The sequence below is a fragment of the Bombyx mandarina genome, chromosome 28, assembly GCF_030267445.1.
Source record: "Bombyx mandarina strain Sakado chromosome 28, ASM3026744v2".
Lineage (NCBI taxonomy): Eukaryota > Metazoa > Arthropoda > Insecta > Lepidoptera > Bombycidae > Bombyx > Bombyx mandarina.
Genome location: NC_143233.1, coordinates 7,817,077 through 7,889,165, shown reverse-complemented (window position 1 = coordinate 7,889,165; position 72,089 = coordinate 7,817,077). Strand labels below are relative to the sequence as shown.

Genomic DNA, 72,089 nt, shown 5'->3' with positions numbered 1-72,089 from the left:
CTGGTCGTGACGTAAATGCCAATCTGTCTATAAGCTCTACAAAGATTTTTGATCACTTGGAACAAACAGTCAAGAGTATAGTGCAGTAGTAGGTGCATTGCTATCGCGTTGGTTCAGGCATAGGACACCCGCTTACACCATTACACCCATAAACTTCTCCCGCTATCATCGTCGTAAATTATATCTCATATGTCTCCTTTAGTACTCCTATCATCACTAATTCTTAACCGGAAGAGTAGTGACTTCCTATAGTCCCACAAAATAGGGATTTAAAGAAAAACAAACTTTTTATCCTCAGAACTGATATAGAAGCATAAAAAACTTTCAAACTCAATTCTATACACAAGGGTTTCTGTTTATTTGTAAAACCCACAAGCCTTAAAATTGATGTGGAACGAAAACATGGTCACTTACTAAGCAAACTATTATCAAAATTTAAGTCACTAAAATACCGAGCGAGCTATACTTGGAATTTCCCTACAAAGCCTGTGTTAGAAACATGGAAATCTAAAAAAAAATACAAGTCTCGACGTCACACCAAAAGTGGCATGAGCCCATAAATGGCAGTAGTATCCACATATTTCATACGATACAATGATCATAGAAGCACAATAGTAATGAAATGGTTACCTCGAACTGAACGTGGAAATTAAACATGCAATGAATTCATTTGACACAAACCGAGCAAAAAGCTGTAGAAGACTACTAAAAGAAAGATTTAATAATAAAATATTACCAGGAGTCATACTCGTGTTTAATAAGTATTAATTTTAAAAAGCTTTTTGTACAACTAGCGCTTCCGTTTCAGTTTATACAAAAAGAAGAGTGCCATTCAGATTGTCGACGAGCCGATTCTCACAAATCATTTGGAATTTCATTATTTTCTGGTCTATATTAATGTTCCAATGTTACGTCCCTTCGATTTACCATCACAGCATCAGTCAAAGCAACTTGTGACCCGGTTACCTAAAACAGAGTGTTTCCAGAAATATTTTTTGCCATGCACTAGTCCTAATGAGTTGTTTATAATAGGCAGCACCCTAGCTCTGTCCCTGCCATTTGCCACCGTCAAGGAACGGTAATAACATTAGAAATATGTGGGCTATTCACATATTTGAGAGGGGCAATAATGAAAAAAAATTCAGATCCTCTAGTCTCGAATACCTTAATCTACAGTTCCATATAAACCGCGCGTGCCCTAGGTGCGGGGACCTCACAGGAGGTTTGGACACAGGCAAAAAAAGGACACGAATGACTTTCACATTACATGACTTGCATGCTAACAAAGGTACGCGAGCATAAGACCAACAGCTCCCTTAGTTCCTCGTATCTCAGTTCGTGCCCTTTTTGAATATACGTTCACCGTTTGAAACTGGTAACTCATTATGAGCCGAAATAACTCATGTTAACTTTTCAATTAATCTTATCTTCTAAACGGGTACGTGGCTCTAAAAAATTCATGGAGGGAATAACGCCACGACGCAGAGTTTTTTGATTACCGGATATTATGGAAGTTTCTCATTATATAATGTTTTACTCAAAACGTTTATATTTCGTGGCTTCAAGGTTGCGTTTAGTTGCGTCAAAGTGACTTGCAGTATCATTCCCTAATGTATAAAATGCTTGATATATTTATTCGAATGATTTGCTTATGTCTTTGTGAACATTTGATATACTAAAGGATCACCTAGTTCTAGGTATCCCATAAGCACGACAGCGTGAATACGGTGTTTTACATTGTCGATGCTTTTGTCTATTATGAGGATCCATTCCTGCTATGGCCGTAAAGTGCGAGGTTCAACCAATAAGAGATAAAAAAACCGGTCCAAGTTAAGAAGTCCTTATTAAGTTTTTTTTTAATTTTTATTGCTTAGGTGGATGGACGAGCTCACAGACCACCTGGTGTTAAGTGGTTACTGGAGCTTATAGACGTCTACAACGTAAATGCGTCACCCATCTTGAGATATAAGTTCTAAGGTCTCAAGTATAGTTACAACGGCTGTCCCACCCTTCAAACCGAAACGCATTACTGCTTCACGGCAGAAATAGGCAGGGTTGTGGTACCTACCTGCGCGGACTCACAAGCGTTCCTACCACCAGTAATGAAAATAAAATAAAAAGTATACTTGTTCGACTTCACGATTTCATTCGTGGCAGCACATTTGAATTTATTCCCTGTCAATCTTCAAGCCAATTCCTAAAACTTCTCTGCGCTTCTACTATTTTCTGAAATGCAAACCAATGAAACCTCAAAAGACTGAAGTTCAATAACTAAATGTTTTATAATACCACGGCAGTACGTGATCTGGACGTTGGCCAAGTTTTCAGAGCCGATTTACTCTTATACTGGAGTGTGGTGTAGATTATAGACGCCAGGATTTTATTGAGGTAGACGAGTAGAAAAGCTCACGTTCTTCGCTTCGAGCTTTAACTGGAGCCAATGCAAGAATGTAAATTTCTCACTACTTTGCTGTAGTGAATTAACCTAGTGAGTATAAAATTGGAGTAAGAGTAGATATTTGAACACGTGCAGATAAAAACCCAACTAAACTGACCCAAAAGAATTTAAGATAAGGATGGGGAGATACAAAGTGAGGATACAAACACTGTGATTTTTCCTTCAGAACTAGCACTAGCTAATAATATTACGGTAGTTTTAGGACGGGTTAGTTTACCTGTATCTTCTAGAGACTAAATTAATTGCATAGTGTTAGCACTGTGTATCTATGTTATACACGTTGTAATAACTCATTTACTTTTATCCTTGTTCATCAGCTCATTCGTTGTATTACAATCTCTCTCTCTCTCTCTCTCTCTCTCTTCGATCGGTTCCTCACTGCTGAGGATCGTGACTCCGTCCGATTTCGTCAACCAACTGTCTCCATCGATCCCGCCCTGCAGCCCGGTGGAGTGCGTCGCTGATAGATATTCCCAGTTCCTCCGCTATTTGGTCCGACCATCGTTTGGGACCTCTACCCCTAGGCCTTTTTCCCTCTATTTTACCGGTCACCACAAGGCGTTCCAAATTATTAAATATTACAATAGGAAATAAATTAGAATGCCTTATAATGAAATGCCAAATGATATTTTAATACAAGCTGTAGCCAATGTAGATAGTCGGTTCTCAAAGCCCGTTTTTTGGGTGTCATTCTCGGTAGCATTAGAATAGCTAATGAATCAATGTTATCTGCACGGTTTATAAAAACAGCGCGGTTCTCCTGACCAAGTTCTCAGTCTAAATCATACAGATTAGATTAATTACGTCATTTAAATGTATAGATGACAGTAAACCGAAGTCTATGTCTAAAAAAAGATAACTCAAACAATGGCAATCTTTTAAAGAATGGAAAGCAGTCGACATCGCCCAAAACATGTCATCTCGGATCCTCCCGATCCACTAACGGTGCTTTTAGGTACTTCAAGCACCGGTCACCGTTCTCGTCGATCCCGTCGCTTGCGACGAAGGGCTCGACGAGTAAATTAACCCTCAGACACAGCCCACTGAGTTTCTCGCCGGATCTTCTCAGTGGGTCGCGTTTTCGATCCGGTGGTAGATTCTGCGAAGCACGGCTCTTGCTAGGGTTCGTGTTAGCAACGTCGTCAGGTTTGAGCCCCGTGAGCTCACCTACTAGTTATGGTTACGCTGGAATAGCCTCTCAAGGCTACCAGCTTAAATAGGAAAAAAAAGGAATCTTTTAACTTGCACCAAATATTCAAATTTCTAGCAGTAGGTACTGGCAAAAAGCACAAAGTTGATCGGGCAACCGGCAACTTCACAAAGCACCGCCAGTCGCTTTGACCGTCGAAATTCAATAAAAACGATAGCATGTATGTTTTCGCGTTAGCGTAATGAGTTTTGGGAAAGGAATATTCCTATATACAAAGTTTCGTTGTTTTTCCAATTGGGTTCACATTGACCGGGTTTTATTTGGCGTCGTGTTTGGTGTCTGCGTATTTGAGGATTAGAATGAAATGATGTAACTATGATTTTCAATTTAATTTTACTCATGGTTGAACTTAATTCTTCTTCTTCTCAGTCGTTCACTCCTGGCGGAGTGGTCGTGGTTACGTAAGTCTTAATGTTTGGTTGCGACTTTTGAGAGACTTCTCCATCTTTCTCCATTTGTGGCGGTACGTGTACACTCAGTAAGGGAACACTTCGTAGATAACTTAACCAAGTATGTCCACCTTGTGGATGATTGGCCGCAAGAGCCTTGACCGTCTACTCTTCCTTGAACCAGTAAACGTTCCAATGAGCTTTCATTACGAATGATATGTCCAAACATATTAAGGATTCGCAATTGCACAATCAACGAAAGCCTTTGTTTGATTTGGAGCTATTTGAACTTAATAAAACTTAATAAGTACACTCAGGTCATGTATTTTTGCCTATTTATAAGGCGAAGGATGCGTTACGGTTAGAAAGAGGGAACAGCAGTCATACAATTCAATTGAGACTTTGAACTCAGACTGTACTGGTGGCAGGACCTCTTGTGAGTCCGCACGGGTAGGTACCACCACCCTGCCTATTTTTGCCGTGAAGCAGTAATGCGTTTCGGTTTGAAGGGTGGGGCAGCCGTTGTAACTATACTGAAACCTTAGAACTTATATCTCAAGGTGTGTTGCGCTTTTACGTTGTAGATGTCTATGGGCTCCAGTAACCACTTAACACCAGGTGGGCTATGAGCTCGTCCTCCAACAAAGCAATAAAAAAAAAGATGGAAGGCAGCCTTTTCACAATAGTTTCGATGTCTGTTTGGACATATAAGACCAAATAAAAATTGGATTAGAAAAAAAAAAGTCAACAGGTTCGCTGTTCCTACAATCGAATTTTCGATTTCATATTCTGGAGAATGACCGTGGTATCAATTCTGCTGTGTCCCAATCGACTCAGACCACCGACCTGTCGTCATGCAGCTCGGTCGCCCACTCAACCGCGAACCAGATACGAGGACCATGGTGGATTGGAAGAAGCTGGGCACGTGCTTAGCTGACACCGCTCCACCAATCCTCCCTTGCGGCCCGGATTCAACTCCATCCCCCGAGGATACCGTCGAATCCATAAACATCTTCACTGATCACGTCTCGACGGCGATCATAAGATCCTCGAAACAAGTCGATGTGGAGGACTGCTTCCACCGCATCAGACTTTCCCCCGAACTTAGGGACCTCGTTAGAATTAGAAACGCGGCAATCCGGGCCTACGATCGATATCCCACGGATTCAAACCGGACTCGGATGCGTCGCTTACAGCGGGAGGTCAAATCCCGCTTAAGCGACGCCCGAAACGAAAACTGGGATAGTTATTTAGAAAAACTCGCGCCCACTCACCAAGCATACTGGCAACTAGCTAGGACCCTCAAGTCCGAAACTATAGCCACTATGCCGCCTCTCGTACGCCCCTCAGGCCAACCACCGGCTTACGATGACGATGACAAGGCAGAGTTGCTGGCCGATGCACTGCAAGAGCAGTGCACCACCAGCACTCAACACGCGGACCCCGAACACACCGAGTTCGTCGACAGGGAGGTCGAGCGCAGAGCTTCCCTGCCGCCCTCGGACGCGTTACCCCCCATTACCACTTCCGAGGTCAAGGAGGCGATCGATAGCCTACAACCACGGAAAGCTCCCGGCTCCGACGGCATCCGCAACCGCGCGCTTAAATTGTTACCAGCCCAACTGATAACGATGTTGGCCACCATATTAAATGCTGCTATGACGAACTGCATCTTTCCCGCGGCGTGGAAAGAAGCGGACGTTATCGGCATACACAAACCGGGCAAACCGAAGAACGAAACCGCGAGTTACCGCCCCATCAGTCTCCTCCCGGCGATAGGCAAACTATACGAACGGCTCCTTCGTAAACGCCTCTGGGACTTCGTATCCGCGAACAAAATTCTGATAGACGAGCAGTTTGGATTCCGCGCCAGACACTCGTGCGTCCATCAAGTGCACCGCCTCACGGAGCACATCTTACTAGGGCTGAACAGGCGGAAACCCATTCCGACAGGAGCCCTCTTCTTCGATATAGCGAAGGCGTTCGACAAAGTCTGGCACAACGGTTTGATATACAAACTGTATAACATGGGAGTGCCAGACAGACTCGTGCTCATCATACGAGACTACTTGTCGAACCGTTCGTTCCGATATCGAGTCGAGGGAACGCGTTCCCGGCCCCGTCACGTCACAGCCGGAGTCCCGCAAGGCTCCGCCCTCTCCCCGTTACTATTCAGTTTGTATATCAACGATATACCCCGGTCTCCGGAGACCCATCTGGCGCTCTTCGCCGATGACACCGCCATCTACTACTCGTGTAGGAAGAAGGCGTTGCTTCATCGACGACTTCAGACCGCAGCTACCACCATGGGACAGTGGTTCCGGAAGTGGCGCATCGACATTAACCCCACGAAAAGCACAGCGGTGCTCTTCAAAAGGGGTCGCCCTCCGAACACCACGCTGAGCATCCCCCTCCCGACTAGGCGCGTCAATACCCCCGCCCCCGCCGTTCGCCCGATCACGATGTTCGACCAGCCCATACCGTGGGCCCCGAAGGTCAAATATTTAGGCGTCACCCTCGACAGTAGGATGACATTCCGCCCCCACATCAAGACGGTACGCGATCGTGCCGCCTTCATTCTAGGACGTCTCTACCCGATGATATGTAGGCGAAGTAAAATGTCCCTTAGAAATAAGGTGACACTCTACAAAACTTGCATACGCCCCGTCATGACCTATGCAAGTGTAGTGTTCGCTCACGCGGCCCGCATACACTTGAAATCATTCCAAATTATTCAATCCCGTTTTTGCAGGATAGCCGTCGGAGCCCCGTGGTTCGTCAGGAACGTCGACCTCCATGACGACCTGGACTTAGAGTCCATCAGTAAGTATCTGCAGTCGGCGTCCATGCGCCACTTCGATAAAGCGGCACGACACGAGAACCCTCTCATCGTGGCCGCCGGTAACTACATTCCCGATCCTGCGGACAGAATGGAAAGCAGTCGACGTCGCCCAAAACACGTCATCTCGGATCCGCCCGATCCACTAACGGTGCTTCTAGGTACTTCAAGCACCGGTCACCGTTCTCGTCGAACCCGTCGCTTGCGACGAAGGGCTCGACGAGTAAATTAACTCTCAGACACAGCCCACTGAGTTTCTCGCCGGATCTTCTCAGTGGGTCGCGTTTCCGATCCGGTGGTAGATTCTGCGAAGCACGACTCTTGCTAGGGTTCGTGTTAGCAACATCGTCAGGTTTGAGCCCCGTGAGCTCACCTACTAAAGTTAGGGTTACGCTGACATAGCCTCTCAAGGCTCTCAGCTTAGGTAGGAAAAAAAAAAAAAAAAAAAAAAAAAAAAAAAAAAAAAAAAAAAGTGTCCCAATTGCCTTATCTACATACGTATACACTTCGGGCCATCCGCATTCCTATCGGTCAAATTTTTTTATCGTTTGACGTAACCCAAAAACACAAACCGGGTACCCCATAAAAGGCATGTGCCGAACTTTTTAATATTGATGAGTGTACGCAAAAAACTTGGATCGGCTGTCCGTCCCGCGATCCGTCAGAGGAGGAGTGCAAACATTTTTCGACCATCTGCGCCGCGTTCGGGATTCGAACCAACTATTTATTCACGTCGTGTTCATGAATTTACATGTTTTGTTTTTCGGCCGGTGTAGGTATATTCGGATATACGCGATGTGTTTTCGGCTTTTTTTTTTCTGTTTGTTCGAGTCATCGATCAACATCTAGTAAATAAGTTTTGGCTCCGGAAGATTTGTCCAAGAATCGGTTACATTGCTATTAACCCGCTTCAGCATTTTTGAGTTTACGATAGTTATTGTTGAACAGTGTTGGTCAAGTATTTTTTTTTTTTGCTTAGATGGATGGACGAGCTCACAGCCCACCTGGTGTTAAGTGGTTACTGGAGCCCATAGACGTCTACAACGTAAATGCGCCACCCACCTAACTTTTCGATCAGCCAATACGTATCATTAACTTACAAACTGCCTAAACAAAGGCTTTCAAAGTGCACAGCAACGACCGGTCCAGCATTTTCCACATTCAGTATACTCCTGTGGCCTTTAAGATTACTTGTAGGGAGCCCATTTGAAAGGTACTTGCAGTCCTCCCGCTACAATTGAACCTATTTGTTCCTGCTTTTTTTTTTTTGGTCAGGAGGAAATCGCTGGACTTCCGCCCTCCCCTGAGGATGGAGGGTGGGGCATGTCGGAGTTGAACTGACTAAAACCTCCTGTCGCTCAACAACCCGCGTCCGAACCTCGCCTGAGACAGAACCCATGAAAAGGCAAAGGGGGGAAAGTGAAGCGTTTAGTGCGGAGCACATCTCTCCCATCACCCTCCCCCTCGGGACGCCGGACCAGCGGTCGTCGGCGCCACAACCACCAGCCCTCTCGGTCGGCAGGCTATCCGGAGCCCGCCTAGATGGCGCCGGTTAGAATGGGTTATCCTACGGAATACCCCGCTGGGTCAGAACCAGCGTGGGTCGAGGATAGCCGGCCTTCCATTACCCGGATGCTCTTGCGTAAAACGCGTGCAGAGCAGCTTGCACGTCGTCTTCTTAGGCCCCCTTCGCTGGGCCCCAGACCGACATCTGAAGGGGACCCGAAACACTTAGAGGGCCAGAGCTTGGGCGAGATCCGCCTCCCTGGCCCCCGCTCGACGGCGGCGGGCTTGCACGTCTCTCACGCGCCTCGCCGCCTCCTTCTGCGAGATGGTGCACTCGCAGAAGTCGAGCATCGCCTTCCACGACTCGTCGTCGCCGAGCATCGATGCCACAACACTCGGCAACGACAAGTCGTTTCCTATTTTTGCGACGAGGACACGGCGCCACCCCTCCTACGCGGGGCAGGCGACGAGCGTGTGCTCCGCCGTGTCCAAGTCGCAACCACAATGGTGGCACTCTGCCGTCGGCTCGGCTCCGATCCGGTGCAGGAACTCACCGAAGCAACCATGCCCAGTGAGTACCTGCGTGAGTAGGAAAGTGAGGCGTCCTCTGTCACGATTCACCCAATTCACAAGAACCGGGCGAATCACCTCGACGGTCCTACGACCAGCCGAAGGATCGGCCAGCCGTCTGGACCATGACTCCAGCACGGACCGCCGAGATTGGGCCCTCCGCGCTCTGACCACACTGGGGCTGGGACGTGCCACGCCCCGGACCCGAAGGTCAGCCCGCCACTGATAGTCAGCAGCGAGCGCCTCCGCCTCCAGGACCCAAGGCGGCGTCCCAGCCAGTACACACGCCGCCTCGAAAGAGATGGTGCGATAACCATGGGTGACCCTGACCGCGATGGTGCGTTGCGGCCGTTGCAGCAGCTTCGCTACCCCCACGGCCAGGGACTGGCCCCACACGGGCGCCCCGTATAGGGCCATTGATCGCACCACCCCTGTATAGAGACGGCGCGTCACCTGGTCAGGCCCCCCGACATTGGGAAGGAGCCGGCTTAACGCGCCGGCCACCCCCAACAAACGAGGGACCAGATTCTGAAAGTGAGCACGGAAGGTCCAACGACTGTCCAGAATGAGGCCGAGGTACTTCAACTGCACCCCGATCCCGATACGGACGCCTCCAACCACGATATGGGCATCGACAGGTGGCACTCTCTGGGGCCTGTGGAACCACATGGCCTCGAATTTACTGAGCGCCACGTCGAGGCCCAATCTCCTGATTTTGCCGACGACATGCGCCACCCCAGCCGTAGCAAGACGGGCAGACTCAGCAAAACTCCCCCCCCGGGCCACGCGACCACTCTTACTACCTAAAGATAATAATATGTGATCAAAGACAAAAAGGGATCAAATCAGATACTTCTAGAATTTTTGTCTGTCTCTTTACCCACGTGTTTGAAACTACCTAACAGGTTTCATTTAGTTTTGACTCATAAGCAGAGGTTTGCTTGGAGCAGAATATTTCTTTCATTTTAATGCGTGATGCAAAAAAGTTAAAGATTATATTTTGATTCAGTTTCATATTAGTAATTACGTAACTCATATTGTTAATATGTTAGATATTTTGTCTGTTTCTTTCGGAATTACTGGTGGCAGGACCTCTGTGAGTTCGCGCGTTTAGGTACCACCACCCTGCCTATTTCTGCCGTGAAGCAGTAATGCGTTTCGGTTTGAAGGGTGGGGCAGCCGTTGTAACTATACTGAGACCCTTAGAACTTAGAATCTCAAGGTGGGTGGCGCATTTACGCTGTAAATGTCTATGGGCTCCAGTAACCACTTAACATCAGGTGGGCTGTGAGCTCGTCCAACCATCTAAGCAAAAAAAAAAATATTATAGTCCACACAGGCGAAAGCAGCGAGCTACAAACCAAATATAATAAGTTACTTGACTCAAACTAACTGATTCAGTGGAACAGCTTGTGAGGAATAACAAGTTTCATCCGATGCACACTTTCGATTTAAATTTTGAGCGCGAACATGTCTATTCTATTTGAGTGGTAGCGCAGCTGATGCTGCGAGACTGAACTCTGCTGATAGTAAAATATTCTTCGGTTTACACTTCAAAAGCCATTCGTATTTCAGGGCATAAGTAAAAATCTGAAATACGTCCATGACTATAAAGTTCGTCGACTTCGTTTTTGATTGCCAACTATAACAAGAGATATCCTAAGTTGTGTGAAAGAGGCTTTAATGACATGTTTCAACAGTAGACAAGCATAGCTGTGCTCCTAGCATTGTCAATGTCAATGACTCACACTGGTAGGACCTCTGTGAGTCCGCGCGGGTAGGTAGCGGTCCGGTTTAGCGGTAGGCAGCGGCTTGGCTCTGCCCCTGGCATTGCTGAAGTCCATGGGTGACGGTAACCACTCACCATCAGGTGGGCCGTATGCTCGTCTGCCTACAAGGGCATAAAAAAAAAAAAAGGTACCACCACCCTGCCTATTTCTGCCGTGAAGCAGTAATGCGTTTCGGCTTGAAGAGTGGCGCAGCCGTTGTAACTATACTGAGACCTTAGAACTTATATCTCAAGGTGGGTGGCGCATTTAAGTTGTAGATGTCTATGGGCTCCAATAACCACTTAACACCAGGTGGGCTGTGAGTTCGTCCACTCTTCTTCTTCTTCTTCCAGTGCCTCTTCAATCCTGAAGGTTGGCCGTTAGCTTTCTATATTCGTTTTTATCTGCAGCCAGCCGGAACAGCTGTTCGACGGAGGCAATACCGGTCCACTCCCGGATATTCCGGAGCCATGATTTCTTTCTTCGCCCAGCACGTCTCTTTCCGTCCACTTTGCCCATAATTATCAGCTGGAGCAGCATGTATCGATCGTTCCTGAGCACGTGGCCGAGATACTCTATCTTGCGCTTTTTGATAGCAGGCAGCATTTTCCGGGACATATGAACGCGCTGAAGCACCGTTTCGTTCCTGACCCTCTGCGTCCAACCAATGCGTAACATGCGACGGTAGCACCACATCTCGAATGCCTGTAGGCGTCTTGTAGTGTCCTCTTTCAGGGTCCACGTTTCGCAACCATACATGACGATAGGCCAGATATAGCACATGAGTAGCCTGACTCGGAGCTTTATATTCAGTTGACGACAGCAAAGAACTTTCCTCATTTTATTAAAAGAGGCTCGAGCAGTTTCTATCCGGGTCTTGATTTCTTGATCAGATTCCCATGCTTCGTTTACCCAAGCCCCTAAATACTTGTACTGTCGTACCCGCTCTAGTTGTTTCCCAGCTACAGATACGCTTGAACTCAAATCCGGGTTTCTTGAGACTACCATGAACTTGGTCTTGCTTATGTTTATCGACAACCCGGCTTCTTCGCTGCACTCATTAACCTTATTCACAATTGCTTGCAAATCGGCTTCCGATGCTGCAATAAGGATAGTGTCGTCCGCATAACGCAAGTTGTTAACGTTAGTCGTCCACTCATAAGAACAATTAAAAACAAAAATTGATCGTATGCTGGTTTGCAAACAAAGGCAAGTAAGAAAATGGATACTCAAATAATTATACTTTTGAGAGAGAAAGAGAAAGATTAAGCCGTAAAAGCAATTTGAATCTTATCTACAGCTCGCGAAAACCAAAGAAAATACTGTATTCATAACATAATATACATTTACGTTGTAGATGTATATGGGATCCAATAACCACTTAAAATCAGGTAGGCCGTGAGCTCGTCCAACCACATATGCAATAAATAAAAATTGCCTGGGTTCCTGAGGTTGACTAGGGCCGACGTATAACCTGGTCTACGCAGGAATGAAAGTATTTTTTTTGCTATCTAAGTTGTTTGTGGACTGGCCAGTTTTCTCAGACTTGATTCTGAGTTCAATGGCTGCGAGAGATCAATGTAACATGAATTTATTTATAAATATATGTATTTTATATGATAAGTAGTGCACTGAGGTTAATTTCCTGAAGTGATAAGCGACCACCCATTGTATTTTTTGTGTATTTAATGTTTTACGTTTTTGTTTATTTTGGTGTAGAATAAAGCATACTCTCTCTCTCTCTCTCTCTCTCTTTCTCTTAAGTACTATAGTTGAAAAGTGATGCTCAGACTCGCATAGTTTGTTAAAAATGACGAAGGTTATAGTTCCAAGGTTTATTTAAAGTCAAAAACATCAGAGAGACTTAAATATCGATAAATTAGAAGGATTGAATAAAATCATAAATAATATTTTTTATTGCTAATTTATGTTCGAAATTCGAATGGCAATATTTACACAAAGAAATAAAAAAACTTATAAGTGGCCACGGGAAATACGGCAACATGGAACATCATTGACAAAACATAGAGGAAGTCTTTACTAAAAGTGACCTCACCTAAATACTATTTTAATAATATAACTAGTCAGGTCATAAGTAATGTCACACAGTAAAAACTTTTCTTTTAGAATGCTGGCCACAAAAAAGTTTATTGAATTCGAATTTCGAATTGTTCATGAAAATAAAAATGTATACTTTTAGAATTTTACTCATTTTTTAAATATGGAGTGGACGCTTAAAGAAGACCGTGTTGCAGTTATTGCGTTGTATCGTTGCGGTTACGCGCCAATTCAAATTTTTAACATACTGAAAAATTTGAATATAACCAAAAGATTCGTTTATCGTACCAACAAACGATACAATGAAGACTCTAGTGTAGATGACAGGTCAAGAAGTGGTCGCCCTCGGTCTGTTAGGACTCCAGCAGTGATAAAAGCTGTGAAGGCGCGAATTCAAAGAAATCCCAAACGTAAGCAGAAACTGTTGGCCCTTCAGATGGGGTTAAGCAGAACCACGGTGAAAAGGGTGTTAAATGAAGACTTAGGGCTTCGGGCATATCGAAGAAAAACAGGACATCGTTTGAATGCTCGTCTAATGGACCTGAGACTGAAGAGATGCCGCGCTTTGTTGAAGCGGTACGCGGGAAAAAAATATCGGGAAATTCTTTTTTCGGATGAAAAAATTTTTACCGTAGAAGAGAGCTACAACAAACAAAATGATAAGGTGTACGCACACAGTAGTGAAGAAGCGAGCAACCGTATTCCGCGTGTCCAACGAGGTCATTTTCCATCCTCGCTCATGGTATGGTTCGGAGTTTCTTATTGGGGCTTAAGAGAGGTACATTTTTGTGAGAAAGGTGTAAAAACGAATGCAGTTGTGTATCAAAATACAGTCCTGACGAACCTTGTGGAATCTGTTTCTCATACCATGTTCAATAACAGGCACTGGGTATTCCAACAAGATTCGGCGCCAGCTCATAGAGCGAAGAGCACACAAGACTGGCTGGCGGCGCGTGAAATCGACTTCATCCGGCACGAAGACTGGCCCTCCTCCAGTCCAGATTTGAATCCGTTAGATTACAAGATATGGCAACACTTGGAGGAAAAGGCGTGCTCAAAGCCTCAACCCAATTTGGAGTCACTCAAGATATCCTTGATTAAGGCAGCCGACGATATTGACATGGATCTCGTTCGTGCTGCGATAGACGACTGGCCGCGCAGATTGAAGGCCTGTATTCAAAATCACGGAGGTCATTTTGAATAAACTTTAGTGTCATAAGAATCTATGTTTTGTTAAGTTCATTTTGGTATATGAATGGTTACATAATGAATAAACTTCTTTCAATTATTTTACATTAAACATGTGACAGAATTTATGACCTGACTAGGTATTTATAGATGTTTCTACATATTTTTAGTTAATTTTCTCTTTAAGCAATTTAATGCTTACGGTTTAAGATAACCACATAAATAATATCATTTATTTCTGTGATGATAAATCTCTATAATCTCAACTATATTAGTCGTCGTAGCCTAAAGGATAAGACGTCCGGTGCATTCGTGTTGAGCGATGCACCGGCGTTCGAATCCCGCAGGCGGGTACCAATTTTTCTAATGAAATACTTAATTAACAAATATTCACGATTGACTTCCACGGTGAAGGAATAGCATCGTGTAATAAAAATGAAACCCGCAAAATTATAATTTGCGTAATTAATGGTGGTAGGACCTCTTCTGAGTCTGCACGGGCAGGTACCACCACCCCGCCTATTTCTACCGTGAAGCAGTAATGCGTTTCGGTTTGAAGGGTGGGGCAGCCCTTGTACTATACTGAGACCTTAGAACTTATATCTCAAGGATGTCTATAGGCTCCAATAACCACTTAACACCAGGTGGGCTGTGAGCTCATCCACACATCTATACAAAAAAAAAAAATTGTTCGGTTATGTAACTCGCTACTCTGTTCTGGTATGACTCACTGTGTATTCCCATGGTGATATTTATTAACTTTAGAAGAATTAAATATAAACAACTTCCTCAATCACGAAGCCTAAAGTAAATTTGAAAACGGAATCCAGTTTTAGCTGAGCATCACAACAAATCCCCACTAAAGCCGGTTATTAGTGATTTATCTACTAAAGGTAATTGTTAAGGAAAAATAGAATAAAATCTATTACAAGACTGTATCTTGCGCATTCAATATAGAAACCTCTAAGCGACTGGACGTTTCGTTTAAATTTTTTGTATCCGATTATAACAAAATTTCGTGCGGGAAAATGTACAGCTTAAGCAAAGTTTTATTCGTTGTTGGGATTTTAGTGCGTGCGAATGCTAAAGATTATGATAAGCATTGGGCTTTCATTGGGAATCCACTTCTTCATGCAGCCCCTTGCATTGGAAACAGTAAAGTATATATATCATTTGAACCGGGTCTGGCACCGGAGGAAGAAACTAAATACAATTTATTTATACACGGCCCTTTCCCCGAACACACGACAATCAAAATGAAATTTGATTCGCCCGCCAATGTGACTCTGGTAAGTAATTTTTTATCGTTTCTCTAAGCGTCTCGGTTAAAATCAAATATTTTGTTTACCTATTTCATAAAGCTTTTTGTTTTCCTAAGCTGATGGTCTAGAGAGATCATATCAGCGTAACCTTAACGAGTAGGTGAGCTCACGGAGCTCAGACCTGACGATGTTTGGAGCGGATTGGAAACGCGACCCACTGAGAAGATCCGGCGAGAAAGTCAGTGGGTTGTGTGTGTGTGGGTCAATTTACTCGTCGCACTCTTCGTCGCGAGCGACGGGTTCGACGAGAACCATGACCGGTGCTTGAAGTACCTAAAGGCACCGTTAGTGGATCGGGAGGATCCAAAATAAAGTGTTTTGGGCGACGTCGACTGCTTACCATTTGGTCCGCAGGATCGGCTATGTAGTTTCCGGCGGCCACAATGAGAGGATTCTCATGTCGTGCCGCTTTATCGAAGTGGCAACAATAAAGTATTATTTTAGGAACAATACAGTTTTCCTGGTCACTGAACAACTGAAAAAGCATTGTCTTCAGTTGAATAACTGTTTAATGAACTATTTGTATATTAGAAAAAGTGTATTGTTTAAAATTATTCACCACTTCATTGTATTATTGGTTCAACTCTTTTTGTTGTAAAGCAAATTATTAATGGACGCCTCAAGTTATTCCTTTTGCGTATCACGAAACTTGAACTTCATTCGATCGATTTAGTTAAATCATCTATTTTAAGGTAGAAACTATTTGAAGAAAACTTGGAAAAATTTAAGAACTAACATTTTATTGAATTTTTTTTTATTGCTTAGATGGGTAGACGAGCTCACAGCCCACCTGGTGTGAAGTGGTACCTGCAGCCCATAGACATCTACGACGTAAATGCGCCACCTACCCTGAGATATAAGCTCTAAGGTCTCAAGTATAGTTACAACGGCTGCCCCACCCTTCAAACCGAAACGCATTACTGCTTCACGGCAGAAATAGGCAGGGTGGTGGTACCTACCCGTGTGGACTCACAAGAGGTCCTACCACCAGTAAAAATTCCTTGAATTCTGTGATTACCTTTAATTTGGTACTATTTTTAGTTTTAATTCTTTTATATTTAATCACATTTATGTAATAATTTTTTGCCTTTCAGAGCAACGATATAGGCAAATTAGCAAGAGTGTCTTCGTCTGCTAACGGAATGTTCTTCATTAAATACTTTAAAGGTGGACTCAATTTCAGTGTAAATGTGATAGGTTTAAATTTATCCGTAGTACCTTACCCGACCACTATTAACTTAAACTTCGTCGAATACTGTGAACACCCGGCACTTGTAAGTAAAAGCCTAATGTGTGTTTTATATTATTAAAAAAATGAAAAATCGTACATACAGACGAGGTGATAGATTCTGAAGAGTAAGAATAATTGGTCCAAGTTAAAGGTTATGGTTGGAAAATGATTTAAAGTACAAAAGTCATAAATTAGGTTAGAACGTTGTCATGGCCTAATGAATAAGGCGTCCGTTGCACTCACATCCAGCAATGCGACTGTTCGAATCTCGCAGACAATATCATTAATCAAATTTCTTAACCAAAAATTTATTTGACACATGTTCACCAACAACTTGTATAAAAGAATAACATCGAGTGATAAAAATCAGACCCGCGAATATTATGATTTGCGCAATTGTTTGTCGTCCTCTGTGACGTGACCGTCAACGGCGAATGGAACAACTTAACATCGGATGGGCCGTGGGATCAATCACTTATCAAAGAATGAAAACAAGCCAACATAGTATTTATTCACATCAATGTTAAGAGTTGTCTGACCATCGTTTTCTTCCATTCCTTAATCCATTCTGAGCCTGTAGCTGGAATTGGCACCAAAGTTTTATCCATAATATAATGGTAACGTAACGGTAACGACAGAGACAGTACAAATAATATATTAAAGCAGTCCAGTCGCCAAGCTAACGAACGTCGTTGTACTTACTGTATTTAAATCAAAAACTCTTCTAAGATTTTTTTTTTTTTCTATTTAAATGTCTATTCAGTTTTTGCTAGATTTTTTCTCTTTGCCAAAAGGCACGTCAACATTTCAATTTTAAATCAGCCTTTAATGGTTGTCCGTAAACAAAAGTACAAGCCACACAAAACGCTTACTATAAAATCAATGATTATCTAGAAGATTGCACAAAGTGGGAATGAGTTGCTCGCTCCGGGCATTTCAATATTGTAGTAATTGTAACATTATAATACTCATTGTAAAAATTTCATTTTCATTGATATAAAAAATAATAATAATAATAATAATTTCATATTTAAAAAAAAAGACATGCCCGCTGAGTTTCTTGCCAATTCTTCTCAGGACGGAGGCTAGCTCTTGTGAATTGGCGGTACTTTTTTTGACGTTCAACAAGTATGTACTTTCATTTATGTTGAATATTTTTTTTTTTATTTGATTTGATTTGAAAGAAGCGATATAAAAAATTACATTTTCTTCCACAAGGGAATCTTAGATAAATATATCGACGGATATAAATCAACAGCCTCATCTACTTATACAGAACACGATGACAACTGTGGAAGAATTAAAATCTCCGAAAAACAATGCGGTGGAAACGAAGAACCTATGCCCTGGCATGCTCTTATCAGAGACGACAACTCTACAATATGCGCTGGAACGTTGATATTACAGAGATATGTTTTGACAGGTGAGGTTTAATCCCACAATAGATCTTAATGATGAATACCCACCACTATACTGTGTACTAACTAACACTAGCATCCCGTTCCCAGTTAATATGAACTATCTCTTAACATTCCCTAAAACTAAATTTGTAAATGCATTAGCTTATTTTATTTCCCGCACTAACATTAAACTATTAAAATATTTATAAATTTTTCTCCCGTTCTCATTCGTCTCGTCTACTATCATTTAACTATATCACTGATATTCTATCTACCTGACATTGGCAGAGTCATTCGACAAAGAAGATACTCGAGCCTTTAAGTAAATAAATAAAAATTAATTATAATGACATAATACACAGTGCTGACCGCGGTAAGCTTCGTAATCGTAATTTTGCCCAGGATCTGTCTTTAGTGGGATAAGTGGTAAGAGAGTTTTAACTATGAATGTGGAAGGCTTTAGAGAAAGTGGTAGACGTAAGAAAAAAATGGATGGATTGAGTGAAAGACGATATGTGTAAAAGGGGAGTGAGCGAAACAATGGTACATGATAGAGGAGTATAAAAGGAGAAAACATATTGCGCCAATCCCAGGTGACTAGGAGAAGTGCAGGAGAATGATGATGATCTCTCTTGAGTGGAGATTGGGTGTTGGGTGAGAGGCGTTTACCATCTTCGACCATTGAGCACATAGCCCCACGCATTCTTGGCACACGAACCTTGTAAAAGTTCGACCCTAGAGGCGAAAGAATGCGTAACCCCATCTGTAGATATATATCCTAAAATGTACATGAAAAGTCCTCGGTTTCTCGGGAATCCTTACGGGGCAGGATTCAGACCCCGGGGTAAGCCTCATTGCCCAAGCTGTGGTTTCCATGTCTCACTAGATAGGGCCAGTTTGTTTGCTGGTTATTTATTCTATAATATGCATGATAACAAGTAAAAATGACTGCTTGACCATGCTCCTAGAACTGCCGAAATAAGCAACGTTAATTACGTCTAAAGGTAAGATGGTGAAATGATAATCTAACAATTAAAAAACTTTGATTTTAGCCGCTCAATGCGTCACAAACTTAGGCGTTGCAAAGAACGCTACATCTCTGTCTGTGGTTCTTGGGAAATTTAATAACACTAGTGATGAATGCTTACAGGAAATGGAGGTTAGTCAATTTGGTAATTTGTTTTACGGATCTCTAATCAGACACCGTGGCGACGAAATATTACAACGTAAATCTTTCGGATCCTCATCCAGGCTTAAGATATGAAATCGAAAGCTGATGTGAGTGACAAGTGACCGATCCTGAAAACTGCACAGTTTTGTTAAAATTACAGATCTTTTTTTTTTATTTTTTTTTATTGCCTAGGTGTGTGAACGAGCTCACAGCCCACCGGGTGTTAAGTGGTTACTGGAACCCATAGACATCTACAACGTAAATGCGCCACACACCTTGAGAAATAAGTTCTAAGGTCTCAAGTATAGTTACAACGGCTGCCCCACCCTTCAAACCGAAACACATTACTGCTTCATGGCAGAAATAGGCGGGGTGGTGGTACCTACTCGTGCGGACTCACAAGAGGTCCTACCACCAGTAATTGCTATAATTCTAAAATAGAATTCTTCTCTTTCCTTTAGTACTACTTACGACGTATTTTTCTCAGATTTCGCGTTGTTCAAAACAGCATTCCAAAGCAAAATGAATCAGAAGATGGTATTTTATTGATAGAAAAAAAAACATTGCTCTAATTCCTAATATTCCAGGTGGAAACAGTATTTGTTTACGATGGATACAATTATGAAAATGGAACAAATAACATCGCGTTGTTGGAACTGAAGAACGATGTGGTGTTCAACGAAAAAGTCCAACCTGCGTGTCTGTGGGAGCTCAGCGCATACAAGAAGTTAAATTTAAAAGACATCAAGGGATCTGTGAGTATATTTGAGGCCGTCAGCGCAAAAGTGGCCTAAGCTTACCACAGTCAATAGCTCCGACTGGGCTCCCGCCTGATCCTGGGTAGGGCACCAGCTGAGAGCGGCAGGACTTTTTAGTGAGGTTCGACTCCCACATACCCCACCTGCCGTGTGGGTGGGAATCCGGCGATTTTCTCCAGTGAAAAAAAAAATCCCGTAGTTACTTGATGTTTTTTTTTTTTTATAACGCCATCTTGGTAAGTTGCCCTCAATTCAGAAATAGTATTATTATTCGCCAATAGATGTCGGGAAGAGTTGATTATTGAAAACACGAATAAAACAACATTTTCTGAAAAAAAATCGTGGCTAGATCGATTTATCGCCCCCGAAATCCCCTGTATACTAAATTTTATGCAAATCGTTGGAGCCGTTTCCGAGATTCAGATTATATTATATATACAAGAATTGCTCGTTTAAAGGTATAAGATAAGATTATGAAGCAATGAGGTTTAAGTTTTCATGAATTTGAATTTGAGTAGGTAAAAAAACAATACGCGCAAAAATAATGTTTACAAAGCCATCTGTTATCTATGGGTGAAACAATGGACACGGAATGGAATGAAAATTTATTAAATTTTAAATAAATTGCAATATACTTAATATTAAGTTTAATTATTATTATTGATTATAAAAATTGTGGGTTTAGGCCACTTTTTCGCTGACGGCCTCATTTATCCGCTGCATAGCACGTTTCGTCTTCAGAATTCGTGTATCCACGAGTCATAGACATAATTAAAACTAATTTTACAACATTGGACTAAGCAACCACGAAACCCGTAATAAATTATTTAAAACGTCGGAAGCAATGCGATGACAATAAAACAAAAACACAAAACTAATTAAATCGTTAAAGTGGTTCCAGCTTTGTATCGTAATGTTCATTGCAAAAATGTTGTATGCAAACTTTATCTTAAAGTTTTTTATCTGATTTTTTATGTTTCCACAAAAAATTTCGTTCGAATTACGGTTGACGAAACTAAATATATGTAAAAGTTTACTTGACAACTCTGTTGTGGTTACTGGAGCTTATAGACATCCACAACGTAAATGCGCCACCCACCTTGAGATATAAGTTTTAAGGCCTCAAGTACCTATAGTTACAACGGCTGCCTCACCCTTCAAACCGAAACGCATTACTGCTTCACGGCAGAAATAGGCAGGGTGGTGTTACCCACCCACGCAGACTCAAAAGTGGTCCTAGCACCAGTAATTACGCAAATTATAATTTTGCGGGTTTCATTTTTATTACACGATGTTATTCCTTCGCCGTGGAAGTCAATCGTGAACATTTGTTGAGTACGTACTTCATTAGAAAAATTGGTACCCGCCTGAGATTCGAACACCGGTGTGTCGCTCAACACGAATACACCGGACGTCTTATCCGTTAGGCAACGACGGCTTTGTGCCATAGTGACTACTATCTGGTCATAGCGAAAAAAAGAAAACAAAATGCAGCCCGATTTTAGACATCTTTATAAACATTAACATTCCATGCCAATCATACGTCCCGAGTAGCAATAATTCTGTGTAGGGTGATTTATTTTTAACGGCTCTCATGTTCCATAAAATATTTTCCCGTAGGATAGCGAGCGTCTTTAAACATTAATCTGGGAAGTTGATATTGGTAGCGCGCATGGTCTATAATCTGGATTGTCCTTGTTCAATTTTAAAACCAGAGGCATTGTACACTATAGTACGGAACAAGGGTATAGATACTGCTTACACCAAATAACATGGGTACAAAGAAATGTAAAATGAAATCCAAAACAAATCTAAATTAGTCTCATCTCAACTACCGTAATGCTATTGTTGGTTGGCTTCCAATTTATTGGGCCACGTCTACCATCGCCAGCAAATAAACAACTTTTTTTTTCAGGTCATAAGTACAACACTCGGCGAAGATATTGATGAAGGTCTCGAGGTAGTGAATATGAAAAAGCTTAAGCCTTTTAAAGAAGTAAATGTTTATAGGGAGGAAACATTTGGATCCAAATTCAACGCCACATCTATCAATCGTAAGTGGAACAATAAAGTTTATGGTAGCTGTCCGTCTACCCACGTGCTTTCAAAGGATTAAGGATCATACAATTATTGTCGTGTTTGTCTGATGCGCTTTATTAGCTGAAACAATGGTAGATTTTATTATCACTGACTAACAAAACCTTGCGTAATAAAAGCAAGAGTCCTTTTTTTATTACTTAGATGGTTGGACGAGCTCATAGCCCACCCTGTGTTAAGTGGTTACTGGAGCCCATAGACATTTACAACGTAAATACGCCACCCACCTTGAGATATAAGTTCTAAGGTCTCAGTATAGTTACAACGGCTGCGCCACCCTTCAAGCCGAAACGCTTTACTGCTTCAGTGCAGAAATCGGCGGAGTGGTGGTACTTACCCGTGCGGACTCACAAGAGGTCCTACCACCAGTAAAAATATTTTTTTATGTCACTGATATTTTATGACGCCCTTTTTTTTATAGAATCCGAAGCCTGCAAGCTAGTTGGTAGCGGATTTATGGTATTTGTTCCGGATTCCCGTGAATTGAATAGCACCGGAGCGTGGTACATCCACGGAATCGTTGCTACGAACGATTCGACGCTAAGATGCGATTCTAGCGATCCCACTGATTTCATCAACTTAGACTACTTCAGAGGCTGGGTCCTGAACAAAAAGAACAGATCTTATAGTATTTATTAGATTTGTTATTTTATTGATTGCTATCGAGTAACAATAGTTACTAGTGGTCGCCCGGTAGTCGAAATTCGACTATAATTATTAATTTAAATTATAAGTTTGAACATTATTATGTTTCTATTGTCAAAGTCTTTACTTCTATAATCACAGATTATGCTAAGGGTACACTATAGACAAATAATATTAAAGAAATAAATAGACTTTTTGGCGGGAACGCGAGGAGTGAAGTTGTGTGATTTGTTTTATTTGTTTTATTTTGTCTATTTAGAGTTTCTTCGGGTTTAAATGTGTAATAATGGTTGTTTATTAACTGTTTAATATCTGTGAAAGTGCAAAAATGTGGGAAAATGAAACAAAGCCGTAACTTATCGGGATCCTCCAAAAAGTCCACTGAAATTTTTTTAGTAAATGACCACCATTTTACTGAGATTATAATAATATTTCATCTCATATCATCTCATTTATTTCATCCCAGTTGATTAATGTCTCAAATTAATCATCTTCATTTCATTTCACTCCATAATATCATTTTTCATAAAAATATGAATATACATTAAAATAAGACACGACTTAAAGGTCTCAGTTACCAGGTCATAAAGTCCCTTAAAAAAAGAAGAAATAAATATTAATCTATTCTCAACTTGACCACAGACTTAACAATAAACAAAATAGTATATATGCGTGAGTGTGTCAAATACATGTTAGTGTGTGTAATGTTTTCTTTATTGGCTAAATGTAATTTTTACGCATTATTTAAAAAAAAATTAGCATTGTGCACTCCTTCTCTATGTTTTCTATAAGTATGGGAAATTTCATACGCCTCCGTTCGCGCAATTTTCGTAAAAAGGGATACAAAGTGTTTGCTTCGCGTATTAATATATAGATGACCATCATTGTAATAGGGTCGTTTTCAATTTTGCAATTTTCAAATGTAACGATCTCATGAATTTAAACTTTCTCTAATTTTCGTTTTTTTTGTATTGAGGCGTGTTCTGAATAAAAAATGCTTCAACACAATCAAGTCAATAACTCATTTATTGATAATATTATATAATATTCATAAATATTTTTCGTTTTGCGAATTTGATAACGCCATCACGTATGACAATCTAAATATTAACTTTTTTAAAAAGCTTAGAAATCGTATTTCATTTGTACTTAATAATGCTCAAAAATCCAGTTAGATTTTTTTTTATTATTGTATTATATACTGCCGTTCGTACATTTTTTATTATTGTATTATATATTATATATTAACTAAAATTGCCGAATTTCAATACGCATTATTGGATAAATAGCAAACAAGTTAAAATTTGAATTTCGACCCAGTGATACGAATGAGATTTGAGGTAGTTTTTACTGTATAATTCCAAAATTTTTTTTTATTGCCCTTGTAGGCTGACGAGCATACGGCCCACCTGATGGTGAGTGGTTACCGTCGCCCATGGACTTCAGCAATGCCAGGGGCAGAGCCAAGCCGCTGCCTACCGCAAATTTAAGTGTTTACGAATATGTAGTTATAGGATCACGTCTCTGTTGTCATGACATTAAATTTACTGTACTTATGATTAGGGTAACATTAAATAACTCGATTTTGGCCTCAAATTTGAAAACGGCCAAAATTTGGCACTTTTTCGTGTAAGCGAATTTGTTGCAATCATCAAACCATGCGAACTTTAGTGTACAATTGTTATTAAATCTGCGAAAATGATAATTGTTATACTCTTTGTGAAGACGATATTAAATACTCATTAAAACGTTGTTAAATATAAATCAATCGTTATTTAATCTATACTAATATTATAAAGAGGAAAGATTTGTTTGTTTGTTTGTTTCGAATAGGCTCCGAAACTACTGGACCGATTTGAAAAATTCTTTTTCCATTAGAAACCGACATTGTCCCTGATGAACATAGGCTACTTTTTTTATTTATTTTTTTATTTTTTTTTTTGGTTTCATGTGTGTTTTAATGTTTCCGAAGCGAAGCGAGGGCGGGTCGCTAGTGTAATATGAAAAGAAAACTGATAGAATTTTGGCATTTATTCATTTTTATAACCACCTTATAACTTACATAACTATCACTACATACCTATCATCAAATAACACTAGACAACAACAAAAAAAAAAACGTGTGGCACTCGGGAACTGCCGCGGTAATGCTATTGCATAGCATTTTTTATCAATTTATGCAATTATAATTAGACAATGATAATTTAATATTAAAACAATAATAAAACAAGACCACGCTATATTTATAAACGTTAACAAAAGCAAAACATTAACTGTCCCCTTCACACTCATAAGCTAGACCGCGCGAGAGAGAGATGGGCAGACTTTTCATGATGCGCATGCAATGTGACGTCACGCCACGCGCTTATTCACAAACACTACACAAGCGCAACGTGTGAATGTGTTGAACACAAGCTACATGATAGGCGGAGTGAGGGGTGTTAGGTTTTTTTCGTTACGGAATTTCATGAATCGGTTGCCGCGCTCAAGGCTCGCGATAAAAGCTATGCAATAGCTTAACAAACGAAACTTTCTTGTTTCGGTGTAAAATTTATTGTTATATCTGAATCGGGAGACGATTTTATATTGTTTTAGGGCAAAAGTTTTTATTTTGGTTAACGCGAAATAAATGCAAAAGTTACGCCTACGCGGAAGCTTAAAATACGAGGGTTCAAAGTTGTGATGGGCTGCTAGGATATTCACTGTTATAGACATTGTATTAGACGCTCATCTTTTTAAATACTTCATCATTAAATACACCATCTTTACTGGTGGTAGGACCTCTTGTGAGTCCGGGCCGGTAGGTATCACCGCCCTGCCTATGTTCTGCCATGAAGACCTTAGAAATTATAATATATCTCAAGGTGGGTGGCGCATTTACGCTGTAGATGTCTATGGGCTCCAGTAACCACTTAACACCAGATGGGCTGTGAGCTCGTCCTCTCATAAGAGCAATTAAAAAAAAGTCGATCGTATGCTGGTTTGCAAACAAAGACAAGTAAGAAAATGGATACTCAAATAATTATACTTTTGAGAGAGAAAGAGAGAGATTAAGCCGTAAAAGCAATTTGAATCTTATCTACAGCTCGCGAAAACCAAAGAAAATACTGTACTCATAACATATACATTTACGCTGTAGATGTATATGGGATCCAATAACCACTTAAAATCAGGTGGGCCGTGAGCTCGTCCAACCACACCGCAATAAATAAAAAAATTGCCTGGGTTCCTGAGGCCGACTAGGGCCGACGTACAACTTGCTCTACGCAGGAATGAAAGTCTTTTTTTTTCTACCTAAGTTGTTTGTGGACTGGCCAGTTTTCTCAGACATGATTCTGAGTTCAATGGCTGCGAGAGGTCAATGTAACATAACAATTTTATTTATAAATATATGTATTTTATATGATAAGTAGTGTACTGAGGTTAATTTCCTGAAGTGATAAGCGACCACCCATTGTATTTTTTGTATATTTAATGTTTTACGTTTTTGTTTATTTTGGTGTAGAATAAAGCATACTCTCTCTCTCTCTCTCTCTCTCTCTCTCTCTCTCTTTCTCGCATAGTTTGTTAAAAATGACGAAGGTTTATTTAAAGTCAAAAACATCAGAGAGACTTAAATATTGATAAATTAGAAGGATTGAATAAAATCAGAAATAAGATTTTTTATTGCTAATTTATATTCGAAATTCGAATGGCAATATTTACACAAAGAAAAAAAATATATATAAGTGGCCACGGGAAATACGGCAACATGGAACATGATTGACAAAACATAGAGGAAGTCTTTAATAAAATGCAAACAATGAGAGATTTACAGATGTTTCTATTTTTAATAATTTTTTTTCTTTATACACTTTAATGTAAACGATATATTATTATGATAAGTCTATAATGTCAATTATATTATTTATTATTACTATAAATAGATCGGTTTTGTAACTTGCTACTCTGTTCTGGTATGACTCACTGTGTATTCCCATGGTGATATTTATTAACTTTAGAAGAATTAAATATAAACAACTTCCTCAATCACGAAGCCTAAAGTAAATTTGAAAACGGAATCCAGTTTTAGCTGAGCATCACAACAAATCCCCACTAAAGCCGGTTATTAGTGATTTATCTACCAAAGGTCATTGTTAAGGAAAAATAGAATAAAATCTAATACAAGACTGTATCTTGCGGATTCAATATAGAAACTTCTTAGCGACTGGACGTTTCGTTAAAATTTTTATATCCGATTATAACAAAATTTCGTGCGGGAAAATGTACAGCTTAAGCAAAGTTTTATTTGTGATTGGACTTTTAGTGTGTACGAATGCTAAGGATTATAATAAGCATTGGGCTTTGATTGGGAATCCACTTCTTCATGCAACCCCTTGCATTGGAAATAGTAAAGTATCTATATCATTTGAACCGGGTCTGGCACCGGAGGAAGAAACTAAATACAATTTATTTATACACGGCCCTTTCCCCGAACACACGACAATCAAAATGAAATTTGATTCGCCCGCCAATGTGACTCTGGTAAGTAATTTTTTATCGTTTCTCTAAGCGTCTCGGTTAAAATCAAATATTTTGTTTTTTTTTTCCTAAGCTGATGGTCTAGAGAGATCATATCAGCGTAAACTTAACGAGTAGGTGAGCTCACGGGGCTCAAACCTGACGATGTTGCTAACACGAACCCAAGCAAGAGCCGTGCTTCGCAGAATCTGCCATCGGATTGGAAACGCGACCCATTGAGAAGATCCGGCGAGAAACTGAGTGGGCTGTGTGTGTGTGTGTTAATTTACTCGCCGCACCCTTCGTCGCGAACGACGGGTTCGACGAGAACGATGACCAGTGCTTGGGGTACCTAAAAGCACCGTTAGTGGATCGGGAAAATCCGAAATGACGTGTTTTGGGCGACGTCGACTGTTTACCATTCGGTCCGCAGGATCGACCATGTAGTTTCCGGCGGCCACAATGAGAGGATTCTCATGTCGTGCCGCGTTATCGGAGTGGTCACCATAAAGTATTATTTTAGGAACAATACAGTTTTCCTGGTCACTGAACGACTGAAGAAGCATTGTCTTCAGTTGAATAACTGTTTAATGAACTGTTTGTATATTAGAAAATCGGTATTGTTTAAAATTATTCACCGCTTCGTTGTATTATTGGTTCAACTCTTCTTGTTTTAAAGCAAATTATTAATGGACGCCTCAAGATATCGTCAATTGCCTTTGCGCATCACGAAACTTGAGGTTCAGTCGATCGATTTAGTAAACTCATTTATTTTAAGGTAGAAAGTATTTGAAGAAAACTTCGAAAAATTTAAGAACTAACATTTTATGGAACTTTTTATTTATTTCTTAGATGGGTGGACGAGTTCACAGCCCGCCTGGTGTTAACTGATTACTCGAGCCCATAGACATCTACGACTTGAGATATAAGCTCTAAGGTCTCAAGTATAGTTACAACGGCTGCCCCACCCTTCAAACCGAAACGCATTACTGCTTCACGGCAGAAATAGGCAGGGTGGTGGTACCTACCCGTGTGGACTCACAAGAGGTCCTACCACCAGTAAGTTCAGGTTCACGACCAACTAAAAAGATTCGGCTAGGAACTCTATAGGGTAAGCGTTAAATGCTTTGGCTTCTGCTATTGGTACCACTATCACTACCACCACCACTACCACCATCGTAGCATCCCTCAGTACTAACATAAATTCCTTGAATTTTATAAATTCCTTGAATTTGGTACTATTTTTAGTTTTACTTCTTATATTTAATCACATTTATGTATTAATTTTTTCAGAGCAACGACATAGGCAAATTAGCAAGAGTGTCTTCCTCTGCTGACGGAATGTTCTTCATTAAATACTTTAAAGGCGGACCCTATTTCAGTGCAAATGTGATAGGCTTAAATTTATCCGTAATACCTTACCCGACCACTATTAACTTAAACTTCGTCGAATACTGCGAGCACCCGGCACTTGTAAGTAAAAGCCTAATGTATGTTTTATCTATAACTATATATTAATGCGTGAAGCAAAAACTTTGTATCCCTTTTTACGAAAATTGCGCGGACGTAGGAGTATGAAATTTTCCACACTTATAGAGAATATAGAGAAGAAGTGCACAATGCTAATTTTTTTTTTTTTTTTAAATAATGCATAAAATATACTTTAAATCAATGAAGAAAACATTACACACACTACATACCATGTATTTGACGCACACACGCATGCATACTATTTACTGTCAAACGTTTGTTCTTGACGTCTGTGGTCAAATTGAGAATAGATTAAATATTGTTTGTCTTTGCTAATATTTTTTATAGTGTAGACTTGGCGAAAGGAGACTGAAACGATTACATACATTTTTGGGCCCGAATGTAACGTGATGAAACTAATATGAATTAATAGAATGAGATTTATCAGTACCTTGCTGAAAATTATAAAAGTTTTCTCAATCTGAGAGCCGAGTTAATAAAGATTTAGTAAAAGTTAGGTTATGTTACAATATCTTTAAAAGAGCTGAATAATAACTTATTTAAGCATAAGTAAATGTTTATTATATCCATTGGTTAATCTTTTAAATGTCATATTATAAATGAATATCAATGATATATATCAGGTATGGAATATGGAATTGCTATCCCACAATTCACACAGCGATCCATAATTTCAACAGTATCCAATGCAACAATTTCAAGTCAAACGTGTGAGCGATCGTCGGTGTCCAGTGTAGAAGCAATTGTCGTACAAGGCTGGCAGAGTTGGAATCCGTAATAATAAAGCAGTGATCGTTGAAAATATAAAAACAGCCCGATAGATACACACTCAAAATGCGTCGAAGATACAAAACGAGTAAAGCAGAAAAAACCAACAAGCGCCAAAAAATAATTGTATAATATATGAACAAACGTCATGTCAGCTTACTGTCAAAGCTGTCATCAAAAATACAATCGATTTTAATCGATTTGAAATCGATAATCATATTACTTTGCTAAGTAATAATAGACTTTTTCTTCATTTATGTATATAATCGCAATTAAATCCGGCGCATACCGCACTTGTATACAAAAAGTATAAATCGCTCATTTAATTACTTTGCATTAATTACCTAGTGCAATGTTTTTCTTATTATAATCCTGTAATCGATTAATTAAATCGATCACGCCGTTATACCGACAAAAACTAACTTTCTCATTTTTCTCCGGTCCCAGAAAGAGGATTGAGGTGATTTTTTATATTATTGTATAAAAAAATGTGACAAATTTTTTAGACTACATTCCAAGTTATTACATTTTTGGCCCACGATTTTCCGTCTCCTTTGTGATTATACAAGTATAAAATACAATCATAATAGTGTACAAACTTACAATTCCCATTAATTATAGTCGAATTTCGACTACTGCGGGACCTCTAGTAGTATTAAAAAAGTGATAGATTGTACATATAGACGAGGTGGTAGATTCTGAAGAGTAAGAATAATTGGTCGAAGTTAAAGGCTTATGGTTGTTAAACGACTTAAAGTACAAAACTCTTAAATCAAGCTATATCGTTGTTATGGCCTAATGAATAAGGCGTCCGTTGCACTCACATCCAGCAATGCGACTGTTCGGATCCCACAGACAAATATCATTAATCAAATTTCCCAATGAAAAATGTATTTGACACATGTTCACCAACAACTTGTATAAAAGAATAACAAAGAGTGATAAAAATCAAATCCGCGAATATTGTGGTTTGCGCAATTTTTTGTCGTCCTATATAACGTGACCGTCAACGGCGAATGGAACAACTTAACATCGGATGGGCCGTGGGATCAATCACTTTTTAAAGAATGAAAACAAGCCAACATAGTATTTATTCACAATAATATTAAGAATTGTCTGACCATCGTTTTCTTCCATTCTTTTATTCCATTCTGAGCATGTAGCTGGCATAGGCACCAAAGCTTTATCCATATGATGGTAACGTGACGGTAACGACACAGACAATACAAAGAATATATTTAAGCAGTCCAGTCGCCAAGCTAACGGACATTGTTGAACTGTATTTAAATCAAAAACTCTTCTAAGAAACTTTTTTTTTTCTATTTTAATGTCTATTCAGTTTTTGCTAGATTTTTTCTCTTTGCCAAAAGGCACGTCAGCATTTCAATTTTAAATCAGTATTTAATGGTTGTCCGTAAACAAATGTACACACCACACACAGAAGCGATATAAAAAATTACATTTTTTTTCCACAAGGGTATCTTAGATGAATATATCAACGGATATAAATCAACAGCCTCATCTACTTATACAGAACACGATGACAACTGTGGAAGAATTAAAATCTCCGAAAAACAATGCGGTGGAAACGAAGAACCTATGCCCTGGCATGCTCTTATCAGAGACGACAACTCTACAATATGCGCTGGAACGTTGATATTACAGAGATATGTTTTGACAGGTGAGGTTTAATCCCACAATAGATCTTAATGATGAATACCCACCACTATACTGTGTACTAACTAACACTAACATCCCGTTCCCAGTTAATATGAACTATCTCTCAACATTCCCTAAGCCTAAATTTGTAAATGCATTACCTTATTTTATTTCCCGCACTAACATTAAACAATAAAAATATTTACAAATTTTTGTCCCGTTCTCATTCGTCTCGTCTACTATCATTTAACTATATCACTGATATTCTATCTACCTGACATTGGCAGAGTCATTCGACAAAGAAGATACTCGAGCCATTAAGTAAATAAATAAAAATGAATTATAATGACATAATACATAGTGCTGACCGCGGTAAGCTTCGTAATCGTAATTTTGCCCGGGATCTGACTTGAGTGGGGTAAGTGGTAAAAGAGTTTTAATTATGAATGGCTTTAGAGAAAGAGGTAGACGTAAGAAAAAAATGGATGGATTGAGTGAAAGACTATATGTGTAAAATGGGAGTGAGCGAAATAATGGTAACTGAGAGAAGGGCAGGAGAATGATGATTATCTCTCTTGAGTGGAGATTGGGCGTTGGGTGAAAGGCATTTACCATCTTCGAACATTGAGGACATTGACCCCGCGCATTCTTGGTACACGAACCTTGTAAAAATTCGACACTAGAGGCGAAAAAATTCGTAATCCAATCTGTGGACATATACCCTAAAATTTACATCAAAAGTCCTCGGTTTCTCGTGAATCCTTGCGGGGCACGATTCGGACCCCGGGGTAAGCCTCATTGCCCAAGCTGTGGTCTCCATGACTCAGTAGATAGGGCTGGTTTGTTTGCTGGTTATTTATTCTATTTATACTTCTATACTAATATTATAAAGAGGAAAGATTTGTTTGTTTGTTTGTATTGAGTAGGCTCCGAAACTACTGAACCGATTTGAAAAATTCTTTCACTGTTCGGAAGATACACTATTCTCGAGTGACATAGGCTATAATAACCTTTTTTGAAAAAAAATAGGGATCTTTACTAAAACTCCAGTAAGGTGTAAAAAAATTACCTGAAATATTCTTTACATCGCGTGCCCCGCGAAAACTATTGATGATAGAATTAGATTCGATTAGTAGAACACATTACTAATTACAAAAAGTGTCGAGACAGCATATATCTAACTGTTTTAGGTATGCCGCAATGTGTGTTATTTTATTTTTAAAAATATAACAACGTCAAATATCGTTGAAATTTTTGTTAAAGACCCGAGCGGAGCCGGAGTGGGCCGCTAGTAATATATATGATAATAAGTAAAAATTACTGCTTGATCATGCTTCTAGAACTGCCTAAATAAGCAACGCTAATTACGTCTAGAGGTAAGGTGGTAAAATGATAATCTAACAATTGAAAAACCTTGATTTTAGCCGCTCAATGCGTCACAAATTTAGGCGTTGCGAAGAACGCCACAACTCTGTCTGTGGTTCTTGGGAAATTTAATAACACAAGTGATGAATGCTTACAGGAAATGGAGGTTAGTCAATTTATTGGTAATTTGTTTTACGGATCTCTAATCAGACACCGTGACGACGAAAGATTACAACGTAAATCTTTCGGATCCTCATCCAGGCTTGAGATATGAGTTCGAAACTGATCCGAACCGAACCGAAGTGACCGATCCTGAAAGCTGCACAGTTTTTTTTAAATTAAAGATCGAAAATTGCTATAATCTATCTATCTATATATATAAAAATGAATTGCTGTTCGTTAGTCTCGCTAAAACTCGAGAACGGCTGGATCGATTTGGCTAAATTTGGTTTTTAATTATTCGTGGAAGTCCAGAGAAGGTTTAAAAGGTAGATAAATATGAAAATGCTCGGAATTAAATGAATTATTGATTATATATATATTTTATACAAAACTTAGGTCTTTTATTTATCGATTGAGGCACTACGAAGTCTACCGGGTCAGCTAGTTCTAAAATAAAATTCTTCTCTTTCCTTTAGTACTACTTACGACGTATTTTTCTCAGATTTCGCGTTGTTCAAAACAGCGTTCCAAAGCAAAATGAATCAGAAGATGGTATTTTATTGATAGAAAAAAAACAACATAGCTCTAATTCATAATATTCCAGGTGGAAACAGTATTTGTTTACGATGGATACAATTATGAAAATGGAACAAATAACATTGCGTTGTTAGAACTGAAGAACGATGTGGTGTTCAACGAAAAAGTCCAACCTGCGTGTCTGTGGGAGCTCAGCGCATACAAGAAGTTAAATTTGAAAGACATCAAGGGATCTGTGAGTATATTTGAGGCCGTCAGCGCAAAAGTGGCCTAAGCTTACCACAGTCAATAGCTCCGACTGGGCTCCCGCCTGATCCTGGGTAGGGCGCCGGCTGAGAGCGGCAGGACTTTTTAGTGAGGTTCGACTCCCACATACCCCACCTGCCGTGTGGGTGGGAATCCGGCGATTTTCTCTAGTGAAAAAAAAAATCCCGTAGTTACTTTGTTTTTTTTTTTATAACGCCATCTTGGTAAGTTGCCCTCAATTCAGAAATAGTATTATTATTCGCCAATAAATGTCGGGAGGAGTTGATTATTGAAAACACGAATAAAACAACATTTTCTGAAAATAAATCGTAGCTAGATCGATTTATCGCCCCCGAAATCCCCTGTATACTAAATTTTATGAAAATCGTTGGAGCCGTTTCCGAGATTCAGATTATATACATAATAATATATTAATATACAAGAATTGCTCGTTTAAAGGTATAATATAAGATTATGAAGCAATAAGGTTTAAGTTTTCATGAATTTGAATTTGAGTAGGTAAAAAAACAATACGTGCAAAAATAATGTTTACAAAGCCATCTGTTTATCTATTGGTGAAACAATGGACAGGCCGGTTTTGCATCAAAATTTATTAAATTTTAAATAAATTGCAATATACTTAATAATATGTTTGATTATTATTATTGATTATAAAAAATTGTGGGTTAGGCCACTTTTGCACTGACGGCCTCATTTATCCGCTGCATAGCACGTTTCGTCTTCAGAATTCGTGTATCACGACAGTAGTCACGACGTAGTCATAGACATAATTAAAATTAATTTTACAACATACGACTAAGTAACCACGAAAACCGTTATAAAGTATTTAAATTGTCGGAAGCAATGCGATGACAATAAAAAAAAAACACAAAACTAAATCGTTATTGTGGTTCTAACTTTGTATCGTAATGTTCATTGCAAAAATGTTGTATGCGAACTTTATCTTAAAGTTTTTTATCTGATTTTTTATGTTTCCACAAAAAATTTCGTTCGAATTACGGTTAACGAAACTAAATATCACAAATGTAAAAGTTTACTTGACAACTCTGTTGTGGTTACTGGAGCTTATAGACATCCACAACGTAAATGCGCCAACCACCTTGAGATATAAGTTTTAAGGCATCAAGTACCTATAGTTACAACGGCTGCCTCGCCCTTCAAACCGAAACGCATTACTGCTTCACGGCAGAAATAGGCATGGTGGTGTTACCCACCCACGCAGACTCAAAAGTGGTCCTAGCACCAGTAATTACGCAAATTATAATTTTGCGGGTTTCATTTTTATTACACGATGTTATTCCTTCGCCGTGGAAGTCAATCGTGAACATTTGTTGAGTACGTACTTCATTAGAAAAATTGGTACCCGCCTGAGATTCGAACACCGGTGTATCGCTCAACACGAATACACCGGACGTCTTATCCGTTAGGCAACGACGGCTTTGTGCCATAGTGACTACTATCTGGTCATAGCGAAAAAAAGAAAACAAAATGCAGCCCGATTTTAGGCATCTTTATAAACATTAACATTCCATGCCAATCATACGTCCCGAGTAGCAATAATTCTGTGTAGGGTGATTTATTTTTAACGGCTCTCATGTTCCATAAAATATTTTCCCGTAGGATAGCGAGCGTCTTTAAACATTAATCTGGGAAGTTGATATTGGTAGCGCGCATGGTCTATAATCTGGATTGTCCTTGTTCAATTTTAAAACCAGAGGCATTGTACACTATAGTACGGAACAAGGGTATAGATACTGCTTACACCAAATAACATGTGTACAAAGAAATGTAAAATGAAATCCAAAACAAATCTAAATTAGTCTCATCTCAACTACCGTAATGCTATTGTTGGTTGGCTTCCAATTTATTGGGCTATGTCTACCATCGCCAGCAAATAAACAACTTTTTTTTTCAGGTCATAAGCACAACTCTCGGCGAAGATATTGATGAAGGTCTCGAGGTAGTGAATATGAAAGAGCTTAAGTCTTCTAAAGAAGTAAATGTTTATAGGGAGGAAAAATTTGGATCCAAATTCAACGCCACATCTATCAATCGTAAGTGGAACAATAAAGTTTATGGTAGCTGTCCATCTACCCACGTGCTTTCAAAGGATTAAGGACCATACAACTATTGTCGTGTTTGTCTGATGCGCTTTATTAGCTGAAACAGTGGTAGATTTTATTATCACTGGCTAACAAAACCATACTTAATAAAAGCAAGAGTCCTTTTTTATTATTTAGATGGTTGGACGAGCTCACAGCCCACCTGGTGTTAAATGGTTACTGGGGCCCATAGACATTTACAACGTAAATACGCCACCCACCTTGAGATATAAGTTCTAAGGTCTCAGTATAGTTACACCGGCTGCGCCACCCTTCAAGCCGAAACGCTTTACTGCTTCACGGCAGAAATCGGCGGAGTGGTGGTACTTACCCGTGCGGACTCACAAGAGGTCCTACCACCAGTAAAAATTTTTTTTATGTCACTGATATTTTATGACTCCATTTTTTTTGTAGAATCCGAAGCCTGCAAGCTAGTTGGTAGCGGATTTATGGTGTTTGTTCCGGATTCGCCTGAATCAAATAGCACCGGAGCGTGGTACATCCACGGAATCGTTGCTACGAACGATTCGACACTAAGATGCGATTCTAGCGATCCCACTGATTTCATCAACTTAGACTACTTCAGAGGCTGGGTTCTGAATAAAAAGAACAGATCTTATAGTATTTATTAATTTGTTATTTTCAATAGATATGACCATCATTGTAATAGGGTTGTTTTCAATTGTGCAGTACAAAAATGTAACGGTCTCATGAATGTAAACTTTCACACATTAATTTTTTTTTTTTTGGTGTGTTCTGAATAGAAAATGCTTCATCACAATCAAGTCAATTATTTATTGATAATATTATAAAATATAATACTCATTTATATTTTTCATTTTAAATACGAATTTGATAACGCCATCACGGATGACAATCTAAATAGGAATTTTTTTTAAAAGCTTAGAAATCGTGTTTCTTTTGTATTTAATAATGTTCTACTGATTAACTAAAATTGCCGAATTTCAACACGCATTACTGGAAAAATAGCAAACAAGTTAGAATTTGAATTACGAACCAGTGATACGAATGAGATTTGGGATAGTTTTTACTGTATAATTCCTAATTTAACAGTATTTAGGAACATTTAGTTAAAGGATCACGTGCCTGTTGTCATGACAATAAATTTACTGTACTAATAATTACGGTAAGATTAAGGTTACGAGAATTAAATCAAATAACTCGCTTTTGGCCCCAAATTTGAAAACGGCCAAAATTTGGCACTTTTTCGTGTAAGCGAATTTGTTGCAATCATCAAACCATGCGAACTCTAGTGTACAATTGTTATTAAAGCTGCGAAAATGATAATTGTTATACTCTTTGTGAAGACGATATTAAATACTCATTAAAACGTTGTTAAATATAAATCAATCGTTATTTAATGTAATATGAAAAGAAAACTGATAGAATTTTGGCATTTATTCATTTTTATAACAACCTTATAACTTACATAACTATCACTACATACCTATCATCAAATAACACTAGACAACAAAAAAAAAAAAAACGTGTGGCACTCGGGAACTGCCGCGGTAATGCTATTGCATAGCATTTTTTATCAATTTATGCAATTATAATTAGACAATGATAATTTAATATTAAAACAATAATAAAACAAGACCACGCTATATTTATAAACGTTAACAAAAGCAAAACATTAACTGTCCCCTTCACACTCATAAGCTAGACCGCGCGAGAGAGAGATGGGCAGACTTTTCATAATGCGCATGCAGTGTGACGTCACGGCACGCACTAATTCACAAACACTACACAAGCGCAACGTGTGAATGTGTTGAACACGAGCTACATGGTAGGCGGAGTGAAGGGTGTTAGGTTTTTTTCGTTACGGAATTTCACGATTCGGTCGCCGCGCTCAAGGCTCGCGATAAAAGCTATGCAATAGCTTAAAAAACGAAACTTTCTTGTTTCGGTGTAAAATTTATTGTTATATCTGAATCGGAAGACGATTTTATATTGTTTTAGGGCAAAAGTTTTTATTTTGGTTAACGCGAAATAAATGCAAAAGTTACGCCTACGCGGAAGCTTAAAATACGAGGGTTCAAAGTTGTGATGGGCTGCTAGGATATTTACCGTTATGGACATTGTATTAGACGCTCATCTTTTTAAGTAATATATTTGGTACAAGGCGTCTGTTGAGAAGTATCGTTCACTTCGCGAGTAGGAAGAGGCTTGAAGATTTCCGAATTAAAGCATTTCTATTAAGCTGTCAACCATACCATCAGAATGTTTAACGACAAACAACTCTAACACTCTGTGATCAAACTTATCTTTACGAACTATCTATACTAATCTATACTAGTATTATAAAGAGGAAAGATTTGTTTGTTTGTTTGTATTGAATAGGCTCCGAAACTACTGAACCGATTTAAAAAATTCTTTCACTGTTTGGAAGCTACACTATTCCCGAGTGACATAGGCTATAATTTTTTTTGAAAAATTAGGGACCCTTACTAAAACTCCAACAATGTAACCCAAGGTGTAAAAAAATTACCTAAAATATTCTTTACATCGCGTGCCTTGTGAAAACTATTGATGATAGAATAAAATAATGTACTACGACTTTGTAGAACACATTATTATCTAAAAAGTGTCGCGACAGCATATGTCTAACTATTATGCCGTAATAAGTGTTCTTTTATTTTAAAAAAGAAATCGTCAAATATCGTTGAAATTTTTGTTAAAGACCCGAGCGGAGCCGGAGCGGGCCGCTAGTCGTTAATATAATTATGTTACAATATTGTACAGGCAATGAAACCAAACCCGCAAATTTTATAATTTTGGGTACTAATTTCTTTATTGAAATGCGGAAATAGCTCATGTTCACGAAGAATCACCACGATAAAGGAATGTGAAAAGATTACGATTTTGGTCATATAGGGTAGACACTCCGTGACTGGGTAAGTTTGTCCATCCAAATGGGTCCGAACCACCAGCCCACCCATTTCTGTCATGATCTGGAACTAGTAACTCGAGGAGATCAATGTTGCATCCGCGTCGTCATCCTCCGCGCGTCAAGATCTTCAGGACTGGGAGTCGTGGACTTCATGATATTATCGCGTACTAAAATAATTTCACCTAACTCTGTCCCTTTTAAGGGTCTCATACGCTTTAGCAGTATTATTAATTTTCGTCATTAATAACTTATGTCATTAAAACGTGTCATTAAAAACGTATGCCATTAAAAACGCATGTCATCAAAAACGTATGCCGTTAAAACGCATGTCATTAAAAAGGTATGCCATTAAAAACGCGTCATTAAAAACGTATGTCATTAAAAGAACCTTATCGTTTGAATTAAAAATTCTAATAACTGTCGAATATTTTGTTCTTAACATAACACGCCTTAGTCTCATCTGCGTCTCATCAAAGTGGAAGGAAAGAGGCCTAGGGGGCGTAGTCCCATGCGCTGGTCCGATCAGATTAAGACGACTTTGGAATCCAGCATCAATGTCGCTATCCACTGCGCGGACGACAGAAGTGAATGGAAGAACATAGTCCTGACAAAAGTGCTCAGTAAAGGTCACGACCCTCAGAACTGAGGAATACGACGCACGGAGGTGGAGGAGGGTCGAATACTATGTCCTTAACATAACACGCATTAGTCTCATCTGCGTACCGCTTCGTATCGCCGATACAAACTTATGCTGCCTTATTTGACACATGGCACGTAATCATAAAAACACAAGTGTTCGTATTTTCCTCTAAGAATACGCTATTTACAAGACGTTTACGCGTCTAAATATGCTTTGAACGTCCTCTCACGAATTCAATAACGTCCGTCTGGTGTAGTGGTAAGTGACATGGTCACTACACAAGGGGGTCGCGGGTTCGAATCCCGCCGAGGGAGGATATTTGTATGATAAATATAAATGTCTTTTCCAGGGTTATGGATGTATATTAAATATATGTATGTGTATAATAAAAATCTTACATTTATTTCCGTTATCTGGTACCTTTTTTTTTTTTTTTTTTTTTTCTTTAACAATCACGCCACGTTAACTGGTCCCGTGATAAGTTCGTAAAGAACTTGTGTTACAGGTACCAGATATCGGAAATAAATGTAAGATTTTTATTACATTACATACATACACATACATATATATATACATATATTTAATATACATCCATAGCCCTGGAAAAGACATTTATATTTATCATACAAATATTTCCCCTTGGCGGGATTCGAACCCGCGACCCCCTTGTGTAGTGACCATGTCACTTACCACTACACCAGACGGCCGTTTATATCTACAGTAGTATATTAATTGCACCGTGCCATAAAGACGGGACTTTTTATTTTTCTATTGTAGGGGAATGATACCCCGCCCCGCTTAGCTTACTATGCAGTTATTGTGCATATACCTAGTCAGGTCATAAGTATTGTCACACAGTAAAAACTTTTCTTTTAGAATGCTGGCCACAAAAAAGTTTATTGAATTCGAATTTCGAATTGTTCATGAAAATAAAAATGTATTCTTTTAGAATTTTTACTCATTTTTAAATATGGAGTGGACGCTTAAAGAAGATCGTGTTGCAGTTATTGCGTTGCATCGTTGCGGTTACGCGCCAATTCAAATTATTAACATACTGAAAAATTTAAATATAACCAAAAGATTCGTTTATCGTACCATCAAACGATACAATGAAGACTCTAGTGTAGATGACAGGTCAAGAAGTGGTCGCCCTCGGTCTGTTAGGACTCCAGCAGTGATAAAAGCTGTGAAGGCGCGAATTCAAAGAAATCTCAAACGTAAGCAGAAACTGTTGGCTCTTCAGATGGGGTTAAGCAGAACCACGGTGAAAAGGGTGTTAAATGAAGACTTAGGGCTTCGGGCATATCGAAGAAAAACAGGTCATCGTTTGAATGCTCGTCTAATGGACCTGAGACTGAAGAAATGCCGCGCTTTGTTGAAGCGGTACGCGGGAAAAAAATATCGGGAAATTCTTTTTTCGGATGAAAAAATTTTTACCGTAGAAGAGAGCTACAACAAACAAAATGATAAGGTGTACGCACACAGTAGTGAAGAAGCGAGCAACTGTATTTCGCGTGTCCAACGAGGTCATTTTCCATCCTCGCTCATGGTATGGTTGGGAGTTTCTTATTGGGGCTTAACAGAGGTACATTTTTGTGAGAAAGGTGTAAAAACGAATGCAGTTGTGTATCAAAATACAGTCCTGACGAACCTTGTGGAACCTGTTTCTCATACCATGTTCAATAACAGGCACTGGGTATTCCAACAAGATTCGGCGCCAGCTCATAGAGCGAAGAGCACACAAGACTGGCTGGCGGCGCGTGAAATCGACTTCATCCGGTACGAAGACTGGCCCTCCTCCAGTCCAGATTTGAATCCGTTAGATTACAAGATATGGCAACACTTGGAGGAAAAGGCGCCCTCAAAGCCTCATCCCAATTTGGAGTCACTCAAGACATCCTTGATTAAGGCAGCCGCCGATATTGACATGGACCTCGTTCGTGCTGCGATAGACGACTGGCCGCGCAGATTGAAGGCCTGTATTCAAAATCACGGAGGTTATTTTGAATAAACTTTAGTGTCATAAGAATCTATGTTTTGTTAAGTTCATTTTGGTATATGAATGGTTACATAATGAATAAACTTGTTTCAATTATTTTACATTAAACATGTGACAGAATTTATGACCTGACTAGGTAGTAATGAGCAGCACACGTTAGTCAACGTACAGCGATGCAGCACCGCGAATAAACATGTAATTATAAGTAATGTTTTATTGACCGCTCCGATGAGGTTGATGGAGGACATCACGCAACAAGCAACCAACACAAACGCCTCCTCCTCCTTCATCTCCCTATAAACCTCACACTATCTTATTTTAATGTTTCTATGACTTCATCCGTTTTTGGTTCTATAATTTTCTGTATTTAAACTAAGATGAAGATTTCTTCAAATACAAAAAACCAATAAAAATACCACATTTTATTAGTTTGCCAAGTTTGCCAGTAGTGAAGCATTCATTCAAAACGTTGTAAATAATTATGATGACAATAAAAAAGGCAAGGTTCAATCTTAAAACTAGTTTTAATTACATGACGGTTTTTTCAAACGACAAAACTGTTCACCCATTCAATGATACTAGTGGTCCGGCAGTAGTCGAAACTCGACTATAATTAATTGAAATTTTCTTTATAAACATTATCATGGTTCTATTGTCAAACACTATTAGAATTTTTTAATATAATCATTTCGCCAAAACTACCCTATAGATAAATTGTATTAAATACAAACAATATTAATTTATTCTCAATTTGATCACGGACTTTCAACAATAACAAAAGTTTGACAATAAACGTAGAGTATATTATGTGTGTGTATATGTGTTGTGTAAAATATATGATAGTGTGTGTAATGTTTTCTTTATTGATTTAATGTATATTTTATGCATTAATTTAAAAAAATAATAGCATTGCGCACTTCTTCTCTATATTCTCTATAAGTGTGGAAAATTTCATATTCCTCCGTCCGTGCAATTTTCGTAAAAAGGGATACAAAGTTTTTGCTTCACGTATTAATTCAATGATATATTCCTCACTCCGCAAAGATTAAAGTCAACATTTGAATGAAAAAAGAAACGTCTCGAAACAAATAATTGATGCGAAATTCGACATTTAAAAGTTCCGACAAGAAAAGTCAGAAAGGAAATAATGAAGTCTTGTAGATGCTCGCAGATATCTGTCATTACGTATAAATTAAGGAGCAGAAGTGAAAAATGTTTCCTTTTCAAGTTAAAAGTACGCGGGGCCTCGCTAGGTGGCGCTAGTTCGTCGAGGCATAACCTCCTACCTTAGAGTGACCAAACAAGATGTGTTTTATTAAGTATACTTAGTCTGGCCATAAATACTGTTACAATTAAAAATAACAAAATTCTATTCCAAATAACTTTTATTACTTTTACAGTGTGTTAGTTTAATACATAAATATAAAACAATTTAAAGTATAAAAAGCTTATTCGAAGTGGTCTCCATTGGCTGCAATACAGTCCTTTAAACGTTGAGGCCAGTTATCAATAGAAGCACGCACTCTTTCCATGGGAAATTTTTTCACTGCCAATCGTACGGATTGTTTTAGGGACTCCAAATTATCATGGCGTTTAGAGCAAGCCGTACTCTCTAAAACTGACCATAAATCATAATCCAGCGGATTGAGATCGGGACTAGACGACGTCCAGTCTTCAGCTCTGATGAAGTCCGAAACGTTCGTTTCCAACCAAGACTGCGTAGACCGAGCTTTATGACCTGGCTCCAAGTCTTGCTGGAAGGACCATTCTTGATTATTGAACATGGTTTTGTTAAGGGGCTTCACTACCTTCTCAAGAATGGTATCTTGATACACTTGTGCCGATGTTTTGATACCTTTTTCACAAAAGTATGGCTCAGTCACTCCTTCATAGCTAATACCCCACCAAACCATCACTGAAGTCGGATAGTGCCCACGTTGCACTCTGCCGACTAATTGGGAAGCTTCCTTAGAGCTTTGAGCATAAATACGGTCATTTTGTTTGTTTAAATGTTGCTCAATTGCAAAAAATTTCTCATTCGTAAACAATTTTTTTCTATGACCTCCCTGTGCGTACCGCTTCAGTAGTTGTTTGGATTTTACCACCCTATTCTCTTTTAAATTATCAGTTAAGAAATGACCAGTACGTCTCTTAAAGGCTGCAAGTCCTAAGTCATCTTTTAAAATACGCGACATAGTTCTAGGTGCTATCTTCATCTCCCGAGATAAAATCTTTTGCTTTCGGACAGGATTACTTCGAATTCTTTCCCTTACTGCTTTGATTACCTTTTTCGTACGAACACTACGTGGACGGCCAGATCTGTTTCTGTCACAAACAGAAGAGGTCTCATTGCACCTATTAATAGCCCGGTACACATACATTTTACTAATACCAAGCGTATGGAGAGTTTTAAAAATTGCTTTTGGCTCCATACCTACTTTGTGTAATGCAATCACAGCGATTCGGTTCTCTTTATCACCCCACTCCATTTTAATATCGCAAAATATTGTACAATGTATTGGCGCCAAAATGAGAAAACTCAATGAGCAATTATATAAAAATGACAGATTCCAAATTCAAATGTGATATTTTGTTTATTTTTAATTGTAAAAGTATTTATCGTCAGACTAAGTATAGATCCCATTCACATTGGTCGCGTACCACCATTTAATTTCAATCGCTAAACGCGTGTAAATTATGAGCTTATCTGCTAACTTAGGGCAACAAAAACTGCTACCTTCAAACCGAAAAGTAGCATTGGTTCACCGCAGGAATAAGTAAACTGGTGGTATTGAAAGGCTACGCATGGGCTCTACATAGGAAATGGAGTACACCTTCAAAAACTACGAAAGTCAATTACAGATCTATTGAATGCTGCTCAACCCTAAGTGTGTATCTAATTTAAAACCCACCCACCTATCCAAGAGAGCACTGACCTGGAAAGTGTCTGGCAAAAAGAAGTGAAGCCGTCTCAGAACAACTCGGCGTCGGTCGGTGGAGTAAGAACTGGGTGTTTTTTTTTTTTTTTTTTTTTTTATTGCTTAGATGGGTGGACGAGCTCACAGCCCACCTGATGTTAAGTGGTTACTGGAGCCCATAGACATCCACAACGTAAATGCGCCACCCACCTTGAGATACAAGTTCTAAGGTCTCAAGTATAGTAACGACGGCTGCCCCACCCTTCAAACCGAAACGCATTACTGCTTCACGGCAGAAATAGGCAGGGTGGTGGTACCCACCCGCGCGGACTCACAAGAGGTCCTACCACCAGTAATTACGCAAATTATAATTTTGCGGGTTTCATTTTTATTACACGATGTTATTCCTTCACCGTGGAAGTCAATCGTGAACATTTGTTGAGTACGTATTTCATTTGAAAAATTGGTACCCGCCTGCGGGATTCGAACACCGGTGCATCGCTCAACACGAATGCACCGGACGTCTTATCCGTTAGGCCACGACGACTACTACCTGTCTTGGGCATGATATGGAAGGAGCTATAACAGACTGCCCAAGACCGGTGTAAATGGAAGGATTTGATTTGAGCCCTACACCCCAGCAAAAGGTAATAGGAAAAAAAGAAGAAGAAGAATTTAAAACGCCTCAGCCAACCAATCGCATAGCCACGAGCATATACTATTTATTAATATAATATTAAGCTATGGATCACGCTCTTCTTAGACCTGTGTACACCAAATACTGAGTGTAAGCCTATTCATACGCACTCCATTCTTTTCGGTCTCTTACTCTTCGCATCCAGCTCTTACCAGCTATTTTGACCAAATTGTTAGTCCACTTTATTGGTTGTCTGCCCACGTTACGACGTCCAGTACGAGGTTTTAACGGATTTTTTTTCAGTTTATTTGGTTTTCTCCCCGGATCACTGTTTGCTCCATAATCTATTCTATATAAGAATCATCGATGTGGATACGTTCTTTATAGACCCTCAAGCAACTGGTTTGGTATCAATGAAATTTTTTAGGGGATTCCCAGATTGACGTAGAATCACCCATCCTGTGAATTTTGGTCGATTTGATCGAATTAAGGTCAAATCAAAGATTGGTCAAGAAAAGATCGATTGATCAAGGAGTTCGACAAATAATAATATTATAATGAAGACAGACCCTAAAGCCTTGTTCGGACTAGGCGAGTATTTTAGTCGAGTACCGAGTAATTTAGTACCTAAATGTGTCTGAGCACCAAAAATTTAGTCGACTAGGTTAGTAAATAATTTAGTCAAGTCAATCCATTTTGTTCTATTTTTTCGGGCGAGTAGCGAGTAGTCTAGCCACTAAATTACTCGGTACTCGACTAAAATACTCGCCTAGTCCGAACAAGGCTTAAGGAGTACACGTGAGAAAAACCGTGGTCGTCCTACATCGGTACGTCAATGAAAAACTTTTCTATGCGACGATCTTTATGAGGTTTCTCTTCACACTGAATGTCTTCCTTCGAAAACGGAAATTCACGGCCGCTTCAATATTATCTCGTCGCAATTAAATTAACTGACGAAGTGCGAAGTTTATTTAAGTTTTATTTCGTAATTTTTTATTAGTTCTTCGGTAGGCAGCGGCTTGGCTCTGCCCCTGGCATTGCTGAAGTCCATGGGTGACGGTAACCAATCACCATCACTGATTTTACAGGCGGTAGGACCTCTTGTGAGTCCGCGCGGGTAGGTACCACCTCCCTGCCTATTTCTGCCGTGAAGCAGTAATGCGTTTCGGTTTGAAGGGTGAGGCAGCCGTTGTAACTATACTTGAGACCTTAGAACTTATATCTCAAGGTGGGTGGTGCATTTACGTCGTAGATGTCTATGGGCTCAATTAACCACTTAACACCAGGTGGGTCGTGCGCTCGTCTGCCTACATGGGTAATAAATAAATAAAAAAAAAAAACAAGGTCAATAAAAAAAAAAAAAAAATTATACAAGGGCAATAAATAAAAAATAAAAAAATTGTCCGACTCAGTGGTTACATGCGTGACTGATAGCTCGAGGGATCGACTCTCGCTTCTGCAAACATTCACGTGACAAACACCAAGAGCTGACATCACGTTCGAGCTATATAGAAGCATCTTCAAGTGCAGCTTCTGATCTTTTTCAATTTTAACTCGCAAATTTGACCTTTTCTTGTCTTTAAAGAACAAGCTATCATGAATCATTCTAAAAATCAGCAGACATTTCGATCTAACTAGTGTTACGCCGGTAAGAGTAACGTAATCTCTCGCCCAATAGTCAAACGAACATCGAAGGATCTAGTATCATCTAGAACGCTCGAGAAGTACAACGCCATCTATTGTCACATAGTGGAAACACAATACTAGAAATGTGTGGAATATTCTCGATAATTCTAGGGATGTGGTATCGGCTATAAAAGGGTTGCAGAGATGGCACGCAGTCAGTCCATTCCGATAGAGGCACCCGTCACGTGCGGACGTGCTCATCGACCACTCGATTGCCCGGCCTTTGTTCGCCCGGCTTTTGTTAGCCCGGCCATTGTTCGCGCGGCCTGTGTTCGTGGTACATCTGCCGACCAAGTGTTTTTCCTGGAAGTTTTTATTTGTTTTGTTTCCTTTTGTTATTTCTGTGTTCGTGGTACATCTGCCGACAAACTGTCTCCCTGGAAGTGTTTAATTGTTTTGTTTCTTTTTGTTATTTCCGTTTTGTTGTGTTTTTTCTTTGTCCTGTAGTAATCGTGCCGCATCGCCACCTGTGTTCAATAGAACCGCTCAGGTCCGAGAAGTTGGGGCCTCGCCGCAAGGCGAGTGTTTTCTAAGACCCAGGGTAGCCCCACCTGGGCACGTAGCCATCATGGACGCTGTATTTGCGGAATTTCTCCGGCTTCGCTACCCAAAGCTCACTTCCGAGTTTCAGGCCTTCAAGGCCGATCACACCGCGAGCCCTCTCGTGGACTCCGCCGAGCTCGCTGCTCCTGCGTCGCCTGTACCTGCGTGCAAAGCTTCTGCATCGAGCACCGCAGCCTCCGTCGTGCCTGCCGTTCCCGCGTCGCCTATACTGGCGAGTAAAACTGCTGCGTCGTCCGCCGTGGTCACCGTTCCAGCAGCGCGATCATCCGCGGCCTCCGTCGCGCCCTCCAAAACACCTACTCGTAGGTCACCTGCGCCCGCCTCCTCGTCCTCCGACTCTGACTCGGAGATGGAGGTCGACCTCGCCCCCGCCTCATCGACGGATGGATTTACCCTGGTGCAAAAGGGTAAGAAGCGTGCCGCGGAGTCTCGAGCTCCCGCGGCCGCTAAAATTAGCAAAGCCGCGAACGCGTCGCGCCCCCGCCCTCAGACTCCCGTTGCGCCTCCAGCCCGTGCCACTCCGTCGCCGCGTCCGGTGGCACAAAATAAAACCCAGACCCCTCCCCCGGTAATCCTTCAAGATAAGGCAGCTTGGGAACGAGTTTCCCTGGCCCTTAAGGCCAAAAATATCAATTTCACGAATGCCCGTAACCTCGCGAACGGCATTCAAATTAAGGTTCGAACACCCGACGACCATAGGGCCCTCTCTTCTTACCTCCGTAAGGAGCGTATAAGTTTTCACACGTATACGCTCCAGGAGGAGCGCGAACTCCGTGCCGTTATACGTGGCATCCCTAAAGAGTTTGATGCCGAGCTCGTTAAGGCCGACCTTCTCGAACAAGGCCTACCGGTTAACTCCGTACACCGCATGCATACAGGCCGCGGAAGGGAGCCATATAATATGGTTCTCGTCGCCCTCCAGCCTACCCCCGAGGGTAAGCAAATATTCAACATCCGAACGGTCTGTAGCCTTTCCGGAATCGCAGTCGAAACCCCACACAAGAAAGGCACACCTAGCCAGTGCCATAACTGCCAATTATACGGGCATTCTTCCCGTAACTGTCACGCGCGCCCCCGATGCGTCAAGTGCTTAGGCGATCACGCCACGGCCCTATGCACTCGCGATCAAAAAACCGCGACGGAACCGCCTAGCTGCGCCCTGTGTCGAACACAGGGTCACCCCGCAAATTACCGCGGATGCCCCCGAGCCCCTAAAATAAATCGACGCGTCGCCCGCCAAAACCGCCTCCGAGCTTCCGGCCCAGACATCAAAGCCTCGGCACCCTCTGTGTCGCAGGCTAAGCCAGCGGTCGTTCCGGCGCCGGTGCCCAGTGTCTCGGCCTGGGCGAAACCGTTGCCGTACACGAACACGGCTACAACTCCCTCCTCCGCGATTCGTCCCGCCCCCGCGACTCGTCCCTCTCCCGCGACTTGCCCTCCGACCGCGTCCGACAATCTCGCTTTAGCGATCGACTTCTTTCAGTCGATCAACTTTGAGCGCGTTAACGCTTTGGGCGACGCCATTCGCGCTGCCTCCACTGCACAACACTTTATCGCCGTTGTGCAAGAATACGCCGACGTATACGCGTCATTAAATACGTACGTCCTCCCCTCACTCCGCCGGTAATCAATGGCGTATATAAGTAGAATAAAGCCCCTATCCGTAACGATAGGATTTTTTAACGCTTACGGTCTCGCAAATCAACGTGATCAGGTTTCTGACTTTTTGCGTGACCATCAAATTGATATATTTTTAGTGCAGGAGACCCTACTTAAGCCCGCGCGCCGTGACCCTAAAATCGCGAACTATCACATGGTCAGGAACGACAGGCTCTCTGCTCGCGGTGGTGGCACCGTCATTTACTATAGAAGAGCCCTGCATTGCGTCCCGCTCGATCCTCCCGCGCTCGCTAATATCGAAGCATCAGTGTGCCGAATCTCACTGACGGGACACGCGCCGATCGTTATCGCGTCCGTTTATCTTCCACCGGATAAGATCGTTCTAAGCAGTGATATCGAGGCGCTGCTCGGCATGGGAAGCTCTGTCATTCTGGCGGGCGACCTAAATTGTAAACACATCAGGTGGAACTCACACACCACAACCCCGAATGGCAGGCGGCTTGATGCGTTAGTTGATGATCTCGCCTTCGATATCGTCGCTCCGCTAACCCCGACTCACTACCCGCTAAATATCGCGCATCGCCCGGATATACTCGACATAGCGTTATTAAAAAACGTAACTCTGCGCTTACACTCGATCGAAGTAGTTTCAGAGTTAGATTCAGACCACCGTCCCGTCGTTACGAAGCTCGGTCGCGCTCCCGATTCCGTTCCCGTCACGAGGACTGTGGTGGATTGGCACACGCTGGGCGGCAGCCTGGCTGAATCTGATCCACCATCGCTCCCGTTTAGCCCGGACTCTACCCCGTCTCCTCAGGATACCGCTGAAGCCATAGACATCTTAACGTCACACATCACCTCGACATTAGATAGGTCATCGAAACAAGTTGTAGCGGAGGACTTCCTTCACCGCTTCAAATTGTCCTACGATATTAGAGAGCTCCTAAGAGCTAAGAACGCCTCAATACGCGCCTACGACAGGTATCCTACCGCGGAAAATCGTATTCGAATGCGTGCCCTACAACGCGACGTAAAGTCTCGCATCGCCGAAGTCTGAGATGCCAGATGGTCTGATTTCTTAGAAGGACTCGCGCCCTCCCAAAGGTCTTACTACCGCTTAGCTCGTACTCTCAAATCGGATACGGTAGTAACTATGCCCCCCCTCGTAGGCCTCTCAGGCCGACTCGCGGCGTTCGATGATGACGAAAAAGCAGAGCTGCTAGCCGATACATTGCAAACCCAGTGTACGCCCAGCACTCAATCCGTGGACCCTGTTCATGTAGAATTAGTAGACAGTGAGGTAGAACGCAGAGCCTCCTTGCCACCCTCGGATGCGTTACCACCCGTCACCCCGATGGAAGTTAAAGACTTGATCAAAGACCTACGTCCTCGCAAGGCTCCCGGTTCCGACGGTATATCCAACCGCGTTATTAAACTTCTACCCGTCCAACTCATCGTGATGTTGGCATCTATTTTCAATGCCGCTATGGCAAACTGTATCTTTCCCGCGGAGTGGAAAGAAGCGGACGTTATCGGCATACATAAACCCGGTAAACCAAAAAATCATCCGACGAGCTACCGCCCGATCAGCCTCATCATGTCTCTAGGTAAACTGTATGAGCGTCTGCTCTACAAACGCCTCAGAGACTTCGTCTCATCCAAGGGCATTCTCATCGATGAACAATTCGGATTCCGTACAAATCACTCATGCGTTCAACAGGTGCACCGCCTCACGGAGCACATTCTTGTGGGGCTTAATCGCTCAAAACCGTTATACACGGGAGCTCTCTTTTTCGACGTCGCAAAAGCGTTCGACAAAGTCTGGCACAACGGTTTGATTTTCAAACTATTCAACATGGGTGTGCCGGATAGTCTCGTGCTCATCATACGGGACTTCTTGTCGAACCGCTCTTTTCGATATCGAGTCGAGGGAACCCGCTCCTCCCCACGACCTCTCACAGCTGGAGTCCCGCAAGGCTCTGTCCTCTCACCCCTCCTATTTAGCTTATCCGTTAACGATATTCCCCGGTCGCCGCCGACCCATTTAGCTTTATTCGCCGACGACACGACTGTTTACTATTCCAGTAGAAACAAGTCCCTAATCGCGAAGAAGCTTCAGAGCGCAGCCCTAGCCCTAGGACAGTGGTTCCGAAAATGGCGCATAGACATCAACCCAGCGAAAAGTACTGCGGTGCTATTTCAGAGGGGAAGCTCCACACGGATTTCCACCCGTATTAGGAGGAGGAATCTCACACCCCCGATTACTCTCTTTAGTCAATCCATACCCTGGGCCAGGAAGGTCAAGTACCTGGGCGTTACCCTGGATGCATCGATGACATTCCGCCCGCATATAAAATCAGTCCGTGACCGTGCCGCGTTTATTCTCGGTAGACTCTACCCCATGATCTGTAAGCGGAGTAAAATGTCCCTTCGGAACAAGGTGACACTTTACAAAACTTGCATAAGGCCCGTCATGACTTACGCGAGTGTGGTGTTCGCTCACGCGGCCCGCACACACATAGACACCCTTCAATCTCTACAATCCCGCTTTTGCAGGTTAGCCGTCGGAGCTCCGTGGTTCGTGAGGAACGTTGACCTACACGACGACCTGGGCCTCGAATCTATACAGAAATACATGAAGTCAGCGTCGGAACGGTACTTCGATACGGCTATGCGTCATGATAATCGCCTTATCGTAGCCGCCGCTGACTACTCCCCGAATCCTGATCATGCAGGAGCCAGTCACCGTCGACGCCCTAGACACGTCCTTACGGATCCCTCAGATCCAATAACCTTTGCACTAGACGCCTTCAGCTCTAGGAGCAGGCTTAGGGACCTCGGTAACCGTACTCGTCGAACTCGACAAAGAGTTCGCCGTGCAACCTAACCCATGAATCAGCTCGCTGAGTTTCTCGCCGGATCTTCTCAGCGGGTCGCGATTCCGATCCGGTAGTAGATTCATTCGCGAAGCAGCTACTCTTGAGTTGTTAAGTCTCCTTCGGAGGCGCTCGGGTAGCTGTTAGCAAATCCCACCCCTCCTGGCTGAGCCTTTGCTCGCCCACCTGTCCTGGTGAAACTGGAAAGGCCTCCGGGCCACCAGTAATCCTTCAATCATAAAAAAAAAAAAAAAAAAAAAAAACGCAGTCAGTCAGTAATCGGAACTACTCGAAGCGAAACAGCGCACGGATCACCTGAAGCGAAGCGGAAGAAGCGAATCGAGAATTTTAAAGTGTTTGTGAAGTGTTTTAAGTGTTGAATACAGTGTTACGTTGTGCTTTGGTGGTACATTTATTTATCCCGAACCTCAGCGCGCACATACATACATTTATTTCAGAAAATCAAAAAGACGAATCATAATATCACCACCAGTCCAAAACCATCAGTATCTTCTCGCACACGAGATTTACGACGCTAATACCAAATCGATAAAAGATATAAAACTTCGAGGACGAAGTTCGGCAGCAAAAAGATAAGTTGCGTATGATTTATTAGTTCTCGCAACTCCCCTGAGTCGTGTCTGAGTGTTATTTACCACATTAAAATGCAAACTGACGATGCTCGGTGACTGTGGCTTGCCCTATTATACGATGCGACAGAATTAGAAGAAATGGAACAGAAAATAATGCACTTATAATAGCCAATTTTAAATTAGAAACCACTGTATTGGAACTGTATTGGACTATTTACTCTGCACTACCTTTGGTTGACTGGTAGAGAATGCCTTAGGCATTAAGTCCGCCAATGTAAATTTTACATGAAGTGTAATAAATAAATAAATATATAAATACATCCAGTATTAGTCTTATACATCCAGTATTATCCACTGAATTAGAATACAGTAATGCGTTTCGGTTTGAAGAGTGGGGCAGCCGTTGTAACTATGCTTGAGACCTTAGAACTTATATTTCAAGGTGGGTGGCGCATTTACGTTGTAGATGTCTATGGGTTCCATTAACCACTGTACACCAGCTGGGCTGTGAGCTCGTCCACCCATCTAAGCAATAAAAAAAAACATCCAGAGTAGAAATCCTTTAATGGTGGCAACAGCGGATTCTAGCTGAAATGGCGCATTGAAGATTTGGCTACACAATGATCTGGGCCGCTTTCGTTCAAGTATGTAATATATTGATATTGACCTCGTAGGCGTGTTGAGAAACTATCGCTGGCACCAGAGATTGAATGGGCTTTGTTGTCTAATTTAGTGGTAGTTAGTGGTAGAGTTAACATTGTTATTTATATTTTGACATTCAACAAGTGTGTCATACTGACATCTAAGTTGAAATAAATGATTTTAATATTTGAATTTGAATTTTCTATGTTAGGTTGAGTAGTGTAAACTAAGCTTCTACTAGACAGGAAATAAAACACAGACCGCAATAGTTTACTTGATTCCCTTGTGTATTCTTAGTAATTCCATTTCCAACTTCTAGTTAGGTATTCACTCTGACTAATTTTTCCTACTGACTTGTTTATCTGCCGTCCTCTTATTCACTATCCATTATTTCCCGGCTTACCATAACGTGCCTCATACCTTTTAGAAAGGTGTTTCCCAAAATGGGGCCCATGCCCCAGAAGGGGGCAATTTCATATTTAAGGGGGACACTCGCACTAAATTAATATAGAAAGTCTGTATTAAAATTATTTTGAATTTGAATTTAAGTTTTTTTATAATATGTTTTCATAATATTACTTACTGTGTTTCGTTAACGATTTCACAGTGATTTCTACTTTAAACGTATCATTTATGTATCTTACGTGAACAAACTATTTTTTTAATTACTGGTGGTAGGACCTCTTGTGAGTCCGCACGGGTAGGTACCACCGCCCTGCCTATTTCTGCCGTGAAGCAGTAATGCGTTTCGGTTTGAAGGGTGGGGCAGCCGTTGTAACTATACTGAGATCTTAGAACTTATATCTCAAGGTGGGTGGCGCATTTACGTTGTAAATGTCTATGGGCTCCAGTAACCACTTAACACCAGGTGGGCTGTGAGCTCGTCCACCCATTTAAGCAATAAAAAAAAAATGAAAATTATATATGGGGTGCATAAACATTTTAGAAATGTTACAGTGGGGCATGGCAAAAAAAAGGTTCAGAAACACTGCTCTAGAATGATCACATCCATCAACAGTGTTGCCATACGATAATCCGAATATTCTATTAAATTTAAAATAAGAAATGTTGTTGAACAGTACGTTTGTCGTCTATTTTGGCATTAAATTGTAATACCTACCTTGTCTTTTTCTCTTTTTTTTTCCCTTTTTTTCTTGTCATGTTGTCCAGTTAGGCGATCGTCTTCATTCACTTGTCTAGAAAAATCACACTGTCAAGTCTCTGACTTAGTATGTGTCTAGGTGTCTAGTCATTGTAGGTCGCATAACCTGTCAAAGAGGTCACACGCCATGACAGATGTAGTCTAGTTATTATTTTACAGTATTGGATAAAATAATGACTCATTACGAAATACAAAGCCTACAATTTCATAATCTAATACTTTTAAAAATATTGTGACAAAAAAAAAACAATTATCTCGTAGGTTTTCCAATAAAGCTTACAGTAGTATAAAATTGTACCTTCTTTCACTTTCCCCCCTCTGCCTCTTCATGAGTTCTGTCTCATGCGAGGTTTGGACGTTGGTTGTTGAGCGACAGGAGGTTTTAGTCAGTTCGACTCTGACATGCCCCGCCCTCCATCCCCAGTGGAGGGCGGAAGTCCGGCGATTTCCTCCTGACCAAAAAAAAAGTAAGCTACAAAAGAAAGTACCAAATTAAAGGAATTCTAGTTTCCAGATGAACTTTATGTCTACGCCGACGACGGTAGATAAAGTTCTTGCATACAGAACTGGAGAAGTGTGGTGCCAGTGAACCACAGTACTTATAGCTCCTCGATACCCGGGTACATGTCTCTGAGATTAAAAGGGCATAAGTTTTTTATTATAAAAATCTGAGATCGAATGATTTTAAGTCACTAAAATATGAATTACTAGCAACCCGCCCTCGCTTCGCTTCGGAAACTGTAATTTATTATTGATTTTCCCACTATTTAACGGATGTTATTACACATATAAACCTTCCTCTTCAATCACTCTATCTATTAAAAAAAACCGCATCAAAATCCGCGGCGTAGTTTTAAAGATTTAAGCATACATAGGGATATAGGGACAGAGAAAGCGACTTTGTTTTATACTATGTAGTGATTTCAGAACATAAAATGATGGTAGCTCCTTTATTAATAAGACCATTAATCATTAAAAATAAGCACTAGTATTTCATAGCAAGACCATATTTATTTCATTGCACGGAATGCTATACAAACAAAGGTCGAATATAGGGTCGGTGACCTCTTGCACCACGGAGTGTGCTAGCTACCCACACTATGTATTGCTGCTCCGTCAAAGAATCTATAAACAACAAAAATTTTAGTTTTTTTTTTAAATCAGATGCGCAGCTACCTATTTGTCTATCATTTTGTAATTCTTATCAATAGCTATTGTTATTTGTGTTTTTTGGGTTTATATGATGCATTCATTTCTGAGTGTATATTAAAGTATACTCTAGAATAGAGTTATGAAAATCATTCATATAATCATTCTAAATGTAGAGCAGCTCTATACACATTATATTATGCACCTTGACTTCCACGGTGGAGGAATAACACCGTGTAATAAAAATCAAACCCGCAAAATTATAATTTGCGTAATTACTGATGGTAGGACCTCTTGTGAGTCCGCACGGGTAGGTACCATCACCCTGCCTATTTCAGCCGTGAAGCAGTAAATCGTTTCGGTTTGAAGGGTGGGGCAGCCATTGTAACTATACCGAGATCTTAACTGATATCTCAAGATGGGTGGCGGATTTACGTCGTAGATGTCTATGGGCTCCAGTAACCATATAACATCAGCTGGGCTGTGAGCTCGTCCACCCATAAATGCAATAATAACAAATAAAAAATAAAAAAAAACCTTTGAAAATTTTGGTACCAGTCAGAAAATATCCCGGACGATTGACTACCATTCCTATCTAGACAATCACGATTGATCCTAGCTACATAATATATCAAGGCGGTAAATTAGTCCGCCCATAATAAAAATAGTACGTCGAGGCGGAAATTGCTCAAACAACGGCTCGAGTGCGGTCCTAGAGTGTGGTCTCGACGAAGCTTTGACTTGAGAGATCGTTACGCGGTACTTGTTACCAACTTGGAGCGCGAAAGAAACCCTAACAATACTCGAAATGCATTTATTTTTCACGATGCTCTCAAAAACTATCGTACAATATTTTTTGCAGTTGTCTATTTTAGAGTATGTAGGTTGGAGTATGTATGTTGGATGAAAGGCGATTGCATGCAGCAGAGATGCGAATGTTGCGATGGATGTGTGGAGTAACGAGAATGGATAGAATACGGAATGATTACGTTAGAGGAAGTCTGAATGTGACAGAGAAGCTGAGGAGTGCGCGTTTGGGATGGTATGAACATGTGATGAGACGAAACGAAAATGAGGTTGGTCAGAAAATGTTAACTATGAATGTGGAAGGATATAGAGGAAGAGGTAGATATAAGAAGAAATGGATGGATTGCGTGAAAGACGATATGGGTAAGAGGGGAGTGAGTGAAGAAATGGTATATGATAGAAGAGTATGGAAGGAGAAAACATGTTGCGCCGACCCCAGGTAATTGGGAGAAGGGCAGGATAATGATATGATGTTGGAGTATGCTTGGTATTTCTCTACGAGACTAAATCAGAAATGAAGAGATTCGTAGAAGAACTAAAGTTGCTGACATAGCCCTTTTGGATTAGCAAGCCGAATGGGCAGGCCACATAGCGTGAAGATCAGACGGCCGGTGGAGCAGAAAGATCCTCGAGTGGAGACCACGTACTGGCAACGGCACATGGCAACTAGTATGTCCTGGTTTGAAGGGCGGGGCAGCTGTTGTAACTATACTGAGACCTTAGAACTCATATCTCAAGATGGGCGGTGGCATTTACGTTGTACGCATGTCTATGGGCTCCAGTAACCGAAACGCATTACTGCTTCACGGCAGAAATAGGCGGGGTGGTGGTACTTACCCGTGCAGACACACAAGAGGTCCTACCACCAGTAATAAGTAAGTCATCTACCAGATGGACCGACGAACTAGTTAAAATCGCTGAGGACTTTTCAATGGAAGTGGTAACGGACCGGCCACATTGGAGATAAATTGGATATACCTATGCTCCCCAGTGGACACGTTGAGATGATGATGATGCTGATTTATTCTGATGCTCACATTTTACGGTCTTACGTGAACAGTTTTCACAAGTACTTTGTAATAAATAGCACAGACCGATGATTGAATTTTGCGATGTTTTTTTTCGTGGAGAACTCTAACACAAATTAGAGCTAATGATAAAATAACTCAGTGGCACCGTTTTTTTTTTAGTTTTTTTCCCTACCTATGCTGATAGCCTTGAGAGGCTGTTTTCATCTTCATCCTAACGTGTAGGTGAGCTCACGGGGCTCAAACCGGAGTGTTGCTAACACTGGCCCTAGCATGAGCAGTGATTCGCAGAATCTACCACCGGATCGGAAACGTGACCCACTGAGAAGATCCGGCGAGAACTCAGTGGACTGTGTCTGCACGGCTGTATTTAGCGCGAGGAACCCCTCGATTCCCACTGTGACGAACAAATTTATTTTGTTTACTCTTTGGGTGTTTAAGATCTGTATTTGTACAATTAAATGTCTTTAATATGTATGGCAGTATTGAATTCTCATAGTATAAGACCTATTTCGGGTCAGATCACCGCGACTGATCTGTCATTGAACAAATAGATTTAACCATCATACCATCGCCATCTAGATAGCTTCTGCAATAATTTCTGTTTTGTAATATATATACAATGATATGGAATCTATATATTAATACGTGAAGCAAAAACTTTGTATCCCTTTTTACGAAAATTGCGCGGACGGAGGAGTATGAAATTTTCCACACTTATAGAGAATATAGAGAAGAAGTGCACAATGCTAATCTTTTTTTTAAATAATGCATAAAAGATACATTAAATCAATAAAGAAAACATTACACACATTACATACCATGTATTTGACGCACACACGCATGCGCACTATTTATTGTCAAACTTTTGTTCTTGACGTCTGTTGTCAAATTGAGATTAAATATTGTTTGTCTTTGTTAATATTTTTTATAGTGTAGTTGTGGTTTGTTATTCGTATTCTCTGTATATTATGCTCCGAACACATAAAAGTCAAACACACCAATTAAACAATATATATAATGTAATATGTGTACAATGTTCTATTATAAAGTAAAAAGAGTAAACAAGTCGCTAGGCACTACAAGGCACAAATTAAAACTAAAATTATAATACGTTTTTACAATCCACTTAAATCGACGCGCGCGAATCTCGCAGTGTGACGTCACGGGACACCTGCGCGTTCGGGAACTCCGATCGCGACCGATGACGCCCGAGTGCAACCGAATGTTGCACGCTACATAGTCTTGGCAAAATTTGTAATTATAGAAGTATAAAATACAATCATAATAGTGTACAAACTTACAATTCCAATTAATTATAGTCGAATTTCGACTACTGCGGGACCTCTAGTTTTGTTTAAATATCCAATCAATCAATTACCTCCACGCTGTTCAAGTCATCAGTGAGATGCTATACTAAAGTATCTGGGTTTAACTCCGATTGGAGTTCTTATATCTGTGAACGATATTTTGTATTCGCATTTAATTGTATTTTTTCGACTACTGCGGGACCTCTAGTATTCTAAAAATGGTTGAACAATAATAAGAAACTTAATTTCGTTTTTGGTAAAATATTAAGAAAACAACATTTAAAGCCTTTATTTTCCAAAAAGTATTAAAATATTTTACACATTATTATTGAATTAAGTAAAATGAACACCTCTTTCTTCTCAATCACAGAGAATTCGTTCAATCCATTTAAGAAAAAAATTTTTTTTTTTTTTTAACACAAAAGTTTCAAATGTTTTTGCATAAAAATTAGATAAAAAGGTTTTTCTTCACATATTATATTTGTTTTTTCAGTAATTTATTTGTTCAATAACATATTTATACTAATGCGAACCTCTTTCGTCTACATTTTGAAGTTTAAACATACAGTAAATACAGACAAAATAAACAACGTTGAAATACAAGGAAAACGCCTTGTGTAACATATTTGAGGCGTAACGAGCTTTTGTGAGCTTTCATAAGTTCCAGTGGCCGCGCTCTCGAAACGCGTCCGGTGTTTTATTGCGAAAATAAACTTTTTATTGCGCGAAAAATTATTTTTTACACCTTTTAAATGGTTCTTGTTCAGGAAATTTAATATAACAAATGTATTATATATTACATATATACAGTTTTGACCGACAATGGAAACTTCTCGTATTTGACTTAAGTAGGTGAAAGAATTCTTCAAAGCATTTTAATTCTGCAGTTTTGAATGGCCTATTATTATATATAGGCAAGGGGGCAAGGTGGAAGGAAGAGACCTCGCAGCCGATCCCTTAGCCGCTGGTGTGACCAAATAACCACCCTAACTGGGGTGCCAGTCGCAACCACCCTACGAGAAGCTGAGGACTGGACGAGGTGGAAACAGCTCACGAGACAAGCGTCGGTCAAGTTTCAATGACATGACCTTTAGTAATGAAGAAAGCGACGAAGAAGAAGATTGTTATATACATGGCAATTACTTTATAGCATTCAATGTTTACTGTCAAGTGCTTTTTAGCACTCTGGTGTTAAAATATAAAAATAAGGTTAAAATATAAATATTTCGGAAGAACCATTAATAACCGACTTTGTGATGAGAGGCGGTAATTTTTGAACTTCTATTAATAAATTCACGTTAATGAGATCTAGAAGGCTGTTTGTTTGTAAGAAACACAATTAAAATGTTTGTGGTATATTTTGGTATTAGCATCACTATTATACCTAGTGTTTGTCAGCTCACACTGGTAATTACCACAACCTTGCCTATTTAAAGAATGCGTTTCCCTTTGAAGGGTAAGGCAACCGTCGTACTGTAAAGCTGTGACTTAGATCTCGCTTCTTAAGATGGGTGGCGGCTTTTGATGTCTAAGGACCTAAGGACCGCGGTGACCGCTTTATACCAAAATGGTGGCCGTGAGCCTACGTATGTAAACTAAAAGACCTCTCCTTTTTCTCAGTAATTTATTTAGATAATACATTTATACTAATGCCACATAACTGAATGAAATTCCAATATGAAACAAAGAGACCACTCCTACATCAACTAATTGGTGTTGTAAGTTGGTAACACATATCCTGAGCTTACTAGGATCAACAATACAAGTCCCTCCAGACTTGGAAGGTTTCGTAGCAAATAAGCCTTAAACACGTTATTACGAATCCTTCCGATCCATTAACGGTGCTTTTAGGTACCTCAAGCACCGATCACCATCCTCGCCGAACTCGTCGCTTGCGACGAAAGGCTCCACAAGTAAATTAACCCACATCCCAGTGAGTTTCTCGCCGGATCTTCTCAGTGGGTCGCGTTTCCGATCCGGTAGTGGATTCTGCGAAGCGCTGCTCTTGCTAGGGCCATGGCTAACACACTTTCGGCTTGAGCATCGTGAGCTCGTCTACACGCTAGGGTGAAGCCGATATAGCCTCTCAAAGCTATCAGCATAGATAAGAAAAAAACCAAACAATCGGAATGAACATTTCCGTATGACTGTAGTCAACTTGAGATGTCTATAGGTTCCGATAACAATTTCTTGGCAGGCTAGTTCTACCCAAACGATTTTTCGAAAGTTTCAAAAAAATCACTTGATTAATAATTAAACAGTAAGCTGTAGGAAGATGTGTACAGAATCCTTTGGTTTTTCGAACCGAGTAGTAGGTATTTTAATTGGCGAGTAATCTGCTTTAATGGTTGAAGTTCGCTCGTTAAACGTCAAATAACAGCGATTGTTATGTGGGAGCCGACTCCGGGGCTCTGTCCGCGTTTGTGCGTAGTCTAAGTACACAGGAGACAGCGAGTTAATCATTTGGTTCACGGGTCACTACTCAACTCAGATAATTTCATAGTCGTTACGATTATTGAAACGATATTATAATTATTTTTTTATTTTTATTGGTTAGGTGGGTGGTGCTTACCGGCGCCCATAGACATCTACAACGTAAATGCCACCACTTACAGTGACATATAAGTTCTAAGGTATCAATTTTTACAATACAACGTCTGCCTCATCCTTCAAACCGAAACGCATTACTGCTGCACGGCAGAAATAGGCAGGGCGGTGGTACCTACCGACGTGGACTCAAAAGACCTGCTACCGCCAGTAATTACGCAATTTATAAATTATATATTCAGTCAAAACATCACAGCAAAAGAATCTGAGCTCTTGGAGTCGCTTGGAATAATCATTCCGATACATCTGAGAGAAGACGGAGATTTTGACAGACTTATTCTGTACTTACGTTGGACGCACTAAGACGCACTGGCCATAAAATTACCGTGGCACCAATATTTGAGTTAAACATGAAAGACCTTAGATTGGGACCAATTAGACGAGTATAAAAACAAGGACACTCAAGAGCAATGGAAAGGGCTAGGCTAGAGTTTCCCTGCGAGCTCAAATCAGAAATGAGGAGATTCGCAGGAAAACCATAGTAACCGGCATAGGCCAAAGGATTGCGACGTTGAAGTGGCAGTGAACAGGACACATTGCTCGTAGAACGGGTGGCCGTTGGGGCCAGAAAGCTCTTGAGTGGCCATCGCGTACCGAAAGACGTAGCGTGGGTAGGCCTCCCACAAGATGGACCGACGATCTATCGAGGTTCGCGGGGATCTGTTGGATGCGAGCAGCGCAGGTCTTTGTGGCGAGGCTTGGGAGAGGCTTATGTCCAGCAGTGGACATTTGTGAGCTGATAAGAAGAAAAACACCGACAAGCATACGAATGAATAATTTTTTTTATTGCTTTGATGGGTGGACGAGCTCGCAGCCCACCTGGTGTTACGTGGTTACTGGAGCCCATAGACATCTACGACGTAAATGCGCCACCCACCTTGAGATAAGTTCTAAGGTCATCTAGTAAATTCTAATTTCGAAGGCAAATGATCCGTTATCTGGCCGACTTTTAACCTCATTGTCAAAATGCTTAAGCTTATCAATAGGACCACGAAAGCAAAGCTTAACTGAACTTACAAATTTGTGAGATTAAACCCCACCCTTGCTGGTTATCCACGAACAGAATCAACGGAAGGTTTCATTCTTAAGCATTTCTTTAAGAGACTCTCTCTCTAAGAGACAATATTGCTCTTTCTGAGAAATAATATTGTTATCTCTTATGAGAGAATATTGCAAACTGCTGAGGATGCAATACTGTACCCTTTTGTAGGTTTTTTAATAGTCAAATTGTAAAGTCAACAGCAAAATATATATTCAGTTACCGACTTCAATGAATTAATGTCACAACTCCATTTGTTGAAACTTTGGTCCACGTATTGAATGGTTTTGACCTGGAAATAGGCAGAATCGTGATACTCATTAATTCTAGCTGGAGAATTGCTATAGCATCGTCAGCAGTCACACTCACGGATTTTCTGACTTTGGCTAGCATTTGTCTTAGACTAAAAGATACCAATGTTCTCAAATTGACCGAGCAGCTATAGTGGACTATGTTAAGGTCAAATCCTGCAGGTGTAAGAGCGATCACGAAAAAAACTTCAGGCTGATTTAATCTCTACTGGCATTTCGCTTGATACCGGTATCCCATCCAGAACATAAAAATAGTCAACTTATAGATAACAACAACGAGTACGTGCGTGGAAGTCTAGGTGTACGGGACATCGCCGACAAGATGCAGGAGAGTAGGCTGAGATGGTATGGTCACGTGAAAAGGAAGCCACCTTTACTACGTCAGAAATTTGGCGCTACTGCTCGACCTCCCTGGTCGGAGACCTAGAGGCAGACCCAGGACAAGGTGGAGGGACGTAGTGCTGAAGGACAAGAGAGAATGCAATGTTGCTGACGAGGATGTCGAAGACAGAGCGAAGTGGAGGAGTAAACTCAGGAAAGCTGACCCCACCACCATGTGGGATAAATAGCTGTGAAGAGAGAGAGAGAGAGAGAGAGATAAATAAAACTCATCTTGACGTTAAAATATTATTTGTAGGTATATTTCATTATTTTGTTCTTCAATATAATTGTCTTGTTACTTCGCTATGATCGATGCTATTCCTATCTCAGTTTCTGTAATCTCATAAGCAATAAACATAATATCTACTAGGTCTACAACATTTGTTTTATTGCTTAAATTTATGGACGAGCTCACAACCCACCTGGCTGGTGTTAAGTGGTTACTGTAGCCCATAGACATCTACGACGTAAATGCGCCCCCCGCCTTGAGTTATCAGTTCTAAGGTCTCAGTATAGTTACAACGGCTGCCCCGTCCTTCAAACCGAAACGCGTTACTGTTACACGGCAGAAATAGGCAGGGTGGTGGTACCTACTCGCGCGGACTCACAAGAGGTCCTACCACCAGTAAAAATCTTTTTGGTTGACTCGTAGCTGGCTATTTTTAATACAGAATATGACATTTTAAAAACCCTATTACCTTCATCAATTTTATTATTCCTTACATATCGCTTAGTTTTTTTTTTTTTTTTTTTGCTCACAACCGGCGCCCTACCTCGGACCGGGCCGGAGCCCAGTCGGGGCTATTGAAACTGCGGGACAGGGTTGACGCAGAGCACATTACATCCATCCCACCGTCCACGGACGCCGGACCGGTGGCCGCCAGCGACACGACCACCGGTTCCCTCGTTCAGCGGGCCGAGAGCCCGCTTTGATGGCGCCGCGTTACACCTTCCCCCAGAGCGGTCGGGGGAACGCGGTCTACCATCACCCGGCTTCCTATTGCGGGTGAGCGTGCAGAGCACGCCACCCCACGTCTGGGTCCCTCCCCGCACAAAACGGGTGGGACCCCTAGCTCTTAGGGGGCCAGGTCACGGATACGACCCCGGTCCCGACCCCCTGCTCGGCGGCGGCGGGTTTCTGCGTAGTGAGGAGAGCTTTCCCTCACTCGCCCCGCCGCCTCCTTCTGCGAGATGGTGCACTCGCAGAAGTCGAGCATAGCCTTCCATGACTCATCGCTGCCAAGCATCGACGCCACGACGCCAGGCAGCGACAAGTCAGGTCCTATCTTTGCGACCAGGACACGGCGCTGCACCTCCCAAGCGGGGCAGACAGCGAGCGTATGCTCCGCCGTGTCCAGGTCGTGTCCACAATGGTGACACCTCGTCGTCGGCTCAGCCCCTATCCGGCGCAGGTACTTCCCGAAGCATCCGTGCCCGGTCAGCACCTGCACCAGACGAAAGGTGAGACGTCCTTCGCCACGATTCACCCAGTCATCAAAGACCGGGTAAACCGCCTCGACGGTCCGTAGCCCCCACGTGGGGTTGGCCAATCGCCTCGACCACGACTCGAGCACGGACCGCCGAGAATGGGCCTTCCGCGCCCGCAGCTCACTTTCGGGGAGACGCGCCACGCCCCGAGCACGAAGCTCGCTGCGCCACCGATAGTCGGCAGCGAGCGACTCCGCCTCCAGCTCCCATGGCGGCGTCCCCGCCAAAACACACGCCGCCTCGAAGGAGACGGTGCGATATCCGCGAATGACCCTGATGGCAACGGTGCGCTGCGGCCGGCGCAGGAACCGAGCCATAGTGGCCCGGTTGCGCGGCTCAGCCCACACAGGTGCACCGTACAGGGCCATCGATCGCACCACCCCCGCGTAGAGGCGGCGCACAACCTGATCCGGTCCCCCAATATTCGGGAGCAGCCGGCTCAAAGAACCGGCCGTCCCCATCAATCGGGGGACCAGCTCCGCAAAGTGAGCACGAAAAGCCCACCGGCTGTCCAACACGAGGCCGAGGTACTTCAACTGCACCCCGACCCCTATCCGGACGCCTCCAACCACGATGTGGGTGTCAACGGGTGGCGCCCCCCGCGGCCCGTGAAACCACAGAGCCTCGGATTTATTGAGCGCCACGTCGAGACCCAGCCTCCTTATCCTTCCGACGACGAGGGCCACTCCCGCTGTGGCGAGACGGGCAGACTCCCTATAATCATCCCCCGGGCCACGACCAACGTGTCGTCCGCGTAACAAATAACGCGGAGGCCCGGGAGGAGGGCGCCCCTCAGCACCCAGTCGTACCCGATATTCCACAAGAGGGGGCCGAGAACCGACCCCTGCGGAACACCACGCACGACCGGAAAACGATGAAGGGTCCCACCGTACCCGGTACATACGACCGACCTGGCCCACAAATAGGACCCAACCAGCCGGCGGAGGTAGAGGGGCACTCCATGCCTCTCCAGTGCCCCCCCTATCACGGTCCAGGGCAGAGTGTTAAATGCGTTGGCGATGTCAAGAGACACCGCCAGCGCCACCCCACCCCGAGAAACGGCCTCGTCCGAGAGGGACCGCACGCGCAGAATTGCATCCACGGTCGAACGGCCCTCCCGGAAGCCGTACTGCTCCGCCGACAGGTCAGGCCCCACCCCGACCAGGTGCCGAACGATGCGGGCAGCCAGAATACGTTCCAGCAATTTTCCCGCCTCGTCCAGCAGTACGATAGGACGATACCCAGCGGCTGTATCCACCGGGCGCCCCTCCTTCCTCAACAACACAAGTCTACCCGTCCGCCAGAGCGACGGAAACCGTCCCGACTCCAAGCAGCCATTATATAGCTCAAGGAGCCGGTCCCCCAGGGCACCGAGGGCCAAGGCCAATACCCGGCCGTGGACTCCGTCCGGGCCGGGGGCCGTGTCTTTCGCAGTCATCTTGACAACGGCCACCCGGAGCTCTGCCTCGGTAATACGGGGCACCTCAGCAGGAGCTTGGCCGTCGACGGTGTCAGACGGCCCGCCCATAGCGGGAGGGACAAAACCCTCCCGCTCCTGTGGGAACAACGCCGAGACGATGTCCCGCAGCTGCTGAGGCTGGAGGCGCTCAGTCATAGAGGGGGCCCACGGGCGTAACTTGCCGCGTACCAATTTGTATGGGCTCCCCCACGGATCCGCTTCGAGCGCCTCCAAGAGTCTCTCCATGCTCTGTTCCTTGGCCCGCCTGATGGCCAGCCGCAGGGCGTCCTTCGCAGCGCGATATTCGCGGTGCAGCCGAGCTTCCTCCTCCGCGAACGCGACAGGCTCGTCGCGCCGCAGGCGGCGGCGACGGCGGTGTCTAGTGCACTGGCGGCTCGCCCGAATGGAGACCGCACGCAGTCTTGCAATTTCGGGCGACCACCAGGGCGACTGTCGCCGTCCAGAATGCCGAGGGCCGACCCGGGGCATCGAGGCATCACATATGCGGTGCATCGCGCCCCGGAACCATTCGGCCTCGGTTTCCACATCGACAGGTTGTGGGCGCTTGGGCGCCCACGCCGCCACCATAGAGGCCTCCACCAGGAGCTCCCTGTTCAGGAGCTTCAGTGCCCACCTAGGGAATGACCGGGATGCACTCTGCGGGGGGTCAACCCCGCGGGCACCTGCAGCCGGCGTCGGCGCGGGGGCAGAAAGATCGTACCGGATATACCGGTGATCGGACAACGATTCCGCCCCCACCACCACTCTCCAGCCGAGGATGCGCCGTGCGACGGGCGAGCTCGCGAACGTCAAGTCCACGATAGACTCGCCCGTCCACCGCACGCAAGTCGCGATCGAGCCCCTATTAACGATACAGAGACCGACCGCGACCGCCCACTCCTCCAGCAGCCTACCACGAGCGTCCGTGAATGGGGAACCCCAAGCGACAGACTTCGCATTGAAGTCCCCCGCCAGTATCACTGAACGGGGAGCGAGTTGACGAGCGATCACCTCTAGCCCATCCAGGAACCGCCCGAACTCGACGGTAGGCCGATTCGGAGAAAAGTACACCCCGATCACGACGATATTCTCTAATTGTACCGCGACGATCCCGGGGCCCCTGGTCACCATCACCAGGGGGGGAACCATCGCGGTTCTTCTGATATGTATGGCCGCCAAGCCATCAACGTCCCCAAACCAACAGTCATCCGCTGGGGGAACGAAGTATGGCTCGGCGACCACAGCCACGTCAATTGACCACTCCGCCATGGTCTGGAGCAACATATCCTGAGCCCCAGCGGAGTGGTTCAAGTTTCCTTGGAGGAAGCGATAGGTGTGATCCATTAAGGCTGGCCCACATCCATCGCCTCCTCCCCTACTCCATTGCCCCCGCTATCGGGCGCGAACGCCTCAGCGGGGGACAAAGTGCCGGCCGGTGCTCCCCCGGCCAACCGCTTCTTTTGACGCCGCTTAGCTTGGCGGCGCCGATTTCTTTCCGTGTTCTTGCTAGCCGGAGGGCAGGCCTTGCCCCCGGCCCGGTGGTCAGCCTTGCGCCCGGCCGCCGCACATAATAAGCAATGCGGCGCAGCCGAGCACACGGCCGCCTTGTGTCCCGGCTGACCACAGCGAAAGCACAATCCGCTGCGGTCAACCGCACTCACGCATTTAGCGAGGCAGTGCCCAGTGCTGAAGCATCTGAGGCACCGCCAGGCGCGTGGTTCGAGAAGGCGCACGCGGGCCGCTATCCAGCCCACGCGCAACCTGCCCGGTTCCCCCGACGGTCTCCCGGGCGGAGGAGCAGCCAAGGAGGTGGCCGCCTCTACCGGGCAACGCACCCAAACAGAGCCAGCCCCGGTATAACCGAGGCGCAGCTCGCCTACAGTTATATTCTCCAGGGCGCAGTTGCCCCGGGCAGCAATAGCCGCCGCCACCTCATCCTTAGTGGTGCAGTCGTCCAGGCCGGTCACTCTCAATTCAGCCATTTTGACCGGCCTGTGCACTCGAACCTCCTCCTCAGGCAGAACCGTACGGAGCTTCGCCGCCAGACGCTCCGCGATGCCGGAACTATCGGCACCGGGACACTCTAGTAGCTTGGCCCCATTGGCCGTCAGCCTACAGCGGAGGCCCTCCCCCGCCCCGATCTCGTCCAGATCAATAGCCGCGCGCGCCCGGGAGACTACATCTCCGTATGACATGCCCTTGGCCTCGGCGGCCGGCAGCAGCGTTAAGACCACTGCCGCCGACCGCGGCGCGCGCGACGACTTCTTCTTTGTCTTCTTTTTCTTGGCGGCCACAGGCGCTCGACCCTGTTGGGGAGCAGCCTGAGACGCCGCGGTGGCCGGTGCTCCGTCCACTTGTGGAGCTGTCGGTACGGCCCTCTTGGCACCCCGCCGGGCCACCACATTCCACCCCTCGTCCATGTTAGACGGGGGCGGAGGCAGCGGACGGGGTTGAGGCGCCTGCGATGTGCACTTCGCATTAGCGCCGCCCCCCCGCTTGGCTCTGTCTCGCCCCGGGCCCGCCCTAGTGGCTGGAGCCTGTACGGGGGTGGAGCGGGTCACCGCAGCACCCAACACCGCGGCAGGTGTAGGCGCAGGCCGCTCAGCGTCACCAGAGACAACACGCTTCGCCTCGAGAGCCGCCAGCCCGCCACCCAGCCTTTCCATTACAGCCTGGACGGTGCGGTCGATAATCTCGTCCAGGCTGTAGCAATTCGGTTCCGGCAGGCCCAAGATCCTTGGCCCCGCGGATCCCTGCTGCCGCTCGACGGCCGTCGCCTCTCTAGACCGCGGCGACGGGAGACGCGAACGCCGCTGTACCTCGCGCGATGGTGGTAGCACGGGCCACGGGTCGCCAGCCGCCGCTGAGGGACAGGGACCCCGAGGGACCCCGGAGACCAGCGGCGACACCGCCGGCACAGATGCCGGAGGAGTCCGCGACCCAGTGGCACGCGGCAATGCGGGCGACGACCTCGTCGCGGCTACCCGCTTGGTAGCAGCAACCTTGCCATCGGGCCGCTGCCGCGCCTGTAGCTGTGCTCGGAGCCTCGAATTCTCCGCCATCAGCTGCACCACCTGGTCATTGGCGGAAGCAACCGAAGGCAGAACCTTCGAGACTCGCGAGACGACTTCCCGCAGCCTGCGGCCAGCAGCTTTGGTTTTGGCACTGGTCGCCGCATACGACTTGACGGTCCTCATGGCCCTGCCTATGACCAAGGCAGGGTCCCGAAGACCGCCCTCCTCCTCGTCTGTCGTCCGCCCGTCCAGCGAGGCGACAGACATCGACGCCGATGACGGCGCCGGTGACGGTGCGCCCTTCCCCCGAGCGGGTCTCCCTTTAGGGGGCGGCATCTCCTCCGCGGCAGAGGCCGAATCGGAGACTACCACCACTTTCTCCGGTGGGGCATCCGTGTCAGAGGACGACGTTTGCCCCCCTCCCCTTCGCGGGAAGAAACTCCCCTCGACTTTCTCTTCCGCCTATTTTTTCCTTTCGGGCCAGCCGCCTCGCAGTCGCTGACGAGCGCAGAGCGCGTCGAGCCAGCGCTGGCACACCTCGGTTCGACGGGTTTTCCGCTGCCCGTCGCACAGCCCCCTTCATCGTGGCATGCTTTGCCCCCCCCAGAATACGTGGGGCAGCATGCTCCCACCGAAGTGGAAGCACGGAGGGATTCTCCACCTAGAGTGGTACCCTCCTGGGGTAATGTTTTTTGTAAGTTTGCCATCATTCATTTCGTTCCTTTGGTATTTAACCAGGGGTCGGTCCCCTGGGACGGCCCTCACGACTGGACACCCTCCAGCCACTCATCCCATCACCGGGCACGTCACAGGCTTAGGATTAGGGCATTTTTTATAGAGGTTTGCATCCTCGCGGCCCCTACTAGGCAGCGGCCCCCGCCCCCCACCAAGTGGGGATTACGGTATGGGACAACCCTTGGGACTAGACTCCCTCCAGCCATTCATCCCATCGTCAGGTGTCAAAAACTTGGGATTGGGGCATTTTTTATAGAGGTTCGCATCCTCACGGCCCCTGCTAGGCAGCAGCCCCCGTCCCCTACTCGGTAGGGATTGCGGTGTGCTTCTTCGAAGCCACGCCGGTAAACCGGTACCCCCCCTTTGGGGGGCCTTCCCCTGTAGCCGCCAAGAGGCAGCCGGGGACATGGCAACCAGCGACCGGAAGGGAGTGCCCTCCGGTTCACTTCTCATCCACGTGGGGTCTACCATTACTGACAGACCCACACGTCTGACCACGGTGTGGCCACGCCGGCGTACCGGTACCCTCCTCTGGAGGGCCTTCCCCTTTAGCAGCCAAAGAGCTGCCGGGGACATGGCCTAGCATCCAAGAGGGCTCCAGAAGGAAGCCCTCTCCCGCTTCACGCTCCCTTTGTCCAGCAAAGGTGGGAAACGGGAACACGGTGTGCAGTCTTCTTTGTTCACGGCACCCCTGTGCAGACAACGCTGCTCCACGGTATCGGGGTGCACGCTTAAGCCCCACCGCCGCGACAAGGCGAGACCACGTTCGGTGGGGCACATATCGCTTAGTTAAATCATATTTGACTACATCACGACCCGAAATTGATAATAGTCGCCTATAAATAAAATGTATGAAAATGCACAAAGTAATACTTATAACAAGTAAAAATCACCTTTAACGTTTGAAGGTCCTTAACATAATAGCCTTCCGTCGGAGACCGTTTCGGAGTTAAAAATTGCTATAATTTTTTTGGCCCTTTTTTCCCTTAATAAAACTCGTCATCATTCTCGCGTTGCCTGCAGCGCGGAAAGGTCGGGCCGCACGTGTCTAAAAATTGAAACGATATATTTAGTTTGTTTTTGGGAAAGAGTCTCAATTGACTATTTACTTTTAAGGTTGTACCATCCAGCTACGGAATGAGCTCCCCTCCACGTTGTTTCCCGAGCGCTATGACATGTCCTTCTTCAAAAAGGCTTATGGAAAGTATTAAGTGGTAGGCAGTGGCTTGGCTCTGCCCCTGGCAATACTGATGTCCATGGGCGACGGTAACCACTCACCATCAGGTGGGCCGTATGCTCGTCTACAAGGGCAATAAAAAAAAAAGCTTGGTACGAGAACAGCAATGCGAACCAGTACTATTGCCAACCCCAACTCAATTAATTTCCTTCCCTGAATTTGAGGAGCTCATGAGCTTGGCCACATTGCCAGAAGAATGAGAATGCCAGAAGGGCCGTTAGTGACGAAGAAAGCGCAAGGGAAAAGGCTAACCCGCGGGAGTTGCTGGACTTCTACCGGACGCGTCCGTAGGTGGCGGATAACGGGCCTCTGGGCTCTATTCCCAGGGGTATCGTCCGGTCTCTCTCGTTCTGTTACAACGAGAGAGACCGATCGACGTGGACCAAAACCAGCTCCGGGGGTTCCAAGCTCTCCTCCCCCTTCACTTGTTGAAGGGTGGTCCTCCTGGAGATGCGTGGGCCTCCACCTTTTATCCTTTTCCCTTTGATTATTCGTTGATTTATTTACTGTCTTTTTGTTATCTTCATTTGTTTTATTTATATTTTGATTTGTAATCTGTAACTTTCTTCGTTTTACTGTTTGGTTTATCATTTTGTGTTATTCTCTATCCTGTCTTTCTTCGCCTTTGGTTTTGATTTTTGGTTTTATTTGTTTTATTTTCTTCTTCTTTTCATTTCAATCCTAATCCTAAGCTTTGACACCCGGTGAGAGGATGCATGGCCGGTGGGCGACCGGTCGCTAGGGTGTCCCAGGGGACCGCACCCCGGGCAAAAAACAAAGGGAAACCAATGAAGATGTCCAGTTTGCAAAGAGTAATACCCCAGGAGGGTACCCGCCAAGCGGGAGAATCCCTCCGTACTACTGACTCGTCGGTAGTGCGCAGCCCCTCGTATTCTGGGGGGGGCACAAACTGCACTGAGATAAGGTCCGGGAAGGACGGCGTCAAAAAAGGAGCAGGGTCCGGGAAGGACATAAGTAGGAAGAACGAGTCCGCGAAGGACGTAGTAGCTATAGGGTCCGTTAAGGGCAATGAAGGGAGATCGTCCGGAACCGCTCACGTGTCGGACGATAGCATGGCCACAGCTGGGTCGGCCCATTCGTCGGCCCGCTCTTCGCCGACACGCAGACAGCGAAAAAGAGTACTGACGATCAGTAGTGACGAGCTTGGAAGCAGTTCTGGCTCTGACGGTGCAGCCTCTACTGGCAAAGGTGGTGTCATGCCGCAATCAAAGAGAGGGCGTGGTCGTCTGCCGACCACTGGTCTGACTGCGGACAAACAGACGTGTCTTAAAACTCAGCGCTCTGATATAAAGGCCACCGGTAGCATGAGTAGTATGCGCGAAGCAAGAAGCGCAAAAGCCACGGAAGGGAGCTCTAAAAAGGATCCTGAGTGTCGTCTGAAGGAGAGTGCCGCGATGGCCCTGAAGATATGCAGTAAGCCCGGCAACCTGAAGAGTACGTATCAACGTGCCCTAAAGGAATTGGCGGTGACAATAATGGAGGTCACAGAAGAGCTGGCGAATCGTCCCGCGGCCCAAGAGACGGAAAGGCTGCGAGCGGTAAACGCCGGTCAGCAGGAGGAGATTTTACAGCTCTGACAGGAGCTGCAGGAGGTACGCAAGGACTTGGCGCGCATTTCACGGGCTTTGACGTTGTCCAACCCAGCCGAAACCCCAGCCTCAGCTTCAACCGCTACGACAGAGGACCAGGAGGAGCTACGTGTCCAACGCATTATGCGTGCCGTCGGCACCATGATTGACGCTCGCTTTGCGAGTCTGGAGATGCGGCTACCCCCGGAGCCTCGCATCAGG

The 72,089-nt window shown here is 43.2% G+C and overlaps 2 protein-coding genes and 1 pseudogene across 2 annotated transcripts; all 3 read left to right on the top strand.

Annotated features, from left to right (window-relative positions):
• Window positions 1-14,992: 14,992 nt before the first annotated feature.
• Window positions 14,993-22,834, top strand: LOC114243408 (CLIP domain-containing serine protease B9-like). The gene is made up of 7 exons (XM_089739048.1): window positions 14,993-15,276; window positions 16,404-16,583; window positions 17,759-17,963; window positions 18,993-19,099; window positions 19,699-19,866; window positions 21,785-21,923; window positions 22,388-22,834. Exons 1-7 carry the CDS (start codon window positions 15,016-15,018, stop codon window positions 22,603-22,605), a joined length of 1,278 nt encoding a protein of 425 aa, XP_089595174.1. The 5' UTR covers window positions 14,993-15,015; the 3' UTR covers window positions 22,606-22,834.
• A 3,945-nt stretch (window positions 22,835-26,779) lies between these two features.
• LOC149499721 (CLIP domain-containing serine protease B9-like) lies at window positions 26,780-36,871 on the top strand. Its single transcript, XM_089739059.1, has 7 exons — window positions 26,780-27,135; window positions 28,405-28,584; window positions 30,847-31,051; window positions 32,454-32,560; window positions 33,161-33,328; window positions 35,276-35,414; window positions 35,877-36,871. Exons 1-7 carry the CDS (start codon window positions 26,875-26,877, stop codon window positions 36,092-36,094), a joined length of 1,278 nt encoding a protein of 425 aa, XP_089595185.1. The 5' UTR covers window positions 26,780-26,874; the 3' UTR covers window positions 36,095-36,871.
• A 31,087-nt stretch (window positions 36,872-67,958) lies between these two features.
• On the top strand, window positions 67,959-69,810 carry LOC149499720 (uncharacterized; annotated as a pseudogene).
• Window positions 69,811-72,089: the final 2,279 nt, after the last annotated feature.

What these genes read in the sequence shown, in the direction of transcription:
- LOC149499721 (XM_089739059.1), top strand. Translation starts at nt 26,875, where the DNA reads ATGTACAGCTTAAGCAAAGTTTTATTTGTGATTGGACTTTTAGTGTGT. An exon ending in CGCCCGCCAATGTGACTCTG is followed by an intron (nt 27,136 to 28,404) that starts GTAAGTAATTTT and finishes TAATTTTTTCAG; the next exon opens with AGCAACGACATAGGCAAATT. An exon ending in TGAAAGACATCAAGGGATCT is followed by an intron (nt 33,329 to 35,275) that starts GTGAGTATATTT and finishes TTTTTTTTTCAG; the next exon opens with GTCATAAGCACAACTCTCGG.
- LOC114243408 (XM_089739048.1), top strand. Translation starts at nt 15,016, where the DNA reads ATGTACAGCTTAAGCAAAGTTTTATTCGTTGTTGGGATTTTAGTGCGT. An exon ending in ACAGAGATATGTTTTGACAG is followed by an intron (nt 17,964 to 18,992) that starts GTGAGGTTTAAT and finishes CTTTGATTTTAG; the next exon opens with CCGCTCAATGCGTCACAAAC. An exon ending in CAACGCCACATCTATCAATC is followed by an intron (nt 21,924 to 22,387) that starts GTAAGTGGAACA and finishes TTTTTTTTATAG; the next exon opens with AATCCGAAGCCTGCAAGCTA.